This window comes from Mesoplodon bidens, assembly GCF_964165515.1.
Source record: "Mesoplodon bidens genome assembly, chromosome: X".
NCBI lineage: Eukaryota > Metazoa > Chordata > Mammalia > Artiodactyla > Ziphiidae > Mesoplodon > Mesoplodon bidens.
This window is the reverse complement of record NC_138163.1, coordinates 36,709,365-36,781,453: the sequence shown is the minus strand read 5'-3', so window position 1 is coordinate 36,781,453 and position 72,089 is coordinate 36,709,365. Positions and strand designations below refer to the sequence as shown.

The 72,089-nt window shown below is 39.3% G+C and overlaps 1 protein-coding gene across 2 annotated transcripts; it reads right to left on the bottom strand.

Moving 5' to 3' along the window:
• Window positions 1-29,724: 29,724 nt before the first annotated feature.
• On the bottom strand, window positions 29,725-63,833 carry CUL4B (cullin 4B). Of its 2 annotated transcripts, none has more exons than XM_081223279.1 (21): window positions 63,736-63,833; window positions 62,448-62,996; window positions 60,454-60,569; window positions 50,886-50,989; window positions 49,802-49,871; window positions 48,834-48,907; window positions 47,867-48,029; window positions 47,498-47,587; window positions 47,115-47,197; window positions 46,416-46,483; window positions 45,366-45,484; window positions 44,570-44,762; window positions 42,893-42,997; window positions 42,287-42,397; window positions 41,742-41,833; window positions 40,298-40,405; window positions 39,307-39,420; window positions 38,490-38,595; window positions 37,207-37,379; window positions 34,295-34,447; window positions 29,725-32,171 (listed from the first exon to the last, which is right to left on the bottom strand). In XM_081223279.1, exons 1-21 carry the CDS (start codon window positions 63,761-63,763, stop codon window positions 32,076-32,078), a joined length of 2,715 nt encoding a protein of 904 aa, XP_081079405.1. In that variant the 5' UTR covers window positions 63,764-63,833; the 3' UTR covers window positions 29,725-32,075. The 2 variants fall into 2 exon arrangements, with proteins under 2 accessions (XP_081079405.1, XP_081079406.1); XM_081223280.1 differs by having other exon boundaries at window positions 41,748-41,833.
• Window positions 63,834-72,089: the final 8,256 nt, after the last annotated feature.

The following is a 72,089-nucleotide window of genomic DNA, read 5'->3' as shown; positions in this document are numbered from 1 at the left end:
AATTGGAGTTGTCAACTGAAAAAAAAAAAGCACAGTGTAAAAGTTGAGAATTATGTTTTATTTGGTGGACTTACTGAGGACTATAGCCCAGGATACAGCCTCTCAGATAGCTCTGAGGGACTGTTCCAAAGAGATAAGGGAGGAGATTGTGTGTGTGTGTGTGTGTGTGTGTGTGTGTTTGCCGTAAAAAAAAATGTAGTCGAACAGTACTACCAGTCACAAAAAAACAGCCATTTCATTAATGATTTTAGTGCTTTTCTATGTGTGGGAAGATGCAAGAGTCATTGAAATTATCCCTTTGATGTGCACCTCAACTATCTAGGGCCAGTATCCAGTTTTTCTCCATCCTGAATCCCCTCACTGTGCACCGTTGGGGGTGGCTGCAGTGACTGATGCCTTGATGGCCACAGTCTCCTTTGTTTACTGAAATGGCAGATGACATTCTTTGTCCACTGAGTGAATCATCTCAAACCCTGCTGCTTTATCAACTAAGTTTATGTAATATTCTAAATCCTTTGTCGTCATTTCAACAATCCATTAAGTTCTCTGTCTAATATGGACACTGTTTGTGCTGCCCCAAAACAGTTACAATAGTAATGTCAAGGATCACTGATTACACATCACCATAACAAATATAATAATAATGAAAAAATTGAAATATTGTGACAATTACCAAAATGTGACAAAAACACCAAGTGAGTAATTACTGTTGGAAAAATGGCACCGATAAATTTCTTGATGTAGGGTTGTCACAAACCTTCAATTTGTAAAAAACGCAGTATCTGAGAAGTACAATAAAATGAGGTATGCCTGTAACTGATAAAATGCAAAAATATATTTCTTTTATCTATGTCACTGAGTGGTAAAAAAATTAATATCAATTGCCCTCTTTTGGTGACTTAGTTATTACTTATTTTAAAGCCTTCAATTTCTGTAAATATAGGCACATGGTTTTATTTGCACAGTTTTTCCTAGATGAGGATATTTCATTAGTGTTTTATTTATAAGGGCTGTGACACTTAAGAAAACACAAAGCCACCATGCCTCAAAACCAAATAAAAACAGAAAGAAAAGAAAACATCACAGACCAGTAGGAAGTAACAGGACCAGAGTCAGGAATCCGGCTAGGGAGTCAGGCTGACCTAGGTCTGAACTCAAACTCTGCTACTTGCTAGCTGTGTGAGTAGAAGTGAGTCCCTTATTTTCTCTAAGCCTCAGCTCCCTCACAGAGTCCTGAGTGAACAGGGTCAGCAGAGGAGGAGCAGAAAGCGGGATCATTTGGCTGGAGCCCCTACTCTAGATGGGAGAATGACTATCACACAGGTGTTGATCCTAAGTGAAATCCATGGAACTCTGGTGCTAGAGGCTGGGACTCTGATGAATGTCTTCAAAATCTGGAAGCTTGGGGCTTCCCTGGTGGCTCAGTGGTTGAGAATCTGCCTGCCGATGCAGGGGACATGGGTTCGAGCCCTGGTTCGCGAAGATCCCACATGACGCGGAGCAACTGAGCCCGCGTGCCACAACTTGCTGAGCCTGCGCTCTACAGCCCGCAAGCCACACTACTGAGCCTGCGTGCCACAACTACTGAAGCCCGCGTGCCTAGAGCCCATGCTCTGCAACAAGAGAAGCCACCGCAGTGAGAAGCCTGAGCACCGCAACGAAGAGTAGCCACTGCTCGCCACAACTAGAGAAAGCCCGCATGCAGCAACGAAGATCCAATGCAGCCAAAATAAAATAAAATAAGTAAATAAATTTATATTTAAAAAAATCTGAAAGCTTCCCAGGCCTTGAAGACCTTTAAGGCATAAATGAGATAATAATGAATGTGAAGGCTCAAAACAGTACCTGATACATAGTAAGGACTGCACTCAATCAATGGTACCTATTTTTATTTTGTTATTATTGGTGGAGGAACCACCTACCCCATAGTATCGTGAGCAGAGCATTAATGAAATAAAGCAAGTAAAATTCCTAGCAGAGAGCCCGAGTCGTAAGGGATACTCAGTGGGTATTAGTTCTCTTCCCCCTTTTCTCTCCTTACTTTGAAATGTTCACCTCAAATTCAGTTCACTCCATGAAGCTTTTCCTGCTTCATGTCCTGCAACACAATGCCTGTGGCCTTTCCTGTGGCTGTGGGCCAGGACACGGAAGCATCACGAGGGGGACCTCGATTGTGTCACCTGGCGCTGAGCTGCCCTGGACTTTACGTACTTTAGCATAGCTGCTGTGAGGGCAAGAAGTGGAGTGTCATGGCTTGGGGTTTCCAGAAGCATATGCTGAAGTGGAATTGGGGTTGCAAGAGGTTTATAGAGATCAATATCTGTGAAAGGAAGGCGTGGGAGGCGGGACTCGGCAGAGGGAAAAGTCGAACAGTGATGCTAGCGTCACAAAGCCGTGGCCACCCCATGGGGAGGTCTGGAGCAAGTGTTGCCTGGCAGAGTGTCCCACAAGGGGCTGACAAGTCCAGGCCTTTATCCTCCTCTCTCTCTCAATCACCAGAAGCAGGCTGCCCTGGCAAGAGCATGACCTCGTGACCTGACGTGGAAGCCAACCCTGAAGGGTCTGACCGCTGGGGTCTGAGCACAGTCTCCGCAGCTGGGCAGCAGGTCCTTCCTTGAACGGGGATCAGGAGGGTCTGTTCTTTGTGTCCACCACATTGGGGGGTAAACCAACAACGCAGTAACACATACCAAACTGCTGATTGTTCAGAACACTGAATTCCAAGCGTATCTCAACATGTTAAGGAAGAGGATTGGCAGTCATCCCTTGATATAGGAAAAGTGAGTTGAAATGTCTGTGCACCAGACACTTCTACATGTGCCGTAAGAGCAAAGTTTGCTTTCCCCAAGAAGAAAGGAGACCAGACTATTGCCAAACGGGTCCTGTGCTATTGGTAGGGTTTTATATAGCACGGGAGCAGGGTAAGTTAGGATGAGGAACAGCAAGGGCTAGAGGCAGAGTAACTCTTAGCCGAGGGCTGCCCCAGAAATCGATCAGGCCTCACGACAATGTTTAGCATTTGTTGTAGAGCTGGTTTGGTGGTGCTGAGTTCTCTTATCTTTTGCTTGTCTGTTAAGCTTTTGATTTCTCCATTGAATCTGAATGAGATCCTTGCTGGGTAGAGTAATCTTGGTTGTAGGTTCTTCCCTCTCATCACTTTAAGTGTATCATGCCACTCCCTTCTGGCTTGTAGAGTTTCTGCTGAGAAATCAGCTGTTAACCTTATGGGAGTTCCCTTGTATGTTGTCATTTTTCCCTTGCTGCTTTCAATAATTTTTCTTTGTCTTTAATTTTTGCCAAGTTGATTACTATGTGTTTTGGCGTGTTTCTCCTTGGGTTTATCCTGTATGGGACTCTCTGAGCTTCCTGGACTTGGGTGGCTATTTCCTCTCCCATGTTAGGGAAGTTTTCGAGTATAATCTCTTCAAATATTTTCTTGGGTCCCTTCTCTCTCTCTCTTCTCCTTCTGGGACCCCTATAATGCGAATGTTTTTGTGTTTAATGTTGTCCCAGAGGTCTCTTAGGCTGTCTTCATTTCGTTTCATTCTTTTTTTCTTTATTCTGTTGTGCAGCAGTGAATTCCACCATTCTGTCTTCCAGGTCACTTATCTGTTCTTCTGCCTCAGTTATTCTGCTATTGATTCCTTGTAGTGTATTTTTCATTTCAGTCACTGTATTGTTCATCTGTTTGTTTTTTCTTTAATTCTTTTAGGTCTTTGTTAAACATTTCTTGCATCTTCTCGATCTTTGCCTCCATTCTTTTTTCGAGGTTCTGGATCATCTTCACTATCATTATTCTGTATTCTTTTTCTGGAAGGTTGCCTATCTCTACTTCATTTAGTTTTTCTTTTTTTCTGGGGTTTATCTTGTTCCTTCATGTGGTACATAGCCCTCTGCCTTTTCATCTTGTCTATCTTTCTGTGAATGTGGTTTTTGTTCCACAGGCTGCAGGATTGTCGTTCTTCTTGCTTCTGCTTTCTGCCCTCTGGTGGATGAGGCTATCTAAGAGGCTTGTGTAAGTTTCCTCGGACCTAGAGATTATTATGCTTAGTGAAATAACTCAAACACAAATACTGTATGATATCACTTATATGTGGAAATGAATAAATAAAAGAATGTATATAGCAAAACAGAAACAGACTCACAGATTTAGAGAACTAGTGGTTACCAGTGGGAAGAGGGAAGGGGGGAGGGGCAAGAGAGAGGTATGGGATTAAGAGGTATAAACTATTATGTATAAAATAGATAAACAACAAGGATATATTGTACAACACAGGGAATTATAGCCATTATTTTGTAATAGATTTTAATGGAGTATAACCTATAAAAATACCGAATCACTATGTATGCTGTACACCTGAAACTAACATAATATTGTAAATCAACTATATTTCAATAAAAAAATAAAAAATAAAAGATAGTATGTTAAAAAAGGAAAAATAGGATGGTTTACAGAAATGAGCCAGTTGAAAGCATGAACAATTTGAAATTTCTTAACCATCAAATGCAAGTTTGAAAATTATTGCAGACACTTAACATTTTTTTTAAATAATAATACCATATTGAAAAAATAACTTCTTCACGAAGATACCAATGATGCGTTATAAAAGGCAGGACTAAGAAACTGCTCAGACTATTTGAATATGAACCAATATTAATTACTGTACTTACGCTATTTTTATTCTGATTTATTTATTTTTTATTTTATTTTTTGGCTGCGTTCGGTCTTCATTGCTGCGTGCTGGCTTTCTCTAGTTGCAGCGAGCAGGGACTAGTCTTCATTGCAGTGTGTGGGCTTCTCATTGCGGTGGCTTCTTTTGTTGTGGACCACAGGCTCTAGGTGCGCAGGCTTCAGTAGTTGTGGCACGTGGGCTCAGTAGTTGTGGCTCACGGGCTCTGGAGCACGGGCTTGGTAGTTGTGGCACACGGGCTTAGTTGCTCTGTGGCATGTGGGATCTTCCCAGACCAGGGACTGAACCCGTGTCCCCTTCATTGGCAGGTGGATTCTTGACCACTGTGCCACCAGGGGAGTCCCCCTATGATGTTAAAAAATTTTTTTTGGCCATGCTGTGTGGCATGCGGGATCTTAGTTCCCCCACCAGGGATCAAACTTGCACCCCCTGCCATGGAAACAGAGTCTTAACCACTGGACCACCAGGGAAGTCTTCTTATGCTATTTTTAAATGTTCAGATAATCAATATAAATAACTTATATCTTGCTTTAATATACACAAGTAGATTTAATTTTCATTTTTTAAAGAAGGATTTTCTTTTTGACCCTGGGTTTTGCACTCCAATATAATTAAATGAGTTTGGTGAAAAACTTAATATTTCAAAAATTATAAGGTTATTTTTAGAGTTCCCTTCACTCTCAAAAGTGTCTCGGTTTGGACAAGAAGTTATATTATCACCGTAGCTATAGCATACTTAGCACATTTGCTTTGGCAGCAGCTGGCCAGGGCTTCAATCCAAGCTCTGCAATTTAGTAGCTTTCTGACCTTAAGTAACTTATTTGATCTCTCTCAAACTCAGTTTCCTCATCTTTAAGGTGGGAAAATAACAGAAACCCTTTCACTGAGTTGTTGTGAGGATAAAATGAGATAACATGTATAAGGCACTTGGCACAGTGCCTTGGCTTATCTAGCACTCAATAACCATTATTGAATTATTGATAAATATCATTATCATTTTTGTTATTATTATTAGGAGGCTATGTTCATGATTGTTGTCAGACTTTATCACTGACTTGGCATCCTAACATTAGCACATTGCTTGCCTGACCTTGTCTTTGGTGATCAGGAAGATTCACCAAATTAAATTACTGCATAGACCAGCATTTTCAAGAATATTTTTTGTAGAATATTGTCATTGCAAGATGCTCTTCCAGCAAAGGGTTCTGCAGTCAACTGACACTGGGAATCTATAGTCATGTCTTGCAAATTCAGAACACGTACTGTATTAGCACTGCAAAATGTGAGAATTCCTACAGTCAAGAAACACTTTTATTTTGTTTAACACCCCATTTTCCAAATTTATTTGATAACATAGCCTCTCCTCTCTCGATTGTGTGTATGTGATACCTCAAAATTAATAGAGTATTCTACAAAGCATATTCCGCAAAACATGGATCTTGTCTAACTTTTTCATTTGAAAAATGGGAGGCCTAATTGGGAGAAGGACTTTCCCAAGGCCACACAGTAATAGTTGACACATAGGTCTTGATTCCAGGTCTCCAAATCTTTGTACCTTTTCTTCTAGGAAAGTCTCTTTATATGTAATAATCTTTGTGTATGGATACAATAATGTGAAATGTAGGTTAATAAGTAGCTATGTGATACCTTTGAAAATTCAAGGCCAAGGACAATTTTATAATAGCCAGAGGTTTTTTATTGTGAAACCTGCAGCTTTAACAGCCTTCACGTTCTCTGGGACTGAGGGTTTCTGCACATAAGCAGAAACCACAGATCACAGGGACTGCAGATCTGTTATTGGGACATTGTCTCTTGAACTGACACAAGATGAAAGCCAGAGGGCGCGCGTTCCCAAGGCTATCAATTTAGATGCAAAGAGTAGGAAGACACAGAAGCAGCAAGTTTCGAAAAGACTGAGGAAGACAGAAGATACTATCACTGAAGCCATGATAATGTTTAAGATATAAAGCCATGGAAGACAAATTAGAAAAGAAAGGGAGGCCGAATAGGAGTATATCAATGTATAAACTTGTTTCATAATCAACAAAATGAAGAAAAAAATGTAATGTGAAAATAGATGTGTGTGTATGTATACATATACATACATACATATATCCTATACAAATCTATGAGACCAGCAATTTTCCAACCAGCCAAAATATGTCAAGTTCATATTAGATGAAATAAGATAGAAATAATAATTGCTAATATTTATTAAGCACATTCTATGTGTTAGGTATGTGTGCTATCTCATGAACACTTAAACAAGCCTATGAAGTATTATTAGAGCACTGTCCTCATTTTACACATGTGAAAACTGAGGCTTAAAATTTTAAATAACTTGTCCAAGTTCACACTACTAGTTATCAATAGAATAAACAGCTGAGACTCCAAGTGTCTCCTTCCAGAGCACCCAACTATTCCTCCCTCCCTCCCCATGTGTTATAAGGCCCTGTGTGGCCTCACTCTGGCTTCCCTCTGAAGCCCTTCTCATCACAATTTGCATCCAGCAGGACTGAAATACAGTTCCCTGAACAGGTCATGTTCCTTGTATAGGACCCTCTTCCCTCCATCTTTACCTGACTCAATCCTACTTGCCTTTCTGGTCTCAGCTTAGACTTCACTTCCTCCAGAAGTCTTCTCTGCTCTGCAAGTCTGGCTTAGGTGACCTTCCTCTGTGCTTCCATAGCTCCCCATCATTTCATCACACTGCATGGCAGTTGCCCTTTCCTGATCTGTGCCCTCTGTTAGACTGAGAATATGGGGAGAGCAGACACTAGGTATCTCTTGCTCCCGACTGCATTTCAGCTCCTGGCACAATGCCTGGCATAAAGTTCCCTATACACACAGAAACTCCTCTATTTGAGACACTTCTTAGAGCCACAAAGCTGTATGGAGGGAAAATGTCATTAACTCTGTCAGCCACCAGCAGCTTATTGACTGTCATTTTGGTCTCTGGCATTGGCATTCATTGGATGTGTTTGCTGTGATTTTGCCTAGGTTTGAGCAGTTTAATGAACATTATTAACATATATCTGATACATACAAAAGCAGTGAGAGTGTTGAAAGTCCTAGTAATAAGTGACGTAGGGTTACAATAGAAAGGAAATTAGAATATGAAAATTACAAGTGCTGCACAAAAATATACATGAATAGTTGAAGAATAGTAAACATTCTGATGGGCAAACACTAGATCATGCAACATGTGAACAATGATGAGCCTATGGAGGCCAAAAAAGTCAAGAACTATGTATTTTGTCTGAGGAAATCAGTGTCCTAAGCTAGTTCCTAGAGCACCTTATTTTGGGGAGAGCTAGAGGTCTTTGCCCACTTTCCGGAAGTCATTTTTCAATCCTTTTATGACACTACTATCTGAGCTTCTCTGAAAATTATTATTGTGAAATCTTGAATTTAAAGATGTTATGGGAAAAAAAAGACATTATGGCAAAGAACCAGGATAATCAATCTTTATGAAGAAGGGCTACATCCTTTAAAAAAAAAAGCAAGTTCCTCCCATTGCGTATCTCCTTGTTCCATTTGTATAGAATTTTACAAAATATTATCTAGATTTTGTAATTTATTATAATTTCTTGAGTGCCTTTTAGAGGTCAGGCACTTTTGAACTCACTTAATCCTCACAATGTCCCTGTGAGACAGATATTATCCCATTCTACAGATTCGGAAACTATGGCTCTGAAAGGTTAAGTAACTTCCCTAAAGTCACACAACTATAAAGTGTTTATATTGGAATTGGAAGCATAATTTTGTTGAATCCAACATGCTCTTTACACTACACCACCAAGTTTTCCCTATTATCTAATTTCATCCTCACAACAGTCATGCAAATGAAGGTAAGAAAATTATTTTCCCCATCTTCAGATGAAGACAGGGAAGCCCAGAAATGCTCAAGGTCCCACCATTAGGTAGTGATAGAGAAGTAAACTCAAATCTTTTTTTTTTTTTTTTTTTTGCTGCACCTCACAGCTTGTGGGATCTCAGTTCCCTGACCAGGGATTGAACCCAGGCCATGGCAGTGAAAGCCTGGAATCCTAACCACTAGACTACCCCTACGGAACTCCCTAAACTCAAATCTTTTATTTCTAAGTGCAGTGCTCTTTCCAGCTCCCATAATTTTACTTCTTCATAGATTGGTTAAACGCTAAGGGTTGGAGCCTTTGCAAGGGTTGGACATTCTTAATGGCTGAGGAGCGTGTGCCTGAGGGGAGGTGGGGGAGGGGCTGGTGTGCTCTTTTGGTGGGATGAGGAAGGGAAGCAGCAGCAGCAGAGGCCCTGGCCATTGGATTTTGTCCCCCAGCTACTAGGCACTTCCCACTGCACTGGCCTTTTGGTGACATTCCTAATCTGTCCAGTGAAAACTGTCCATCGCTGACCTGTACTCTTCAAATGCAATCCTGGCCAGGCTATGTGGGGGCATGACAGATTTCGTGTGTCCTTTCAAAACACTGTGTTCTGGATTATGAGGCCTTTGGACAATTGATTTGATGACAAATTGGTCTTATATGATTAATTGCCAGCTTGTATCTTTAGGGAAATAGAACAGAACAACCCATTTGTGGATTAACTCTTTATATGCTATCCTGGAACTCAAGGCTAGCTGGGAGGGTCCCAGGGCACTGAAGCAGATATTAAAGCCTGAGGACAGATTCTGGTCAAATTTCTTGAAATGATTTCCCTGAGAGTTATATGTTTTGCATTTTAATGAGATTGTACCCATTTCTGATGTGTTTATCCTAAGAATTCCAAATATTACTATTAGTTTAGCTTGCCATTAATCTGATATTGAACTCTTTCTTATGCAGTTGCATAATACTTATGCACAATACTAATGCATAATACTCAAGATAAATGTATGGAAATGTAGAACACTTCTGCCTCCAGCCAAGATGGAGTAACAAGGACTAAATTCACCCTCTGCCTGAAACAAGCAAAAAAGAGAGAGAAAAAAAAAACATACAAAATTCATGAAACAATGATTTTTTAAGATACATCAGGCAATGAAGAAAAAGTGATCCCTGAAAGATGGTTAAAAAATAAGGTGAGTCCTCTGATCGAGATCGGCTACATAAGCTGCAGAGCCCAGTACAAAATGAAAAAGTAAAAGCCCTTATTCAAAAGGCAGGAAAAGGGCTTCCCTGGTGGCGCAGTGGTTAAGAATCCACCTGCCAATGCAGGGAACACAGATTCAAGCCCTGGTCTGGGGAGATCCCACATACTGCGGAGCAACTAAGCCCATGCGCCTCAACTACTGAGCCTGCGCTCTAGAACCCACCAGCCGCAACTACTGAAGCCCATGTGCCTAGAGCCCGCACATCAAGAGAAGCCACCACAATGAGAAGCCCGTGCACCGCAACGAAGAGTAGCCCCCACTCGCCGCAGCTAGAGGAAGCCCGCGCACAGCAACAAAGACCCAACTCAGCCAAAAATAAATAAATAAATTAATTTTTTTAAAAAAGGAAAAATGGGGGCTTCCCTGGTGGCGCAGTGGTTGAGAGTCCGCCTGCCGATGCAGGGGAAACGGGTTCGTGCCCCGGTCTGGGAAGATCCCACATGCCGCGGAATGGCTGGGCCCGTGAGCCATAGCCACTGGGCCTGTGCGTCCGGAGCCTGTGCTCCGCAACGGGAGAGGCCACAACAGTGAGAGGCCCACATACCGCAAAAAAAAAAAAAAAAAAAAAAAAAAGGAAAAATGTTTTCCTTTCTTCCACATTCTCTCTCTTAACCCATCATGGTGGTTTTTATGTGCTATTTAATGTTACATTCCCTCAGACATGGGATACTTGAAGGGCAAGTGTAGACCCTCAGAGGTACCCAGAAGCTGTGCCCTCTGACAAGGCATGCACACACACGCTTGCAGCAAACCAGCTGTTGGCTTCTCCCTCATGCCACCAGCTGAATCAGTGCCCCCAGGAAGACGAGCCAGAAATCCCCACTTCCCATGGGTCTGACACCCCAAACCACTGTGGATAGGCAGCCCCAAAGAGTATTACAACTTCTGTGCCAGGATGGGTAGGTAACAGGAAGAAAGTAGGCAAGAGGTTCATCCCAGCTGAATCTCCTGTTGAATGTACTGTGGAACTGCCAGCTTGGGGCAGGGATGGTTGCCACCATGCCCCACCCTGAGATTCCACAGAAACAGGCATCTGATTCTCACTCTCCCTGTGCCCATGCGAAAGCCCCCACTGGAGAGAGAGGGTATCATTAGTTGCTGGGCGGGGGATGAGGGAGGAAGCTGAGGTGCCAGAGATAGGAGAGTGGTTAGCAAGAACCTATCCGAAGAGGCAGTGAGACAGAGAGAGGAAGGGCCACATGTGAACCCTGGCTCCAAGCCCCCAGTGTATGCTCTGTTGTCCTACAGGATTTCACTTACAAAACACAAAATAAGATTATTATGAATTTCAAGATGGTGGCCACAGAGCATTAAATCCAAACATGGGCCCTTCTGGAGCTTGGGGCCCTGCACTACCGTCACATGTCCATGAAGCCAGCCTGTCTACCAAAAAGGGGAAACCAAGGCAGCCTGGCAGACTTCCCAGATTGAGTAGGCACAGCTGAGCATCTGGAGACTCCAAGGCAACTGGAGCACATACAAAAGAATACCAGAGAGGAGAGAACTTCACAGAGGGAGACCTCCAAAGATCTGCAGATGGTGCCCCTCAAGTGTTAAGCAGAAAACTAAGCAGTGCATTCACATGAGGAAAATAACTCACACAGAAAAGAACTATCTGAAAGAATCTGAAGAAAGAATGCCCGGTGCTCATATAAGGACAGGAATACTGCCTGTTCCCACCAGCCAGAATAGAAAACCTCATGATTCACAGGGCACTGAGTAGAGTGGACAGATAGGTCTTGCTGGAGTAGCAGAAAATAATCAACACTAGGAAGCTCAAGAAGATTCACAGAAGTACAAAAATATCCAAGACCCAAATGGTAAAATTGACAGTGCCTGGCATCCAATTAAAATAACTAGATGTGCAAATAGGCAAAGAAACACAACCCATAATAAGGAGAATAATCAATTGATCAAAAACAAAGCAGAAATGTTAAAATTAGCAGATAATATTAAACCAGTTATAAATATATTCAACATGTTCAAAAAATTAAGCAGACATATGGAAGATATAGAAAAGACACAAAATGAACTCATAGAGATAAAAACTACAATGTGGGGCTTCCCTGGTGGCGCAGTGGTTGAGAGTCCGCCTGCTGATGCAGGGGACACGGGTTCGTGCCCTGGTCTGGGAAGATCCCACATGCCGCGGAGCGGCTGGGCCCGTGAGCCATGGCCGCTGGGCCTGCGTGTCCGGAGCCTGTGCTCTGCAACAGGAGAGGCCACAACAGTGAGAGGCCTATGTACTGCAAAAAAAAAAAAAAAAAAAAAAACTACAATGTGTAATATGAAATATATACTGGATGGAATTAGTAGCAAATTAGACATTACCAAAGAACATATTAGTGATTTGGAAGGCACAGCAACTGAAATTACCTGACAAAAAAAAACCAATGAAACTGGACCCCTATCTTATACCATGCACAAAAATCAACTCGAAATGGATTAAATACTTTAACATAAGACCTAGAACCATAAAATATATAAAGAACACATACAACTCAATAGAAACAAAATAAAACAAAAAACAAACAAAAAATCCAATCAAGGGACTTCCCTGGTGGTCCAGCAGTTGGAGTCTGCCTTCCAATGCAGGGGACGTGGGTTCGATACCTGGTCGGGGAACTAGGATCCCACATGCTGCAGGGCAACTAAGCCCGTACACCGCTCAACGACTGCGCCCACACGCCACAACTAGAGAGAAGCCTGTGCGCCACAATGAAAGATCCTTCATGCCGCAACAAAGAAACCACGTGCTGCAACTAAGACCCGATGCAGCCAAATAAATAAATGTTTTTTAAAAATCCAACCAGGACTTCCCTGGTGGCGCAGTGGTTAAGAATCCGCCTGCCAATGCAGGGGACACGGGTTCAAGCCCTGGTCTGGGAAGATCCCACATGCCGCGGAGCAACGAAGCCCATGCACCACAACTACTGAGCCTGCACTCTGGAACCTACAAGCCACAACTACTGAAGCCCGCATGCCTAGAGCCGGTGCTCTGCAACAAGAGAAGCCACCACAATGAGAAGCCCGTGTGCCTCAATGAAGAGTAGCCCCCGCTCGCCACAACTAGGGAAAGCCCACATGCAGCAACAAAGACCCAATGCAGCCATAAATAAATAAATAAATCCAATCAAAAAATGGGCAGAGGAACTGAACAGGTATTTTTCTACAAAAGACATGCAAATGGCCAATAGGTACATTAAAATATGCTCAGCATCATTAATCAAGGAAATGCAAATCAAAACAATGAGATATCACCTCACACCTGTCAAAATGACTATCATCAAAAAGTCTACAAATAAATGCTGGTGAGGATGTGGAGAAGTGGGAACACTTATGTGCTGTTGGTGGGAATGTAAATTGGTGCAGCCACTGTGAAAAACAGTATAAAGGTTCCTCAAAAACTTAAAAATAGCCCTTCCATAGGATTCAGCAATTCCACTTCTGGGTTTACATCCAATGGAAATGAAAACAGAATCTCAAGGAGATATCTGCCCTCCCATATTCATTGCAGCATTGCTCACAACAGCCAAGGTATGGAAACAACCTAGGTGTCCATCAACGGATGAATAAAGAAGATGGGGTGTGTGTGTGTGTGTGTGTGTGTGTGTGTATAAACAAACATGACAGTTATGATTAAGAAGTAAATCTTTCCATTTGTGACAACATGGATGGAGCTGAAGGCATTATGCTATGAGAAATAAGCCAAACAGAGAAAGATAAATACTGTATGGTATCAGTAACATGTAGAATTAAAAAAAAAGTCAAACTCATAGAAACAGAGAGCAGAAAAATTGGGACAGGTTGGAAAAGGGATACAAACTTTTAGCTGTGAGATGAATATGGTCTGAGAATCTAATATAAAACATGGTCCCTATAGTACTTCCCTGGTGGTCCAGTGGTTAAAAATCCACATGCCAATGCAAGGGACACAGGTTTGATCCCTGGTCTGGGAAGACCCCACATGCCACAGAGCAATTAAGCCCGTGCACCACAACTACTGAGCTGTACGCCATAACTACTAAAGTCCGTGCACCACAACTATGAGCCCATGTGCCGCAACTACTGAAGCCCGCACGCTCTGGGGCCTGCGTGCCACAACTACTGAGCTCGCATGCTGCAACTACTGAAACCTGCGTGCCTAGAGCCCATGCTCCGCAACAAGAGAAGCCACCGCAAAGAAAAGCCTGTGCACCGCAATGAAGAGTAGCCCCCAATTGCCACAACTAGAGAAAGCCCATGTGCAGCAGCAAAGACGCAGCACAGCCAAAAATAAATAAATAAATAAATAAATAAATAAACAAAACCATGGTCATTACAGTTAAAACTGTATTGTATAATTAAAATTTGCTAAGAAGGTAGAACTTAAATGTTCTCACAGAAAAAATAAATGATGTGATGGATGTGTTAATTAGATGGTGGAAATTCTTTCACAGTATATATATATATATATATATATATATATACCCATATCAAATCACCACAATGCACTTTAAATATCTTACAATTTTTCCAATTATACCTAATTTTTAAAAATTAGTTATTTTAAGAGGATATCATTTGGGAATATGTCTTTCATTTTGACTGAGGACCAATGTGAATATGAAGATCAACACATGCGTAGTGAACAAACATTTCAAGGCTGACTGTACAACTTTTAAAATTTCTCTTCCTATTTGTAGTATAAAATATACAGATAGGGCTTCCCTGGTGGCGCAGTGGTTGAGAGTCCGCCTGCCGATGCAGGAGACACGGGTTCATGTCCCGGTCTGGGAAGATCCCACATGCCACAGAGCGGCTAGGCCCATGAGCCATGGCCGCTGAGCCTGCACGTCCGGAGCCTGTGCTCTGCAACGGGAGAGGCCACAACAGTGACAGGCCCGCATACTGCAAAAAAAAAAAAAAAAAAAAATATATATATATATATATATATATATACACACAAATAAAAAAAGGGTTAGAATTTTTCTGAAGACTTCTTTGTAAAGTATGTGGCCATGCTATGTATCATGAAGGGAGGGGGTTGGGGTAGGGAGGGGAGAGGTGGATGAGTTGGTAACTCCTTCACCTCAAGCTTCCTTGGGTTACTTCCACTGAGATGACTTGAAAGTTTGAAGTGTGTTTAGGGCAATTCAGCACCCTTAGACCTGGTGTCTGCCATATGTCTGAAAACTAAAGAGAGCTATGGCAACAGGATGGAGGGATTTGTGTGGGAAGCAAATATACTTTCTCTGATTGTAGAAGTGAAAGAAAGATGGCTACATTCTTACTGACCTGAAGTTTATTGTCATAATACTAAATATGTTAAATATCATTCATCTAACATTTCTAAGTATCATGTTTGCTATAACGCTGGAAATTGAAGATTTATGTTACTATATAGATACGTAGCTTACTAATATCTTGCTTGAAACACATCAAAGTGGTTCATATTTCATATGGTTTGCCTTTTCTTTTACCAAACAATATTTAATGTAGTGTACCCTCCCTCTTATTGTTGGTGTATTTATCCTACAAAACAGGCAGGAGATTTAGAAAAGCAGAAAAAATTAAAACAATAAACACTGCATGTTCCAAAGCTGGAGAAATCTTACACAATGATTTATTCATGGTTCCTAATTTATAACTTCTGATTTCTTGATAATATACTACTTAGAGAACTGAAACTATTAACTGAAAGACTTAAAACAGTATAAAATTGTATCCAGAAAATTAATTTTATTGGCTTTAAAAAATTTTTCTCTGCATTGGGTCATTGTTGCTGCACACGGGCTTTCTCTAGCTTCTGCGAGCGAGGGCTACTCTCCACTGCGGTACGGGGGCTACTCATTGCAGTGGCTTCTCTTCTTGCTGAGCATGGGCAGGCTTCATTAGCTGTGGCACGTGGGCTCAGTAGTTGTGGCTCGCGGGCTTAGTTGCTCCGCGGCATGTGGGATCTTCCTGGATCAGGGCTCGAACCCGTGGTCCCCTGCATTGGCAGGCGGATTCTTAACCACTGCGCCACCAGGGAAGCCCTTATTGGCTTATTTTATAATTGTTCATGTATCAGAAACATTCTTCTCAGTAACAAGGGACAAGGGATCTATACATAAAGAATATAGCCATTAAGTAAGAACTCTTAAACTTGAGTTGTGGAGATTATTTTCTTGTCATCACCTGTTTAGTTTGTGACCTAGATAAATGCTACTTGCATTAATGATCTAAAGGAAGAAATAAATAATCTATTCTATTAAATATTTGCCCTGTCCTTGAATACTTGTACAGAACAAGGTAGTTTATAATAACAGTTAAATATCAGACGTATATGATCACTAAATCATTTAGTCTTGATTAATATTAAGATATATCAATTTGCACATGACAGCAGAGATGTTTAACCCAACTCTTTAAGAGCTCATTTATTTTCGACCCATTTTGAGGTATAAATTGAAAATTCTTATAATAATAAAAACTGATTTTGAAAACAAGCAAACAAGCAAACAAAACTATCCAAAAGGAAACACAGAGAAAAAATACCAAAAAATGTAAAGACCATTAATGAACTGTGTGACAATTTCAAATGGCCTAATTGGAGTCCATAAAGGAGGGAGAGGGAAGAAAAAAATATTTGAAAAAAATAGCAAAAAACTTTCGAAACTTTATGAAAATTATAAACCCACAGATACCAAAAGCTCAATGAACCCCAATTAGAAGAAACACGAAGAAACAACACCATAAGGAACACCATAATGAAACAGCTCAAAATATGTGGCAAAGAGAAAAACTTAAAAGCAACCAGAGGAAAAAAAGGCATTTCGGAGGTTTGGCAGACTGCAGGAGAGGAGTGAGCGCCTGTGGCTCTACTAAGTTTGGTAATCTGGAAGAAAAGAAGTGAACAGGCAATACTCCCACAGATAGCCTCATCCACCAGAGGGCAGACAGCAGAAGCAAGAAGAACTACAATCCTGCAGCCTGTAGAACAAAAACCACATTTACAGAAAGACAGACAAGATGAAAAGACAGAGGGCTATGTACCAGATGAAGGAACAAGATAAAACCAGAGAAAAACAACTAAATAAAGTGGAGATAGGCAACCTCCAGAAAAAGAATTCAGAATAATGATAGTGAAGATGATCCAGGACCTCGGAAAAAGAATGGAGGCAAAGATCGAGAAAATGCAAGAAATGTTTAACAAAGACCTAGAAGAATTAAAGAACAGAGATGAACAATACAATGACTGAAATGAAAACTACACTAGAAGGAATCAATAGCAGAATAACTGAGGCAGAAGAACGGATAAGTGACCTGGAAGACAGAATGGTGGAATTCACTGCTGCACAACAGAATAAAGAAAAAAGAATGAAAAGAAATGAAGACAGCGTAGGAGACCTCTGGGACAACATTAAACGCAACAACATTCGCATTATAGGGGTCCCAGAAGAAGAGAGAGAGAAAGGACCCAAGAAAATATTTGAAGAGATTATACTTGAAAACTTCCCTAACATGGGAAAGGAAATAGCCACCCAAGTCCAGGAAGCACAGAGAGTCCCATACAGGATAAACCCAAGGAGAAACATGCCGAAACACATAGTAATAAACTTGGCAAAAATTAAAGACAAAGAAAAGTTATTGAAAGCAGCAAGGGAAAAACGACAAATAACATACAAGGGAACTCCCATAAGGTTAACAGCTGATTTCTCAGCAGAAACTCTACAAGCCAGAAGGGAGTGGCATAACATATTTAAAGTGATGAAGGGGGGCTTCCCTGGTGGCGCAGTGGTTGAGAGTCCGCCTGCCGATGCAGGGGACACGGGTTCGTGCCCTGGTCCGGGAAGATCCCACATGCCGCGGAGCGGCTGGGCCCGTGAGCCATGGCTGCTGAGCTTGCGTGTCCGGAGCCTGTGCTCCGCAACGGGAGAGGCCACAACAGTGAGAGGCCCGCGTACCGCATGCATGCATGCATGCATAAATAAATAAAGAAAGAAAGAAAGAAAGAAAGAAAGTGATGAAGGGGAAGAACCTACAACCAAGATTACTCTACCCGGCAAGGATCTCATTCACATTCAATGGAGAAATCAAAAGCTTTACAGACAAGTAAAAGCTAACAGAATTCAGCACCACCAAACCAGCTCTATAACAAAACTTCTCTAAGTGGGAAACACAAGAGAACAAAAGGACCTACAAAAACAAACCCAAAACAATTATGAAAATGGTAATTCAAACATACATACTGATAATTACATTAAACGTGAATGGACTAAAAGCTCCAACCAAAAGACACAGGCTCACTGAATGGATACAAAAACAAGACCCATAATATATGCTGTCTACAAGAGACCGACTTCAGACCTAGGGACACATACAGACTGAGAGTGAGGGGATGGAAAAAGATATTCCATGCAAATGGAAATCAAAAGAAAGCTGGAGTAGCAATACTCATATCAGATAAAATAGACTTTAAAATAAAGAATGTTACAAGAGACAAGGAAGGATACTACATAATGATCAAGGGATCAACCCAAGAAGAAGATATAACAATTATAAACATATATTCACCCAACATAGGAGCACCTCAGTACATAAGGGAACTGCTAACAGCTATAAAAGAGGAAATCGACAGCAACACAATAATAGTGGGGGACTTTAACACCTCACTTACACCAATGGACAGATCACCCAAACAGAAAATTAATAAGGAAACACAAGCTTTATGACACAATAGACCTCATAGATTTAATTGATATTTATAGGACACTGCTTCCAAAAACAGCAGATTACACTTTCTTCTCAAGTGCGCACGGAACATTCTCCAGGATAGATCACATCTTGGGTCACAAATCAAGCCTCAGTAAATTCCCTCAGTTTTCAGAAAACTGAAATCATATCAAGCATCTTTTCTGACCACAACACTATGAGACTAGAAAACAATTAGAGGGAAAAAAACGTAAAAAACACAAACACATGGAGGCTAAACAATACATTACTAAATAACCAAGAGATCACTGAAGAAACCAAAGAGGAAATCAAAAAATATCGAGAGACAAATGACAAAGAAAACACGATGATCCAAAACCTGTGGGATGCAGCAAAAGCAGTTCTAAGAAGAAAGTTTATAGCAATACAATCCTACCCTCAAGAAACAACAAACATCTCAAATAAACAACCTAATCTTATACGTAAAGGAACTAGAGAAAGAAGAACAAACAAAACCCAAAGTTAGTAGAAGGAAAGAAATCATACAGATCAGAGCAGAAATAAATGAAATAGAAACAAAGAATACAAGAGCAAAGATCAATAAAACTAAAAGCTGGTTCTTTGAGAAGATAAACAAAATTGATAAATCATTAGCCACACTCATCAAGAAAAAGAGGGAGAGGACTCATATTAATAAAGTTAGAGATGAAAAAGGAGAAGTTACAAGAGACACCACAGAAATACAAAGCATCCTAAGAGACTACTACGAGCAACTCTATGCCAATAAAATGGACAACCTCAAAGAAATGGACAAGTTCTTAGAAAGGTATAACATTCTAAGACTGAACCAGGAAGAAACAGAAAATATGAACAGACCAGTCACCAGTATTGAAATTGAAACTGTGATTAAAAATCACCCAACAAACAAAAGCCCAGGACCAGATGGCTTCACAGGTGAATTCTATCAAACATTTAGAGAAGAGCTAACACCCATCCTTCTCAAACTCATCCAAAAAATCGCAGAGGAAGGAACACTCCCAAAATCATTCTATGAGGCCACCATCATCCTGATACCAAAACCAGACAATGATACTACAAAAAAAGAAAACTACAGAACAGTATCACTGATAAATATAGATGCAAAAATCCTCAGCAAAATACTAGCAAACAGAGTCCAACAACACATTAAAAGGATCAGACACCATGACCAAGTGGGAATGCAAGGATTCTTCAATATACGCAAATCAATCAGTGATACACCATATTAACAAACTGAAGAAGAAAAACCATATGATCATCTCAATAGATGCAGAAAAAGCTTTTGATAATATTCAACACCCATTTATGATAAAAACTCTCCAGAAAGTGTGCACAGAGGGAACCTACCTCAATGTAATAAAGGCCATATACAACAAACCAACAGCAAACATCATTATCAGTGGTGAAAAACTGAAAGCATTACCTCTAAGATCAGGAACAAGACAAGGATGTCCACTCTCACCATATTATTCAACATAGTTTTGGAAGTCCTAGCCACGGCAATTAGAGAAGAAAAAGAAATAAAAGGAATACAAATTGGAAAAGAAGACGTAAAACTGTCACTGTTTGCAGATGACACGATACTATACTTAGAGAATCCTAAAGACGCCACCAGAAAACTACTAGAACTAATCAATGAATTTGGTAAAGTTGCAGGATACAAAATTAATGCACAGAAATCTCTGGCATTCCTATACAATAATGATGAAAAATCTGAAAGAGAAATTAAGGAAACACTCCCATTTACCACTGCAACAAAAAGAATTAAAAACCTAGGAATAAAACTACCTAGGGAGACAAAAGACCTGTATGCAGAAAATTATAAGACGCTGATGAAAGAAATTAAAGATGATACCAACAGATGGAGAGATATACCATGTTCTTGGATTGGAAGAATCAATATTGTGAAAATGACTATACTACCCAAAGCAATCTACAGATTCAGTGCAATCGCTATCAAATTACCAATGGCAGTTTTTACAGAACTAGAAGAAAAAAATCTTAAAATTTGTATGGAGACACAAAAGACCCCGAATAGCCAAAGCAGTCTTGAGGGAAAAAAATGGAGCTGGAGGAAGCAGACTCCCTGACTTCAGACTATACTACAAAGCTATAGTAATGAAGACAATATGGTACTGGCACAAAAACAGAAATATAGATCAATGGAACAGGATAGAAAGCCCAGAGATAAACCCACGCACCTATGGTCAATTAATCTATGACAAAAGAGGCAAGAATATACAGTGGAGAAAAGACAGTCTCTTCAGTAAGTGGTGCTGGGAAAACTGGACAGATATATGTAAAAGAATGAAATTAGAACACTCCCTAACACCATACATAAAAATAAACTCAAAATGGATTAGAGACCTAAATGTAAGACCAGACACTATAAAACTCTTAGAGGAAAACAGAGGAAGAAGACACTTTGACATAAATCACAGCAAGATCTTTTTTGATCCACCTCCTAGAGTAATGGAAATAAAAAATATATAAACAAATGGGACCTAATGAAACTTAAAAGCTTTGCAAAGCAAAGCAAACTATAAACAAGATGAAAAGACAACCCTCAGAATGGGAGAAAATATTTGTAAACGAATCAATGGACAAAGGATTAATCTCCAAAATATATAAACAGCTCATGCAGCTCAATATTAAAAAAAAAAACAACCCAATCCAAAAATGGGCAGAAGACCTAAATAGACATTTCTCCAAAGAAGATATACAGATGGCCAAGAAGCACATGAAAAACTGTTCAACATCACCAATTATTGGAGAAATGCAAATCAAAACTACAATGAGGTATCACCTCACACCAGTTAGAATGGGCATCATCAGAAAATCTACCAATAACAAATGCTAGAGAGGGTGTGGAGAAAAGGGAACCCTCTTGCACTGTTGGTGGGAATGTAAATTGATATAGCCACTATGGAGAACAGTATGGAGGTTCCTTAAAAAACTAAAAATAGAATTACCATATGATCCCACAATCCCACTACTTGGCATATACCCAGAGAAAACCGTAATTCAAAAAGACACATGCACCCCAATGTTCATTGCAGCACTATCTACAATAGCCAGGTCATGGAAGTAACCTAAATGCCCATCAACAGACAAATGGATAGAGAAGATGTGGTACATATATACAATGGAATATTACTCAGCAATTAAAAGGAATTAAACTGGGTCATTTGTAGAGATGTGGATGGACCTAGAGACTGTCATACAAAGTGAAGTAAGTCAGAAAGAGAAAAACAAATATATAGTAATGCATATGTGTGGAATCTAGAAAAATGGTACAGATGAATCAGTTTGCAAGGCAGAAATAGAGACAAAGATGTAGAGAACAAATGTATGGACACCAATGGAGGAAAGCGGGAGGGTGGGTGATGGTGGTGCGATGAATTGGGAGATTAGGATCGACATATATCCACTACTATGTATAAAACAGATAACTAATAAGAACCTGCTGTATAAAAATAAATAAATAAAATTCAAATCACACACACACACACACAAAAACCAAAGGTGAAATAAGTTCAGATGTAAGAAAGCAGAAAGGACTCATCAGTAGATCCCCCACTAAAAGAAATGTTAAATGTCCTTCAGAAGAAAAGTGATACCAGATGGAAATCTGGATCTATACAAAGGAATGAAGAGCTTTGGAAGTGATAACTCCATGGGTAAATATGTAAGATTTTTAAAAATCATTTAAATCTCTTTATAAGATATGTGACTTAAAAACAAGAACAGTGTTTTGTGTAGTTTCCAACATATATAAAAACAAAACGAATAAAGATCCAGAGGGGAGAAATGGAAGAACACTATTGTGTGATTCTTATACCATAAGTGAAATGGTATAATATCACCCAAAGGTAGAATATGACAGGTTAAAGATGTATAACTATAAAATCTAAAGCAATCTCTAAAATAACAAAACACAGTTATAGTTAATAAACCAACAAAAATGAGAAAATAAAATGATAACAATGCTCAATTAATATTAACTTGAAGTCTAATTTATCACTTTTCCCATTTAGGAATCATATTTTTGATTTGATATTTAAGAACCTTTTATCATAAATCCCCATAGATTTTTCCCTGTTTTTTCCTAAAAGTTTTATATATTACATTTAAGATCATGATAAAATTTGAAACATGAAGCCAATTTAAGAGATAACATTAAGTGTACCAACATTTGCATTGTAAGGGGCCCAGGATAAGAGAGAGAGAAGGGGATTCAAAATGTATTTAATGAAATTATGGCTGAAAATTTCCCAAACCTGAAGAAGGAATCAGATATCTATACAGGAAGCACAGAGGGTCCCAAACAAGATGAACCCGAACAGACCCACACCAAGACATATCATAATTAAAATAGCAAAAGTTAAAGATAACTAAAGAGGTCTTGGGACTTCCCTGGTGGTGCAGTGGTTAAGACTCCGGGCTTCCACTGCAGGGGGCATGGGGTGGATCCCTGGTCGGGGAAAATCCTGCATGCTGCATGGTGGGAGTTCTATAGGCAGCAAGAGAAAAACAAAATCATATACAAGGGAATCCCCATAAGGCTATCAGCTGATTTCTCTGCAGACACTTTGCAGGCCAGTAGGGAGTGGCATGATATGTTCAAAGTGTTGAAAGGGAAAACCTTACAACCTAGGATACTGTACCCAGCAAGATTACCATTTATAAAAGAAAAAGAGATAAAGAACAAGACAAGCAAAAACTAAAAGACTTCATCAATACTAAACCTACCCTGAAAGAAATATTAAAGGGTCTTCTCTAAGTGGATAAGAAGAATGTATAGGAAAGGGAAAATCCCACTAGGAAAGGCAAATATATAGTAAGGACTGAGAATCAACCACTTAAGCCAATATGAACATAAAAAGACAAAAAATGGTAAAAGTACCTATAGCTAAAATAAACAGTTAAGGGATAAGCATGAAGATATAAAATAGGACATCAAAAACACAAAATGCGGGGAGTAAAAAAATGTAGACCTTTTTAGAATGTTTTTGAACTTAAATGACTACCAGTTTAAAATTAGTAGATATAGGACTTCCCTGGTGGCGCAGTGTTTAAGAATCCACCTGCCAATGAAGGGGACACAGGTTCGAGCCCTAGTCTGGGAAGATCCCACATGCCGCAGAGCAACTGAGCCTGTGCACCACAACTACTGAGTGTGTGCTATAGAGCCCGCGAGCCACAACTACTGATGCCCGCGCACCTAGAGCCTGTGCTCCACAACAAGGGAAGCCACCACAATGAGAAGCCCGCGCACTGCAATGAAGAGTAGCTCCCACTCGCCGCAACTAGAGAGAGCCCACACACAGCAACGAAGACCCAACGCAGCCAAAAAATGAAATAAAATAAAATAAAATAAATTAAATTAAAAAATGAAAAAAATAAAATTAGTAGATATAATTATAGGCCAACACATGAACCCCATGGTATCCACAAATAAAAAACAATAGATACACAAAAACTAAAAAGATAGGTACACAAGCAAACTACTAAGGAAAATCATCAAACCACAAGGGAAGAAACAAAAAGAAGAAATGAACAGAGAAGAACTAACAAAAACAACTGGAAAACAAGTGATAAAACTGGCAGTAAGTACACACCTATCAATAATTACTTTAAATGGCAACGGGCTAAATGCTCCAATCAAAGGACAAAGGGTGGTTGATTTGATAAAAAAACAATACACTTGAATATGTTGCCTACAAGAGACTCACACCATATACAAAAATAAACACAAAATGTATTAAAGCCTAAATGTAAGACCTGAAACCATAAAACTCCTAGTAGAGAACATAGGCAGAACAGTCTTTGACATAAATCATAGCAATATTTTTTTGGATCTGTCTCCAAAGGCAAAAGAAATAAAAGCAAATATAAACAAATGGGACTTAACTAAACTTAGAATCTTTTGCAGAGCAAAGGAAACCATCAACTAAAGGAAAAGATGACCTATGGACTGGGAGAAAGTATTTGCAAATGATATGACCGACAAGTGATTAATATCCAAAATATACATAAACAACTCATACAATATTAAAAAAAACAATAAAAAATGGGCAGAAGGGCTTCCTTGGTGGTGCAGTGGTTGAGAGTCCGCCTGCCAACGCAGGGGACACCGGTTCATGTCCCGGTCCGGGAAGATCCCACATGCCACGGAGCGGCTAGGCCCGTGAGCCATGGCTGCTGAGCCTGCACGTCTGGAGCCTGTGCTCCGCAACGGGAGAGGCCAGAACAGTGAGAGGCCCACGCACCGCAAAAAAAAAAAAAAAAAAAGGGCAGAAGACCTGAATAGACATTTTTCCAAAGAAGACATACAGATGGATAACAGGAACATGAAAAGATGCTCAACATCACCATTAGAGAAATGCAAATCAAAACAATGAGATATCACCTCACACCTGTCAAAATGACTATCATCAATCAGTCTACAAATAACAGTTGCTGGTGATAATGTGAAGAAAAGGGAATCCTTCTACACTGTTGGTGGGAATGTAAATTGGTGCAGCCACAATCGAAAACAGTATGGAGGTTCCTCAGAAAACTAAAAATAGAACTACCATATGATTCAGCAATTCCACTCCTGGGTATATATCCAGAAAAAATGAAAACACTAATTCAAAAAGATACATGCACCCCAGTGTTCACAGCAGCATTATTTACAATAGTCAAAATATTTAAGCAACCCAGGTGTCCATCAACAGACAATTGGATTAAGAAGATGTGGTATATATATACAATGAAATATTACTCAGCCATAAGAAAAGAATGAAATTCTGACATTTGCAGCAACATGGATGGACCTAGAGATTAGTATGCTTAGTGCATTAAGTCAGAGAAAGACAAATACTTAAATGCAGAGTTAAAAAAATAGTACAATGAATGTACATAGCAAAACAGAAACAGACTAAGATATAGAGAACAAACTAGTGGTTACCAGTAGGGAGAGGGAATGGAGGACTGGCAAGTTGGACTATGGGATTAAGAGATACAAACTATTATGTATAAACTACATAAGCGACAAGGATATATTGTATAGCACAGAGAATTATAGCCATTGTCTTATAATTTTAATGGAGTATAATCTGTAAAAATACTGAATCACTATGCTGTACACCAAAACTAATATAATATTGTAAATCAACTATACTTCAATAAAAACATAAGAAAATAAAGCTTCCAAGAAAAAAATATACTTAAGACCTTGTGGTAGGGAAATACTTTTTCAACGAGATACAAAAAAGTTCTAAACATCAAGGAAAAGATTGATAAATGTGACTAAATTAAGAAATTCTGTACATCGAAAGTCACCTACGAGAGTGTAAAAAGTGGGTCACCCCTGGTGGCACAGTGGTTAAGAATCCGCCTGCCAATGCAGGGGATATGGGTTCAAACCCTGGTCCGGGAAGATCCCACATGCCACACAGCAACTAAGGCCGTGCGCCACGACTACTGAGCCTACACTCTAGAGCCCGAGAGCTACAACTACTGAGCCCATGTGCCACAACTTTTGCAGCCTGCATGCCTAGAGCCTGTGCTCCACAACAAAGAGAAGCCACCGCAATGAGAAGCCTGCACACAGCAACAAAGAGTAGCCCCTGCTCGCCACAACTAGAGAAAGCCTGCGCACAGCAATGAAGACCCAACGCAGCCAAAAAATATTTAAGAAGCGTAAGAAGTCAAGCTACAGTGTGTCATACAACTGTCTCTAGTCATATGCAGTTACTGAGTACATGAAATGTGACTAATCCAAATTCAGATGGGCTGGAGGTGTAATATACAGTCTGGGGTTTGAAGACATCGTATAAAATATAATATCTAATAATTTTTATACTGATTTCATGTTGAAACAAAAATACTTTGGCTATGATGGCTGTGATGATTAACTTCATGTGTCAACTTGACCAGGTCACAGTGTACGCAGGTATTTGGTCAAACACTATTTCAGGTGTTGTCTCTGAGGGTGTTTTTGGATGAGATTAATATTTGAATTTGTAGACTGAGTAAAGCAGATTGCCCTTCCTAATGTGGGTGGGCCTCATCCAATCATAGGCTTGAATAGAACAAAAAGGCTGACCCTCCCATGAGTGGGAATTTCCTCCTGCCTGACTGCTGTGGTGAGACATCAGTCTTTTTCTGCCTTTGAACTCCAACTGAAACAGCTCTTCTTGTTTCTCCAGTCTGCTGGTTTTTTGGACTGGAACTACACCATTGGCTCTACTGACTGCAGATCATGGGACTTCTCAATCTTCATTACTGTGTGAGCCAGTTCCTTATGATAAACCTCTCCCTCTCTCCACAAACACACACACACACACACACACACACACACACTCACTACTTGTTCTATGTCTCTGGAGAACCTTAATAGATTGGGTTAAATAAAATATATTAAAATTATTTTCACTTGTTTATTTTTGGCTTTTTTAAAATGGCTACTAGAAAATGTAAAATTACACGTGGCTCACATTATATTTCTATTGGCCACTGATGATCTAACATATATAAGGAACTTCTGTAAAAAAAAGAAACAAGTTTATATCCCCCAAGTGCTTTAGATTTTGGAATTACCTGATACAGGATACAAAGTTACTAGTTTAAGAAAAATATTTAATTAAAAGAAAGAACCACAAAAATGAGCAAGCAACAGCAGATTATCAAAATGACTAGGCAGACTTATATAAGAAGCAAATAAGACTTTTAGAAATAAAAAATATAAACTGTTGAAGTTAAAAGTTTGGTGGATGAATTAAAGAGAAGAATGGGCACTGAAGACACAGTTAGTGTACTGGAAAACAGTTCTAAAGAATTACCAAGAATGCAGCCTTAGGGATGGAAAATATGATATAGATAGAGGATAAAATAAGAAACTCTACATGTCAGACTTAGTTCCAAGGGGAGAAAAGAGAAAGAATGGAGGAGAGGCAATATTTGAAAAACAAAATAATGGTTGAGGGCTTCCCTGGTGGCGCAGTGGTTAAGAATCTGCCTGCCAATGCAGGGGACACGGGTTCGATCCTGGTCTGGGAAGATCCCACATGCCGTGGAGCAACTATGCCCACGTGCCACAACTACTGAGCCTGTGCTCTAGAGACCGCGAGCCACAACTACTGAGCCCACGTGCCACAACTACTGAAGCCCAAACACCTAGAGCCCATGCTGCACAAGAGAAACCACCGCAATGAGAAGCCCACACACTGCAACAAAGAGTAGCCCTGGCTCCCCACAACTAGATGAAGCCCATGCACAGCAACGAAGACCCAACACAGCCAAAAATAAAATAAATAATAAAAATAAATACATTAAAAAAAAGATGTTATGGAACCAGCTTTTAACTTGGAGGAAGGGACAAAAAAAACAAAAATAAAATAAAGTGGAAGGAGGGGACATGAGCCAAGGAAATGTAGCTCTAGAGGGAGTGTGGCCCTGTGAACACCTTGATTTCAGCCCAGTAAAGCTGATTTCTGACTTCTGGCCTCTAGAAATGTGAGAGAATTAATTTCTGTTGTTTTAAGCCACTACATTTGTGGTAATTTGTTACAGCAGCCACAGGAACCTAATGCACCTACTATGGCTAGAAACTTCCCTAAGTGTTTGAGATACATCAATGAACAAAACAAAGGTCTCTGCCCTAATGGAGCTTAAACTCTACACTAGTGGAGTAAAGAGACAATATGCCGTAAGTATCGTTAACAAGTAAATTGCATAGTATGTAAAAGGTAACAAATGATATGTAAAAAAAGTAAAAGAGCAGGGTGAGTGTGGAATCAGTAGTGTGTGTGTGGTGGTGGTGGTGGGCAAGTTGAAATTTTAAATAGAATGGCTATGGTAAGCTTCACTGAGAAGGTGGTGTTTGAGCAAAGACTAATGTTTTAATTTGTGGTGTTCATTTTTAAAAAGAGGACAAAACTAAAACACTGGACAACAACACTGTGTTAAGTTGGGGGAGAGGTGATCAGTATTAAAGTGTTTTAACATCTTTATATTAATTGGGAGGAAAATTTAGATATTTTTGACTTTGTTAAGCACACATGCTGACATATCAAGGGTAATCAGTAAAAGAACAGAAATAGAATATATAACTTCCAAATAAGTAGTGGGGAAAATGGAATAAAAAACAAAATAAACAAAACTCAATATAAATTTTTTAAAGCTGAGAAAGGAGAAAAAGCAAAGAAAATTAGAAGAGATAAAGAGCAACCAGTAAGATGTTAGAAACAAATGCAAATGGATATAATCTTTCAGTTAAAGGACAGAAATTGTCTTCAACTATACCTCAATAAAAAATAAATGTATATTATGAAAAAAATGACAGAAATTGTCAGATTAGGGGAAAGATGGGAAAATCCATCTAATATGGAAGAGACACAGCTAAAATTTAATATAAGAAAAGGCTGTTAAGCAATGAAGAGATATACCAAGCAAACACTAGACAAAAGTCAGGGTAGTAAGACAAAATACTAAAACTGACTCAAGAAGAAATAGAAAATCTGAAAAAAACTATTAAGAGATTGAATCAATAATCAAAAAACTCCCCATAGGGCTTCCCTGGTGGCACAGTGGTTGAGAGTCCGCCTGCCAATGCAGGGGACACGGGTTCGTGTCCCGGTCTGGGAAGATCCCACATGCCGCGGAGCAGCTGGGCCCGTGAGCCATGGCCGCTGAGCCTGCGTGTCCAGAGCCTGTGCTCCGCGGCAGGAGAGGCCACAGCAGTGAGAGGCCCACGTACCGCAAAACAAACAAACAAACAAAAAAAACTCCCCATAAAAGAAAGCCCAGGACCAGATAGCTTCATGAATTCTAGTAAGTATTTAAAGAATTAACACCAATCCTTCTCAACTTAAATCTAGACTAGTTTCATACTGACTTTATGAAACTACTTGACTTTGAGGATCTGGATGAAACAATGTTTCTACTTGTGCTTGATTTTTCTAAAATAGAACATTTAAGAATAAATACTCACCTTGAGGATTCCTGGGAATCATCCGTTACCATACCTTCCCCTCCACATTCCTACAGCATTACCATCAAACCACGACAAAAATTAAAGAGAAACTTAAAAAATAACAAAATTGACAACTGTGAATTCACTAAAGAAATCATTAGGAAGAAGACGTTAAGTTCTGTGGTTTTTATAATATTCTTACAATATTTGAATTTTAAAGATCTTCTCCAGAAACTTTTTTTAAATAAAAGTTTTATTGGAGAAAAATAGAACCACCACGTACACAGCGAAAAGAGCACAAAAATTCAACTGATACAGAACTGAAAGTCACAATTATCCAATGTTGTTTGCGATTACTTTTCAATTTCTTAAACAGCTCCCCTCAATTTGTTTAATAGTCTCACCAGTTTTTTCAGCTGAAATCGCATCAAGTTTTCAAAAAATTAAGAGCCTCAGGGAAGGGACCAGCTTTCAAGACAACAAAGGTAACACCAAGAGTCTCCTAATGGTACCAATTCTACCTAAAAATTCCGTAAGAGTAATTATCGAGTCTGGTGGAACAGTCTACATATCTCACAGACCATCAGGGATGAGTTAGAACACGGACTTAGATGGTCCAGTATGGAGAGAGGGCAAACAAAATAGCTGCATTTCCTTGTCAGATAAGCTCAGTTAAGGAAACCAGGGAGGCTCTAAGAAAATACAGGCAATGGCTGCTCAAAAATAGTTAGGAAGGCATTCTACATACCACATACTGTTGGACAACAGTGTGTAAGTTTGATGTAATTATAAAGAAAACAGGCAACTTTAAAAAAAAATAGCTGGTCACAGGTCTTTGAGAACTCAAGAAAACAATCAATAGCAAACACAAGAGCCAAAAGTCTCAGTTGAGGGTTGGGACCTAGGTATTCTTCTTCATGGTTCCAAATAGTCAAGGAAATACACTGTTGCAAAAAAGCATTAAAGCGGGCTTCCCTAGTGGCGCAGTGGTTGAGAGTCCGCCTGCCGATGCAGGGGACGTGGGTTCGTGCCCCGGTCCGGGAGGGTCCCGCATGCTGTGGAGCAGCTGGGCCCGTGGGCCATGGCCGCTGAGCCTGCACGTCCGGAGCCTGTGCTCCGCGACGGGAGAGGCCACAGCGGTGAAAGAGCATTAAAGCAGTTCTGATTTTTAAAAAAATCTAAACAAAATTTCTGCTTTTCCTCCAAGATCAATTCCCTTCAAAGCTTCAAGGAAAAACAAGGAAGCAAAACAGAACCCCAAACCCAAAAAGAAAAAAGCATGATGGTAAAAGAGAAGAATTTTACTCACATTATCAATTTGAAAAACAATACTTTTGCTATTTTCTATGTATGAACAATCCTAGGACATTCCCCTGAAAAGTAGGTGTCCAGTGGCTATGAGAACTCTTTATCTTCAAGCAATTTTGAAAGGAATAAGATCAGCATAATACAGAATTTGAAATTCCCAACTAGGGGGTGTACGGGGGAAATGAGGAAGGATCTAGTTCTATCTAGGGCTTTAGGAAGTTAAAATAAGGATGAAAGGAAATGCTTATATGCCAACAAAAAGGAGAGTTGAGGTGCTTCAAAAAAAAAACTTTGGTAGAGAAAATAGGAATGCTAAATCCCAGGAAGCCTGTAACAATCTACAATTGGTCCAAGTTAAAGACAAAACTGTCCAAACAACATTAAAGTCTAAAGGAAGCCGAAAACTAGTTTATGAATTTTTGCTCTTGTAAAAAGTTACACAACACGTGGGTTTTGGTCTCTTTTGCGACGTTCATATTATATTCATTTTTAATATGAAGAAAGAGTTGGATTTTTCTCTCCTACCATGTTCTTCTAGTACAACTGACCAGCAATTTTCTATTTCAGCTATTTTTATAAGTACCTGTTAATCAGCACAGTAAACTCAGGGCTGAACCATATACACACATCCCATGGGAACATTTTAGGATGTGCGTATATAAGACTATGTAAGCAACTGTCCCTCTGCTTGAAAACTTGTTTCCAAATAAAATTTTTAAAAACATCCCTTTCAGTGTAACAGAACATTACTTAGTAAAATATCAATAGCTATGACAACTTATTTTTCTCTTCAAGGGAAATCACAAAACAGGTGAACAACCAAGTCCAGGGTGGTTTTTCTATTTGATAAATACATCCAGAACTCTGTACAGTAAATAAAGTTTGCATGCAGTTTAAGTATCTTTAAATGACATTTTAAGCAAATAAACCTTTTGCTTCATAATCAATGGTGTATAAGAACCCCCCTCCTCTTTTTTTTAATAGCCATAGGGACCTCTTCCCCAGTTCCAAACAGGAATCATGAAGACCAAGTACTTTCTTAAGAGTTTTCTGCACATCATACTAAATAACATGCAAAGAGTTCAACAACATTCTTCTTAAAGGTAAGTATTACTCTTTAAATGGGCATGTTAACCACTGAAAAGTCACTCAACTATTTCCATTACACTGCTTCATTTGGTCATTGGTAGTATAAAAGAAGTCAAATAATAACAGGTTAGTTTATTCACTGGCTACTGCTTATGACACCAAATGCTCCAAGGCCAACATTTTAAGCAATATAATTGTACTGGTTTGGATTTTCTTTATCTCTTTCCATGTAGTCCCGGTCAATTAAGGATTCTATTCTCTTCTTAAGATCAGCAGGCTGTAAGAGAAGGCAAATTTTCAGTGCAAAGCTCAGAATCAGTGGCTCAAGCCCATTCACCAATACCCCATAAAAAAAAAAAGAACAGTTTTGGCTCACCGATTTAATGTATTTAATCTCAATATTTTTTAATTTTTATTTTTAAAATCTTAATATTTTTTAATTTCTATTTTTTAAATCTCGTTTTTTAAAGAGGAAAGTATAATGAAAATAAACCAGGTTAAAAATGTTTTTACACTATACATACACTGTCACATCTTATATTACTTATTTATCTGTTTACCTATTTATCTACCTATCTATCTATCTGGCTGTGTTGGGTCTTAGTTGCGGCAGCACGAGGGGTCTTTGTTGCTGCATGCAGGATCTTTAGTTGTGGCATGTGGGATCTAGTTCCGTCACCAGGGATCGAACCCGGGTCCCCTGCACTGGGAGTGGGGAGTCTTAGCCACTGGACCACCAGGGAAGTCCCCTGTCATACTGTTATACAATACTTTACTTTTCTATTTTAAAGAGGTCTTCTAAGAACCAGCTATTCTCTGCACAAATACAAAAGACTACCATAACTTCACAAAAGGAACACATTATAGTTTAAGGAAACAGAATGCTATTTAGTTTTGCCAAGATAGTTTGAGAAAATAAGTAGACCCTAAATTTGGACAAAAGCTGGTTCTCAAAGTCAGGTTGCATATTTATAAATTAAATAAAAAATGTACTATGGAAATCACTATTTACAAGAATACTACAACAAATGGTTTGATAAGTGAAGTATCATCTCATAATTCAGATCTTTGTATTTCAGGTTTAAGGTTTAACTATTACCTGCTATAAATGATTTGAGTTTTTGAATCCAAGTTGTTGAAAAATCATTGAGAAAGCTTATAGCTTGTTCTCATGATTGCATTCTTAGCTCTTGGGTAACAAAATTCCACTGTCTTTTGTATCTAGCCTATAAAGAGAATATAATCTTGCTTGCTAACAGTTTTTTCAGATTGTTTAAAATGGCTACTTGATCAAGAAATGTAAAGAGGTAAAGTAGTTTGATGGGGCAGCCAAAATTTCACCAAAGTTTGAATTCCAAGATTTGAAAATCAAAATGACTTTCTCTTAATTATGGTGAAAGAGCTAGAATATCAGCACAACATTTATTACAGTGATCCTCTACCTTCCCTAGCTAGCTAGCAGCAGTGATCTCTCTGGCTAGAGGTGAAATGATTGTTAAGGCAGAACGTGAGGGTGAGAGTGTGGTAATGAGGAGGCAGTATTAGGTTTGGAGGAGAGAGAAAGCCTACCTTATTAGCAGTGACAGCTAACGAGCACTTATGTGCCAGGCCCAGTGCTAAGTTTTACATATATTATCTCATTTAAGCTTCACAATAATCCTACGAGATAAGTACTATTATCATCTCCATTTTACAAAAGAGGAAACAAGCTCAAAAGGTGAAATGACTTACCTAGGCCCAAAGCTCATGAGAACCCTAACAGCCAAGGGTCTATCCAAACTTTACGAAGTGTTTATCATCACAAGAGTTTGGGAATCTTCTAAAACATGAGATACAGTCCAGTACAACACCACATTGTCTAAGGCGCTTTATTACTGGGCATTTATAATGGAACATGTCCATGTGACGACTAATTTGTCTGCCAGAACTACCGCTAAGCTTTAAAAAAGATGCCTAATGATTACTAGTTATCTGTACAGTTTTTAATGGACACTTACAAAAGCTAACTAAACAGATTTAACTTAATTAAAATAACCAAATCTGTCAAATAGCTAGGTATTTCAAGGAGAAAAAGGAAACAAAAATACCAAAGAAGCTCAAAAAAATAAAGTGAATAAACTTGAAAATTTCAAAGACTCACTTAGCAGCTAAACTTTCAGGTATAGGAGCTTTTATAAATTGTTTTCCCCTTTTGTCACAGCTGCCCACATATGTCAACAAAGGTTTTTTTGGAATCATATATATGAGCATAAGAAATGAAAACTTTTGTCCCTCCAAATGGTCTTGAGGTTTTATTCTATGTTTGTAAGATTTGTGTCTGAAAAGTCTAATTTTTATATATAATAAGCTCAATATTTTTTATATATAAGCAGCTCAATAATAAAATACAGAAGTACCTACCTTTACTGGAAATTTCAACTGGTTGTACACTTCTGAAACAAGGAGATTGTGGCTAAGCGTCTTTCTCATCTTCATAATTCGAACAATTGCAGCATCAATTTGATACTGTCTGTCTTGAAATACTCTTTCTGTGGTGCTTGCTTGTTCCTCAACCTAACAAAAAAGTTTTAAACTTAGGAACTGTACCTGAAGTGCAACTTGATTACTTATACAAATTGTACATTTTAGGGACATGACACAGTTAATGCTTTAAATATGCTGAACTACCAAAAGAAACCTTATACAGACAAGGACAGAAAAAACCCTACAAACATAAATCCTATCTGTCCTAATGTCCTACATCAATGAAGTAACGCCAACATTAGTTAATATAAAAATACCATCTTTGAGCTGCTTTTCTAGAAAGAGACAGCTGATGCAGAATTTATCATTTTCTTTTACTCTCTTCTCAAAATCTTAATGTGTCACAAGAGGTTATTGACCAGATTTCTGTATGACATTAGCTTATCTGTAAAAGTGACTGATTCTGACATCTGACTCGAAGTATGATACTAACCAGCTAAGCTAACCAGTGTCAAACTTTTTTTAACATTTTATTTTATTGTATTTTATTTTTTGGCTGCCTTGGGTTTTCATTGCTGCGCAGGCTTTCTGTAGTTGTGGTGAGCGGGGGCTGCTTTTCGTTATGGTGTGTGGGCTTCTCATTGCGGTGGCTTCTCTTGTTGCAGAGCATGGGCTCTAGGAGCGCAGGCTTCAGTAGTTGCAGCTCGCGGGCTCTAGAGCACAGGCTCAGCAGTTGTGGTGCACGGGCTTAGTGCTCCGAGGCATGTGGGATCTTCCCAGACCAGGGATCAAACCCGTGTCCCCTGCATTGGCAGGCGGATTCTCAACCACTGTGCCACCAGGGAAGTCCCAAATTTTTTTTCATTGATTTTTATTTTGTAAAATATAAATCAGAAACGCGCAGTTAAAAAAAAGTCAGTTAGGGCTTCCCTGGTGGCGCAGTGGTTGAGAGTCCGCCTGCGGATGCAGGGGATGCAGGTTCGTGCCCCGGTCCGGGAAGATTCCACATGCCACGGAGCGGCTGGGCCTGTGAGCCATGGCCGCTGAGCCTGCACGTCTGGAGCCTGTGCTCCGCAACGGGAGAGGCCACAGCAGTGAGAGGCCTGCGTACCACAAAAAAAAAAAAAAAAAAAAAGTCAGTTAACCAATTCTAATGCTAAAGCAAGAATGTTCCTCTTTAGCATCTAAATTAAGAGTAGTTTGGGCTTTTCTTTTTCTTTTTTTTTTTTTGCAGTACGCGCGGGCCTCTCACCTTTGTGGCCTCTCCCGCTGCGGAGCACAGGCGCCGGATATGCAGGCTCAGTGGCCATGGCTCACGGGCCCAGCCGCTCCGCGGCATGTGGGAATCTTCCCGGACCGGGGCACGAACCCGTGTCCCCTGCATCGGCAGGCAGACTCTCAACCACTGCGCCACCAGGGAAGCCCCGGCTTTTTTTTTTTTTGCCTCATCACTTGGCACGCGGGATCTTCATTCCCCCGATCGAACCTGTGCCCTCTGCAGTGGAAGCGCGGAGTCTTAACCACTGGATTGCCAGGGAAGTCCCTAGTTTGGGCTTTTTGCAGTTAGTTTCTTTCTGATACAGCACATGTTTTAAAATAACACAGTAATCTAAGGGAGTATCACACCTTTGATGTGAATGTTAACGAGACAGGAACTTGTTTGCAACCTTGACCTCTATCCCTATTATAAAACTTTTTGTCAAGTACTGCATTAAACCTTGCTGGAATTGAAACCAACTGGTTTCAGGAAATGCTGCAGTTGTTGGTTTCCTTAATAAAAGTCTCTTACAAATTCAAATGGTAAAAACAAACAAAATATTCACTGTTGATCAAAGAAACACTAACTGAACCTTCCAATTTTTCACCAAGCAAGCTGGCAAAGATTAAGAAAAGAAAATATAGTCTTTAGTGCTGGCAAGGGCACAGTAAGACAGGCACTCACATTAGACAGTGTAAATTGGTCCAATCTTTCTAGAACACGAAATGGCATAATGTATTAAGACTCTTAAAATGTTCACACTCTTTAACACAAAAAATCTACTTCCATGATAAATTCGTAAGGAAAGGATCAGAGAGATTAAGATTTAGGTACAGAGATGTATCTTGCTGTTTTATTTACAATACTAAGAAGTTATGAATTTAAGTACCCAACAATGGACACTGAATAAATTATTATAACTGTGTAAAAGAATATTGTGTGGCCATCTGCCATTTTATAAAGATGCTTAATGGCATGGAAAAATTCTAAAGACTTGGGGCTTCCCTGGTAGCACAGTGGTTAAGAATCTGCCTGCCAATGCAGGGGACACAGGTTCGAGCCCTGGTCCGGGAAGATCCCACATGCCACGGAGCAACTAAGCCCATGCGCCACAACTACTGAGCCTGTGCTCTAGAGCCCGCAAGCCACAACTACTGAGCCTACGTGCTACAACTACTGAAGCTCATGCGCCTAGAGCCCGTGCTCCGCAACAAGAGAAGCCACTGCCATGAGAAGCCTGTGCACCGCAACGAAGAGTAGCCCCCACTCGCCGCAACTAGAGAATGCCTGCATGCAGCAACGAAGACCCAATGCAGCCTAAAATAAATAAAATAAATAAATTTTAAAAAATTTCTAAAGTCTTAATTTAAACACACAAAAAGCAGGATATAAAACTATCAGGCCCAATTGTGTACACCCCCACCCCCTCAAAACCTTCAAAATCAAATACTGAAATACACTGAGCTAGATATAGGCATAGATAATGTTAATGTTAGTGGTAGTATTCTAGGCTAAAATCTTCTTTATAAATCTTTATTATGAACATATATAATTCCAGTACATTAGAATGAGGAGAATGCAAAAGAAATACCGTTTCTTTCATCTGAATTTGATTGATCTTTATCCTGAAAAGTTTGTGCTTGAAATCATCATTACAAATGAACTTGTCACCATCTTCAATATCTTTACCCTTTGGATTTTTCGCCAGAACTCTAGCTTTGCCACAAGCCAATGACTGCAGTGTTCTTCTTAACTCTCCATCCTCTGAAGAAGAAAGAAGAGTGGCTTAGTTATTTGTTATTAACTCATCAACACACACAGCTACATTCAACCTCAATCTAGCTTCTACCCCACCCATCTATTAAAACTGTTTCCTTTTCCCCCCAAGATCATGAACAACTTCCTCTTTGTCCTATCCAATGGCTTTTTTCCTGGTCATCCTCTAAAGGCTTCAATTATCATTCCGAGTGGATAACCACCACATCTTCAGAAATGACATTTCATTTTCCCCAGTCCTACATTTAAAGGATACCTCCAGCTGGCTCTTTTACTATCATCAATTTTAGTATGTCCAACATTTTATTCATCATCTTCCCTATAAAACTGTCTTCTTTCCAACTGTTAGTTATGAAGCTACCAACCTCCTCTGGTGAGAATCCCTGGAATCATCTTTTAACTCTTCCCTCTCCTGCATCCTCCACATATCTAGTAGTTGCTTCCTTAGAGATGCTTCGTCTCTCTTCTCATTGGCCTCATTCTAGTCTAAGCTCGTTATCACTTTATGCCTGAATTACCCCATTAGCTTCTGGACTGGAATCTCTTCATCCTTCAAGCTGCCCTACTATCTACTGATTATAGGCAAGCTGCCCAAATAAGTCACTTCCAATATGTCACACACTTGAGATCCTACAATGTATGTTTCACTTGCTAGATTTGTAAGGCTCTCCATATCTTACCTATCTAACTTTGTATCTCACTACTCTATGCTGCAGTTAAACTTTTTATGACTCCTGCCCACACTGTGCTCATTCCTTCCTCCAAGCCTTTTCTCATGGTATTTCCTCTTGCAACATATGCCTTCTCCCTAACTTAAATCTGAAGGCCCAGACCAAGTCCTACCTCCTTCATGAAGGCTTTCCCAATTGTGCCAGTCCACAGTTATCTCTTGCTTCACTGAACTCCTAACACACTCTGTCAGCACCACAGATTGGTACTTATTGGTTGTGAAATTAAGTGTCACTTCTCCCTTTCCCCATGATTATAAGTGCCGAGGAGGGGGATTATCCCTTTATAGTCCCCCAGAACTCTTAACCAAGTGGAGTGCACATAGTGGACACCAAATAATGCATGCTAATCAAATGATTCAACACAAACCTATTCCGGTAGCCTGCTTGATCTCTTCTAAACTGAACTCTTCTCCCTCATTAAACATTAGCAGCACCAGTGTTTGAAAAAGAGAGACCTGGAGTTCCTTTTTACCCTGTTGGAGAAACAACAGTGTTTAGCCATCATTTTTTTTAAATGCATGAAAATTAATCAAATAACTAATCTCTTACTGGAAAAGCATTTTTCAATTAGTGGATTTAGAAACTCGGATTAACATTATCCAGAAAAGCCAGTATGTTCAGTGTAGGGTTTAGGTGTGATCCTACCTAAAACAGGAGAAAGGATTGGGTGACCTTTCTCTTTTTTTAAGCCTTATAATTAAAACAACAAAGTAATGAAAATTAATAACTCAGTTTTATGTGTCATTACAGATATTTATCATGAGCAACAAGAAATCACTATTTCAATGCATTTTCAACTCTTCTGATTCAGATTAGTCATGAAAAGCTGTAGGATTTTTTGAAATTGATATAAGAACTGTTCCCCTTAACGCCCACTCTATTCTCTAGCTCCCAGCAACAAGAAAAGAAGTTTCCTGTCAAGAAGTGGCAGCGTGAATTTTGCATCCACAGGTGGGGAAAGGGTGTGGGAGAAAAGGGTTATTGGTTTTGGTTTTGCAGCAGGGCCCAATCAACTGTGGAAAAGACCACATTCTTATAATATACACAGGGCTGTGACAAGCTATCACTATCTCATGCAGATATTCAGGACAAATTTATAAAACACCTTAAACCTTCAAATTAAGAGGAATGACCTCAATATCAAAGATGAAGGTGAAAACTAAGTTTGGGGAACATCCACTTACCTCTTTAAATTCTGCCTTTAGCACACAGTGTCCTAGGGTTGACTGCCACTGAAGTTTCCTGCCACTATGTTTGCCTAGGTAAAAGGTCTTGAAAATCTCCTGAAGTTTTACCATCTACAATAAATAAAACAAAGCTTTATTTAAGCTCTGTATCCAATATCACGTTCACCACTTTTTATATTTACCTCATGTGTAAAAATTTCTGGAAGTTTTAAAGACTATACAGAGCAGGTCCACTGATCACTTTGATGTAAGGTAATAACCACCAAATCTAATGGCATTAATCAGTCTTTACACTCTCTGATCTGTCTGCAACATTTTATCATCCCCTCTTTTGAAACATTCATCTCCAATGTCTTCTGTGTCTCTGCAACATGCTGGTTCCTTTATCTCACTATTGCTTCTTCATTGGATTCCTTCACAGGTACCTCTTTCTACCACCTACCAAATGTGAGCCTTTTTCAAAGTTCTGCCTTAGGCCTGCCTGTTCTTCCTGTTTCCACATTCTCCCTCTTAATGAGGGAGATCTGCTCCCTGGGCTTCCATGATTATCTCCATGGAGGACTCTCAGTATCTATCTCTCTAGCCTTAACCCTTTTCTAAGCTTCAGTCCTGGGTTAAGATATTTCCCCAGGAGTTAGGATGGATTTACTCAAGCATCCATCACTCAGCAGTCCAACCCCCAGGTGATATATGGCCAAGAATTTTTGAGAGCCGGGCAGAGTGATGGGTACGATCTGGGGAACTGAAAAAAGAGTCAAGGAAATTGGCCCTGAACTCAGAAACTTGGCATCTTTAGCTATGCTCTAATGATATAAGTACAAGAGTAATATAAATAAAAGAGTAAAGTATTAAAAACAGTTGACATTTGGTGGTGGCGTGCTTACTGACAACAAACTTTTTAAAAAGTACATATTTTTCAATGATAAGCAAAATAGAAATGTCATGTATTTCTATGCTTATAACTCAAGTCCTAAACAGCAACTCTTACCTCTGGTGGTAAATGAACTTCCATAGGCACATATGTTGGCCAATAACCCATCGTCAGGATATTCACAGTTAATTCAATATTCCCAGGTACATTCTGGTTCTGCATATACTACAGTAAGATCAACACACACACTGAGATCTTAAAAAATAAAAGGGCATACATTTCATGCCATAATAATGACCCATTTAAGAAGTTCCCCATTACAAAACTACATGTGAATACTGACGATCTTTAAAATAAAAGGCAACTATTAAAAGGACTATAAATGAAGCCTATATTAAGTGCACTAGAAAAGTACACTGGGTAACATTTTGCTACAATGGCACACAAAGATCACGTGACTCTGTTAGAAGCATTAACGACTTAAATAAATAATTTCTCACATACGACTGGGCTGTTATAGGATTTCTTCTCCATTCTTTTCCCCATACCACCTGCAGTCCCCATCTCTGGAGACCCCTATGTGGCTTGGAAAACCTGGCAGCAACCCCCATTCCTCACCCTACCAGCCAGCCCAAGTCTCCGGTTTTTCACTTGCTCCACTGCCTGTTTGCAGGGGGTGACCTGAAATGGGGAAGGAAGAAGGGGAAAGGGCAAAGCAAATAAACCCTATTCTGTAGCTACTACAGGACCCATGATCCTACTGACCCTGATCTTTCTCTTGAGTCTTCCACTCTCATTTCCCAGCGTAGCAATATAGTGGTAAAGAAGTCATTATTAAAACCCTAGGAGAGGGCTTCCCTGGTGGCGCAGTGGTTGAGCGTCCGCCTGCCGATGCAGGGGACACGGGTTCGTGCCCCGGTCCGGGAAGATCCCACATGCCACAGAGCAGCTGGGCCCGTGAGCCATGGCCGCTGAGCCTGCGTGTCCGGAGCCTGTGCTCCGCAACGGGAGAGGCCACAACAGTGAGAGGCCCGCGTACCGCAAAAAAAAAAAAAAAAAAAAAAAAAAAAAAAAACCCTAGGAGAGGAAAATCTACTTTGCTATCACTATTACCTATAATCTCAAATATTTCAAAACCAGCTTCTACAAACACCTGCAAAACTATGGATCTAGCTTTTCATTTCCAATGTCCCTAAAGGCCTTATACAACCACTCTATCACTTCTCCTCCCTCCCCATCACCACCTTTGAACATGCAACTCACCAACAGCGATTAGATGCTAGAAGCCCTGTTCTCACTAGCTACAGCTTTTCTTGTCCTTACTTCTGTTCAATACATTTTATTTCTATTTTTGTGTGTATACTGAGAATAAATTTTGAAGTAGGTCAAATATACTTACATTTCATTCGTGATTTTTTTCCTCTACTGTGACTATCATCTAAGTTGCTATGAAGTATTTATAACAAATACATGTTTCTATTTATCCTCTTCAGTACAAACCAAAGTAAGGAGATAACTAAATACATTTAAGTTGGAGGAATTAAGTAAGAGTTTAACTCACTTTTACCTGTTTGAACTGAATCATGATGTCTTTAGAAAGTTCCATGTCTTTAAACATTCCTTCAAGTTTGCTGGTGAAAGCAGCTCCACATTCTATTAAAGATGTTTGTACATTTACAGTATTTTAAAGTGGTAAAAACACAGAATTTAGAATTGAAAACATGAAATATAACACTTACTTTAGCATGAAATATGATCTGTAACTATTCATAAGAACAAAAAAATCCTTACCCCAAAGGGTATGCCCCACTAATTCAGAGTCAAGTCTTTAATCCTGTAGTAACCTTATCTACTAGTTAGGCATAAGATAAATGGGAAACTTTTATACAAATAATAAAATAACAATGCTTTATTTTTTAAAAAATCACAACAGCTCTGGATATGTAAATAGGTTGGAAACCTAATGAGCTTAATCAATTTACGTTTTTATCATACAAACATACAATGATTGACAAAAGAGGCAACTGACTGAAAGAGTAAAAACTAAGCTAACATTTTCTCTCAGAAATCAAAGAAGAAAAGGAACAGAAAGAATGACAAACATACCATGTTTAAGTTTGGACAGCATTGATTTTTCAGCATCCACAGATGCACTCTTCCCAACTAACAGGCGCTTGGCTAAATCTTTCTTATAGAAGGCCTCAAAAACATCCTTGCCTATGTTAAATAATAAAACACAACTCTCATAATACTCCAATATAAGGTTTTGACAAAATTAACTCAAAGTGCTTAATAAATCGCACCATTACTCCAAGTTATTTAAATTTATAGATTTTTATCCAAGTTTGCTAAATGCAAGAAACATTAGAGGTAGATTTTTGTGCCAAACCTTTCAAAAGTTCTTTGCTGTCAAGAATTAAGACTGAATTAACTTTTCTTTAGAAAAGCTTTAGTCAACTAGTAGCTTTAGCATCAATACTCTAGAGATTAAAATAAGTAGCAAAATTCAAGGCTCTTAATAGTGGAAAAGTCAAAGCACAAGGCAATTAAGTAACATTCCTCAAGTACCCCAATAAATTAAATGCAAGGAATGTAACAGAATTTTAAATAGCTTACCCCCAAATAAATATACCTTCTAGGTTGGTTATACTTGCTAGTTTCTCTGTTGAGTGCTTTGTTTTAAAAGAAAAATATTAAAACAAAAATACGTACCATAGATAAATCTAAATATAATCATAATCTTATCCAACATTTTCTCAAGTTCTTCATCTGTAGCTTCTTTGTTGCCTGCGCGAAGCTTTGAATCTACATACTTAGCTAAAATGGGGGGAAAGTTTGTTGTTTAGTGATCATGGGTATCCATGAGGTACTGGTCACTATAAATACCAAATAGGAGTATGATATACTGACTTTTTCAACGTTGCACATGTATACATGCATTTTTTTTTTTTCTTTTTGCGGTATGCGGGCCTCTCACTGTTGTGGCCTCTCCCGTTGCGGAGCACAGGCTCCGGACGCGCAGGCCCAGCGGCCATGGCTCACGGGCCCAGCCGCTCCGTGGCATATGGGATCCTCCCAGACCGGGGCACGAACCCGTATCCCCTGCATCGGCAGGCGGACTCTCAACCACTGCGCCACCAGGGAGGCCCTACATGCATTTTTAAAACAGTCTCCAAAGTCAGGGAGACCAAGTGACTTGTTCAATGTCACAGAGCTAAAAAATACAAGAGTCTCAATTCAAACCCAAGTCTTCTGGCTCCACATCTAATGTACTTTCTACCATACTGATGCTTACTAAAATGGGATATGCGGGATATGGGTACCCCGGGGGCGGGGGGTGTATACAGCCCTGCGCTGGGGTCATCAAAGCCATTGAAAGACACGGCACATCTTCTGGAGTATTCACTTTACACTGATGGTAGGCAATCTTAAACCCTTTTCTATTAAAACAAACCAGATACATTACAGAGTAAGAGGCAAATTTTGCAAAAATTTTAAGGGTAAGTAGTAAACCAACAAAATTTCATCCTTTTGGGACTTCCCTGGTGGCGCAGTGGTTAAGGATCCACCTGCAAATGCAGGGGGCATGGGTTTGATCCCTGGTCCGGGAAGATCCCACACGCCACAGAGCCACTAAGCCATGTGCCACAACTACTGAGCCTGCGCTCTAGAGCCCATGAGCCACAACTACTGAGCCGACGTGCCACAACTACTGAAGCCCACGCGCCTAGAGCCCATGCTCCACAACGAGAAGCCACCACAATGAGAAGCCCGTGCACTGCAACGAAGAGTAACCCCCGCTCGCCACAACTGGAGAAAGCCTGCGCGCAGCAATGAAGACCCAACGTAACCAAAAATTAAAAAAAAAAAATTTTCATCCTTTTGGCGAAGGACCTTCTCAGCTACCTCCTCCTCGACATTAAGGGGTACCCAGGTGGGAAAAACTGAGAACTGAAGTATACCACACCTTTTACTCTAAATGGGCCCAGATTATTAGGTTTATTTTCATCCTGGACATTCTACCTTTCTCACTGGCAACTGTAATTTTGTGCTATCCTTTCCTGTAGCCCTATGTGTGGGCCTCAAGAAATGGCACCCTGCCTCACCTCTAAATTGCAGGAGGCTTGTAAACCAGCTATCAAGCTTTTTATAAATAAAAGTAAATAGGGTCTTACAAAGAAAGACCATGTTTGTGACATGTGGGTTTTGAGATATTCTTTAGCATGAAGGACTTATTCCTTGCATCCAGCTTCTTAGAGACCACCAAGTATGCAACTCCAAATAAATTAGGTGTTAATATATAAAACCTTGTCAAAATTTCAGGTTAACTGGAATTTTATGAGTAAAAGAAGAACATTAAAGAACCGGGAAAAGGGACTGGAGAAATACCTATAAGTTCAGCAGGTTTGTTTGGTCTTTTGTTAATGAATGTTTCAAATGCTTCTTTCATGGCGTTGATAAATTTTTCATTCTTCAGGAAACAGATATCAATTATATGGTCAACCTTATCTTTAAAATCCAGCAATTCTTGAACCATGGTTTTATCCTTTTCAGGATTAATTACAATAGTGCTACCAAATGCCTAAAGAAACAAAAATGACTTTTTATTAGAATTTAATTATCTGCAATGAAAACAATCCCCCAAATCATATTTTAAGTAGATACACATACTTTAAAATCCCAAAAAATTAAGATAAAGCTGGCTCTGAAGTCAAGAAAATAAAAAAATAAAGTTATAAAACATTCAGACTGATACCATTCATCTATAGTCATAAAATAAGTAATGGCCACTGGCTGTATAATATCATAATGGGGCATTATTGTAGAAGTCTCTAGGGTCTTTTTCCTACTTTTAAAGAAGTCGGGTTGAATTTTTGAAAACCAGCAATCTGCCTTCAGTGTAAGATCAAAGAAAGGAAAGAAATTTGGATCCAAAAAAAGCCCTCTTCCTTTTTCCACACTCACTGCTATAATTATTGGAGCTAGAAATCACATCAGACATCAAGAAGAGAACTGTTTTATTGCTAATTTGCCACACAGCTATCATTCTCAGGTTGACTGTTCTCAAAATGCCCATTACTTAAAAAAAAAAGGATCTAACAAATAAGAAATTCTTGCTGATATGTACTCTAGATGTATAGATTATAAGCCATGAGAGAGAAAAAAAACAGGTTAATGTTAATACCTTAATGTATTCAATCCATTGCTGCAAGAGAACCTGAACGCCACCTCGAACTCTACTGAAGAGCTGATACAGGAGAGATAAATCTTGAATTCGGTTTTCATCAAGGAGGCTATTTAAACCTGAATTTTGAAACATTTGGTATTAAAAAAGTGAACAAAAGTGTCAGATATTTTAATGAAAAATAAGTTATTGTGATACTGGTCTGAACTATGACTAGTCTGAGATTTTAATACAGAGATGTGCTTTGAATTAAACTCAAAGAAACAATCACCTTTCCAAGTGAAAATTAACTATAGGGAACTTTATATATAAAAACAAAAATTGTGTAATGGTTTGTACCATTTAGCATAGTAGATGAGATGTATAAACCAACTTATAAAAATTGGTTTACATAAATACACATTATAAATACCTCATATGTGCAATAGCCACATTATATTTGCATCAGTATACACATGTATATATATTTCAGAGTATTGGATATGGCCTATGGTATATCAAAAACCATGCATCAATAGGCCAAGTTTAAATGAAGTTCTAAAGTATTCGATTTTCAGAATGAAATAAAAGTGTAACTGCATTAATGTACTAAAATACCTTAAACAAAAGAAAAGATGGCTGGAGAGAAAGGTAAGACTTTTTTGCCTATTTGTAGCATTGTCAAAGTAAAATTCAGGGTATACTCATAGATCACTTAGGATTAATAGAATGCTTGGTTTTATATGCTAGAAACAAAAACATTTCAGTGCAAAAAGGAACGCATTTCCTTATTACTGCAGTCTTAAAAATTAAATCAAGAATTCCCCAATTCCCACTGTTTCTTTACTGGAGTTGGTAGTCTGCTCTCATCTCACTCCCTATATCTTTAAGTTAAGGAAACAGGCACCTCCTGAAAGTATACTGTGATGAATAGGGAAAAGGGGTTGTGTCCCTCCTCAGAAATGCAGCCACACGCTACCAAACTTTTAAAAGGGCAATCTTTAAAAATTTTTCTACTTGTTTGCTGCTACCATTTTAAAAGTAATCTCTTATTTGTAAACTACCAATTACCTTTCTGAAGAATCGCTGTTAAGTGTTCACCTAGAAGTTGTTTTTCCACAGTAGCAATTAATGACTTTCTACAAGGAAAAAAAGTTTAGAACTATTGACTTTGACTTTGCTGAAAATTTATAGTCTCTCCTGGGGGGAAAAATCAAATAGCTCATTATAGGTTAATTTCAATATTCCTATTCCTATGTATAAATTTATTGTGCTCAGAGTTACTCTACTTTATGACTAGAAGGAAAACATTGCATATTTCAGAATTTGTTACATCACAAAATAAATATTTTAAGGGTCTTGCTATGGCTGGCTTTTCCCAAATTTCTCTGCTTTCATTAGGAAAGTAAAGAATTTATCTGTGCTGCTTATAGGAACTCCTTGGTTGGTAAAATTCAGGAAAGCACGGAAATACTTTCTCCTATGAACACCCACTGAATTTTAATCGGCCTGAAGATTTCAAAGATCACATCAGCTTGTAATACTATTTTTTAATTACATCCTAAACACATATAGACAACCAATTATCAAATCCTTGATTAAATCTAATTAAGTAGGGAAAATAACAACTCGAAGGTTGCATTATGAAAACAATTGTTAAAGACTCAAGACACCTGAAAATAGTTACTAACATGTTTGGGGATGCCCAAAGTGCCTTAAGTGATTCAACAACACAGGTTAAGGCTATTAGGCCGAGCATGTAATACTTACTGGGTGGTCTGATCTAAGTAAGTAATAAGTCTGTCTGCTTCTTCTTCTAGACGTTTGTTAACATGATGAAGATATTCAGGAACCTACAAAGATAGTTTTTTATATTATTGTTTTCCTCCCCATAAATCATTCAGAAAATGTCAACTCCAAAAGATCCTGGGAGCAGCCCTGTCAAATGTGACAGGGTTGAATCATATGTAAAATTATAGGTAGAGTTTATGATCCAGAATTCTGGCCTTTAAGAAGAGAGAAAAGAAAGGAGCACCTAAGTGAGAGAAAAGCAGCATAATGTTGGGAAGATAAATGCAAAGGGCAGCTCATGTTCAATAAAGTAGGGTCTATTGTGAGACACAGTGGATTTATTAATCACGATTTTTAAATACCTCTCTTTCCTGCATTAATTTTTGGCCTTCGGCTGCGTAGAGTCGGTTAGTTTCTTCCAAAAATCGTTGTTCAAAAGAATCCTGATAAATCTGGGAAGGGGTAACAAAATAAAGGAGTTCAATTATCCAATAAATGTTTATTGAATGCCCTTAATGGGAACAGCACTATGAGTTTGGTTTTTATTTTTTTGGCCATGCCTCGCGGCTTGTGGGATCTTAGCTCCCCAACCAGGGATCGAACCTGGGCCCTCAACAGTGAGAGCGCGGAGTCCTAACCACTGGACCGCCAGGGAATTCCCTGAGCTTGCTTTTTAAACATCAAATTAGGGATAGCAATCAGCTCTGTAGTAAGTGAAGTAGTTGACTTACTTGCAAATCAGAGAGCATGCTTAAAAGGCTTCGGAGTAAACTTCTATCAATTGCTTCACCATTCCTTTCCCTCTCAATCAAAAGAAGAATGCCATCAATTGTCTTATTCTGGACTTTCTGATCACTTATAATATGAGCCCTAAATAACTCCAGTCCCATATCCCTAAAATAAAAAATATATATAATCTAAATTAATTGACGACAATACCACTTCTGGAGAGGCTTGCTTAACTTCTCACCACATGTTAATTAGGGTTCCAGGCTTTGAAGCAGCAATTGTAAAAGTATAAAATCCACACATTTAATTTTAAATAACACTATTAGATTAAAGCATACAGGAAACTCATTTTATCTTTAATGAAAACTGAAGTTAAATTCCCATCTTCCTCCATAACTAAGTTTTATTGTATGATTTTCTTTGGTGGATTTCTTCCTCGGTCAAATCAAGAGGCAAAATTAGTTCAAAGCTATAAAATGGTCTTCACTGTACTGGTAATGAAGGCTTAATTGCTCATTTGTCATCTGGCTTCAGTACTCAAAAATCAGTAAACTCTGGTAACTGCTGTAGGTAGATGCTAGGCACATGGTGGGGGGAAGAGCTCCTTGTACTCTTCCGTTTTTGTGTATCCATGGAATTTTCCACAATAATGTTAAAAGATAATGAGTGAAATCTTGATCAGCAACAAAATGATGCACACTCAGACAATCCAGAGCAAACTGTAATCCCCTTGGCTAACACAGAAACTTCTTCATAAGTTATTATATGCCCAGGGAATGTTAGCTATCTCCAATATTAGCATAGGCAAAACATAATTAACAAGGTAAAACTGCTATAAACCGAAGTCTAGAAGCCAAATATGAGTTTTCAGGAGAATATTCACAGTATCACTCTCTTCTATTAGTGTAATTAAGATTTGACTATGATTTGTTACAAATCTTTTCATAATTTTTTTTCTGGTATCCTTACCAAATGGAGGGTAGCATTGAATTTTGAAGAACGTAAGTCCTATCCAGAAACAAAAAAATGCTCCTGATCATGATCTGCCAATGAAAAAAAGAAATCAAACATTTTTTTATATTTTGTGAAGCTGAAATATTTTATAAAACAAGATTGCAGGGTTTACTTGTATATATACTAGACTACTAGGATCAAACATACAGATAAACACATCTACCTGAGAATATGCCCACACCATTTTTATTAAACTATTAATAAACCTTAATTCTTGCTGTAGTTTCCAGAAAAAAAAGACACTTAAAATGGTCTATGACTTCTTTGCAATCTGAGAAGCAACTAAAAATAAAAACAGAATAAAGGGACATACAATTTTTCCTCAGCAACAGTCCTCAGGGTGAAACTGCCTTAAACTGTATACATGGAATTTTGGGTGGGATGGATTTAAGATTTTTTTTTTTTTTTCCATTTTTTTTAAGTTTATTTATTTATTTTTTTAATTAGTTTCTGCTTTATAACAAAGTGAATCAGTCATACATATACATCTGTTCCCACATCCCTTCCCTCATGCATCTCCCTCCCTAAGATTTTTAATTTGCAGAATATAAGGTTTAAAATAATACCAGATTAGGGAAAAAGGAAAAGGTTGTGATCTGAATAAGCTAAAATGTAGAACCATCAGGCACCTTCACAAGTAACCAAATAGCGAGTGGGATAGCCATCAAGACTGACAGGCAAAATGTAACTTTTTTTAATGAGATAAATACTTTTTGCTTAAGTGTTACAAAAATAAAAATGATCATAAGGTGCAAGTCATTCTAAAATACTGGTTTACCTGTAACTTGCAGTTTTAAAATAGAAAACTCAACCAAAATTAGTTTCAGTCCCACCACTGCAAAGCTTTTAAAACTAGCATTCCTGCATTTGCAGAAATTTTAACTACAATATTTAGCTGAAATGTAATGCTTTTTCCATCTTACCATTTGTCTGCAATGGTTTTGCCAACATCTATCGATCTTCTTTAGAAAAAGAACACTATCCAATGAATCCGTGAGATATACGTTAAGGATATTTTAAAAGTGCTTAGTACAAGTAATATATGCAAAGTAAAAGCACATTTGTCTTCAATATGGAATGCCCTAGGTACTAAATGAAACTAAACAGCACTTAATTATGAAACAAAATGCTACTTCTTAAACTGTAAAAACATGTTAGATTCCACTAAAAAAAAATACCTCTAAAAACAAGTCTTAGTGGGACTTCCCTGGTGGCACAGTGGTTAAGAATCCACCTGCCAATGCAGGGGACATGGGTTCGATCCCTGCTCCGGGAAGATCCTACATGCCGTGGAGCAACTAAGCCCATGCACCACAACTACTGAGCCTGTGCTCTAGAGCCTGCGTGCCACAACTACTGAAGCATGCACGCCTAGAGCCCATGCTCCGCAACAAGAGAAGCCACTGCAATGAGAAGCCCGAGCACCACAATGAAGAGTAGCCCCCGCTCACCACAACTAGAGAAAGCCCGCACGCAAGCAACGAAGACCCAAAGCAGCAAAAAAAAAAAAAAAAAACCAAACCAAACAAAAAAACTGTCTTTGAAAAAAACAAAACAAACAAACAAACAACAACAACAAAAAAACAAGCCTTAGGGACTTCCCTGGAGGTCCAGTGGTTAAGACTCTGCACTTCCACTGCAGGGGGCATGGGTTCAATCCCTCGTCGGGGAACTAAGATCCTGCAAGCCGCTAGGCCAAAACAACAAAAAACAAGTCTTAGACATAACTGAGCATTGTGTTTTCAGTTTATTATTTCCCAATTATCTTTCCTCAAAAAGAGTAAAGACATAAAGACATTTTATTTATTTACATTAATAGTACAATGTAGATTTGGACCCTAATTAGAGATAAAAAGTCAAATTTTGCATCTTCTTACTCTAGAGGCAAGATGAACAAAAAATAAATCTACAAAACACAGGCATTCCATTTCAAGCTGGGTTTAAAAGTGAGGGACAGAGAGGGAGCGATAGATGAAAATACAAGGTTTTTTGTTTTTAAAAGGATATTCTCTGAACTGATGAATTTGTGCTTTGATGTGATCTTCACAAATCTGTCTCAGCTGTTTGTACAAGTTTGCAGAAATCTTGTAAGAACAGAGATTTTCCACAGCCTGCAAAATTAAACACATACTTTCTTACGGAGTGAATGGGGTGGGGAGGGGGGATTTCTTGATTACTTACATCAAATTCCTATTATTTGTTATTTCTACCATGTCGACTTATTAAAAAGGATTATTCGTCCATTTAAAACACAAGGTAAGGGCTTCCCTGGTGGCGCGGTGGTTGAGAGTCCTCCTGCCGATGCAGGGGACACGGGTTCGTGCCCCGGTCCGGGAAGATCCCACATGCCGCAGAGCGGCTGGGCCGGTGAGCCATGGCCACTGAGCCTGCGCGTCCAGAGCCTATGCTCCGCAACGGGAGAGGCCACAACAGTGAGAAGCCCGCGTACCGCAAAAATAAATAAATAAAAAAAATAAAATAAAATAAAACACAAGGTAAAATAGCAAAATATCAACATGGGTAGTGAACTTTTTTCATAACCAGTGTACTATACCAACCCCCCCACACACACAAATTAATACATTTATTGTGGCAGTACAAGTTAAGGATGGAGGGAATCAAGCCAAATTCTCACCTTGTGAAGACCAATTTGTAACAACTGCTACAAATAAATTCTGTCTTGTTCTTAAAAATGTTAATTGTTTTCATAAGCAGAATTCCATTTTGAGTTTGAAAATAATTTCACCAATTGTTTATTAGATGGGTTGGGTGGTCCAACCACCACTGAAATAAAATTTATTTATACTTTCTTTGGTTTTCCTGAACAGAGCAATGCAGAATTTATTGCTAGCAGTATTATAATGAGTATGATATAATTATACACAGGGATTTTTCTCCAACATTGCAGCTTAAGAATATTTAAATAAATAGAGGTTTTAAAATTTGCACAATGGGATAAACATTAATTACTAAAGAAATACTGAATTTTTACTTCATTCTAATAGTTGAATTGGTCTTTTATACTCAGATCCCAAAAGGACAAACTTGAGATTTCAGTGAGTTTCTTCTTATGTGCATCAAAAGACTTTCAAATTTAATACAACAGGCATGGTAAAACTCTTTGGATGAACTCTGATATAATCTACAATTCCAACTAGTAATGACTTAAGTGTAACACCAGGATTTTTTTCTCACCACAACAGAAGGCAAAAATTCCATTAAAATTGACTCTAAGGGACCATCCAAGTCCTGTTGGTTGGAGTGGAATTTTATAAATATGTAGTTGGAAGTCATATTCCCAGCATGCAGGTCCAGCAAATAAACTAGCAAATGAAAAGAAAGCTTAAAGGAAACCACTTATACCAAAGGAGGAAAGGCACTACACCTTACCAGGAAACAGCAGACCACTTAGATATAGCAGCTAAGGAGGTATAAGAAGGCTAAGTCTCTGCTGGCCACCACTTTCCATGGGGCCTTGGGTCAGGCCACAAATGCCTAAGGGTGTGTTTATGATTATTTCATGTGCCTGACTGGTTCACATTAGTCCTCTATGGACTCTCTCCCTTCCTCCTTTAGTAGTCTTCTCATTGTATCTTGGTGTTCCTTTTGAGTGACTAATTTTCTCAGCATTTCTCATTTTCCTGCTTAGATTCTGTCTTTGTATTTCACCTTCTCCACATTTCCCACCTGAAGTACTTTTCCGAGTCCTCCTTCACCATTCCCTTCTGCTGTGCTACTCTTTCTTCCATATATTAGTTCTCATTGCATCTATTTATCTTCTTACACAGATACCATATTCCCTTACTACTCAGCTAGGTTCCACTTCTTCCAATAAGCTTTCCTTAATTGCCTTGGCTACCAGTGACTCATTTGGCCCTATCACCAATCATACCACACTGACTTGTCCCTGAGTCAATACTGTATCTCTTAATGTGTATATCCTGTCCCCCAACTCTCCTTAATGACAAAAAGAGACGATGTACCTATATGTTCTTTAATACCTTTTGGGCTTTGAACCAGGTGAATATAGTAAATATTCAGAAAACTAATGTACCTATAACTAGCAATGTGTCCTGCACACAGAAGGGGCTTACAGCATAAGGAGAAAACTGGTCAGAAAACATATAATTACAATACACTGTGTTGGGTGCTATGATGGGGATTAGACAGAGGTGAGGTCCCTAACCCAATCTTTAGGGCAGAGGCAAATCAGGAAAGGCTTCCTGAGCACAAGTAAAGAGGTGGAGCCCCAAAGACCCAGGGGGAAATAGATAAAGAGCTTATGGGAATAGTGAGAAATAAGAGAATTAAGCTGGTCTTCATATGCATACAGCTTCAACTATGTTTAGTTGGAGAGTGGTTTAAGATATGAGAAGCAACAACAGAAGGAAAGGGAAAGGCAGGAGGATCTAAGGTGAGTTTTGAAGGTCAAGATGGAAGAGAACATCCTGCTTCCCTAATTTAGCCTTGACTGCTTAACATATAGACCAGATCTAGTAATTTCCGTTCCTTAAGAACTTTTCCATCAAGCTCTTCAGGTACCATTTATGGAGAAATCCCATAAGTGGTATAAAAAATGCAAAGGACTGAATGGTGTGGTGCATGGTCTACTATCATTTATGTAAAAAAAAAAGAAAAGAAAAAATTAATTTAAAAAACCTCCACACAGTTGTTTTAACACACATGAACCATTTCTGGAATGATACACCCAATTATGTTTGTTGAGAGGGGAATTAGCTGGGGGAGCAGGGTTGGAGGATGGAGTGGAAGTGAAACATTTTACTACATGCTCTGTAATACTTTTGGGGCTTTGAACCAGATGAATATACCAACTGTTCAAAAAACTTAAGTACTTGCCTCCCCCAATAAAACCCTATCTTCCCCACCACCATACTTTTTAGCATGGCATTCAAGGCTCAATATTACCATTATTTTACTCTCATGTCTGTCTATAATCTTCCATACACCCCGTGATCTAAATACTCTGCTTTGCTCACTTTCAAGCAAGGTTTGTTTGGAGCAATCATGTGTGCCTAAACCAGTGGCTTCCAAAAGTTTCTGACAAGCCACAGTAAGAAATACATTTTATGTCACAATCCATTATACATAAATTTTATGTAATTGAAACAAAATCTTCATAAACTGTATTTACCATTACTATGTGTGATGTACTCCGATATTTTCTATTTTACCTTTTTAAAAAAATGCTGGTCACAAACTACTAATTTCATGAGCCTACTTGAATAAAAGCGCCTTAGGGGCAAGGACTAAGTGATCTCTGTATGCCCATGGCATTTGTCCAGCTTTGCACACAGTAAGCAGCCACTGATTCAACAAGAATGGGGTGCTTACTAAGTACTCTGTCCTGTTAGGTGCTGGGATAGAAACATGAATAAGTGTTAAATCACTGCTGAGGAGCTTGAGGTAAACTCTATTTTATTCCAGATCTTTGAAAAGCACTTTTAGAAATGTATCATTTTACATTTCACTAAACACTCTGGAAATCCCTGGAAGTTTGACCTGGTATAATTATAACTAATATAACCTTGTTTCACAGGTAACTATTTGTATTAAACATTCTGGATAATTCTATAAGTCTCTTAAATAAAACTATCTTTTTACTTAAGCTCCCAATCACTACTGGTTAAATTGCTGCCTTAAATCCTTTTTGCAGGTAGTCGGATATAAGATAAAAACATTCTAATAAGGTTTTAACTTTTATTCCTCCAAATCCCAGCCCCTTTCCTCCAAAATTCATACACTGCATCAAACACATGTTTGTCTGAAGAAAAAAAAAACTCCTAAGAAAATATAAACGTGTAGCAAATTAAATGCAAAACTATAGTTCCTGAAATTTGCAGAATATAAGATTTAGAAACAGCAAAGGCACATAAGCTTGCATTTGGGACGAGGAAAAGAGTGGAAACGAGGGTAAGAAGACTAGAATAAAAAAATGAAGAGGATTAAAATAAGGATAAAAAATACAAAGAATGCAAAAATAAATGGTAATGGAGGAAATCTGGAAAATTTTCTGATTTAGCAACAACAGACACTTAAGAAATTAAATTCCCACCAGGGTGCTGAACTTTGGTCACTGGTCTAACAGGTTGGGGCTTATTTTTCAAATCATAATGTTTAAAGAGAGAAAGAAAAGCATACCACAAAACTTTTCAACAACTGATACAACAATAAAACTCAAAATTATGTCTTTTTACATCTAGTAAAAATGCCTAAAATAAGATAATCAAAATATATCAAAAACTAAGAATTTGCAGAAAGGAAGCCGAACAATGAAACGTAAATTATTTCTCTTTTTACATCTAGTAAAAAGAGCTTAAATAAGACAAATTATCAAGGACTAAGAATTTGTAGTTGGGATAAATAGCAGGGATAGTATTAACAATTCAGTAAAAATAGGAGTAATAGTAACGTGACAGACTAAGCTTAAACACATCAAAGGTTAAACTTACAGAACACAAAACCTAGTCATCAACATAGAATATAATAGCTTGTCACCTCTGCTAAGAATCTACCTGCTCTCCACTGACTGCTTAAGAAACCCGATTTTACAATGGAAAATAACGTATACTCAGATGGATGCACTATTTGCTTCCAGTCTTGCAGTCATGTACTTGATGAATGAATCATTAATTGAAAGGCTCCGTTATTTAAGATTTATTTCACAAAAAGCTAACTAAACAAGAGTTCTCATTATTAATGATGAAATTATTTTCATCGGAATTGAAGTATGGACTAAGCTTACCTTCAAAGATAATAGCTAAAACTTTATACTAAGAATAAATGTAACACTCATACAGAAACCAGCCAGCTCCAAAAAAGGTAGCTGATTTAAAAACACTACACAGCTATTCACACAAGGCTGAGAACATGAGGAAAATAATCCCATTACTTAAAATATTACTTAGTAAAAAAGTCACACACCAAAACCAAGATTCCAACTATTAAAATACTACATATAAAAACAAGACACATTCTTGGGGCTTCCCTGGTGGCGCAGTGGTTGAGAGTCTGCCTGCCGGCGGACTCTGTTGATGACACGGGTTCGTGCCCCGGTCCGGGAAGATCCCACATGCCGCGGAGTGGCTGGGCCCGTGAGCCATGGCTGCTGAGCCTGCGCGTCCGGAGCCTGTGCTCCACAACGGGAGAGGCCACAACAGTGAGAGGCCCGCGTACCGCAAAAAAAAATAAAAATAAAAAAAAAACAAGACACATTCTTGAGCAGTGCAGAGGGTGACTGTTCCTAGAGAGTTCTCTTTTTCTATTATTTTTTCAATTTGGCTAATGATGTTTTCTGATGCATATTTGGGATGTAATCTATTTATCAGCCAGCTGTTCTGGCCCAGTGTGGATTTAGAATTTAAAAACATGTGTGTGGGGGCTTCCCTGGTGGCGCAGTGGTTCAGAGTCCACCTGCCGATGCAGGGGACACGGGTTCGTGCCCCGGTCTGGGAAGATCCCACATGCCACAGAGCGGCTGGGCCCGTGAGCCATGGCCGCTGAGCCTGCACGTCTGGAGCCTGTGCTCCGCAACAGGAGAGGCCACAACAGTGAGAGGCCCGCGTACCGCAAAAAAAAAAAAAAAAAAATTTAAAAACATGTGTGGCTTTAGAGCTGTATAATAAAACATAATCTTAAACATACCTTTTTTAAAGACCCAAGTACTACTTATCATCATCATCATTGATGACACGGTCATACAGCAGGCAGTGTAGTAAGTACGTTTTTGCAGTATTTTATTTACAAATGAACAACCCTGCCATATAGGTAGTCTCCCCATTTTGCAATGAGGAAACCAAGGCTTAGAGAAGTAACTCACCCAAAGTTATCATGAGTGGCAGATCTCAAATCTAAGGCAGGCTGAACAACTCAAAAGTCAGTGCATTTAACCATACTCCTATCTGTAGTCAATCAAAAACAAACAAGCAAACAAACAAAAAAACCCCAAACCAAAACAACATGAACCACTGCCTCACTCTTAACAGGATTTCAAGGTTGTGGAGGAAAGATAATTTTTAAACTCAGGTACAAGTCACACTTTAAATCACTTTTAAAAGACAACATTTACTTATTGCAAATATACTCAGAACAGCACGTTCTTTTCTAGAAATTAAAAACTTATGAGGTAGTATATGCAATCCACATTAGGGAAGACTTCCATGCTTAAGCCTTAAAGCAAAATGGTTTTTCATTCATAGAAAAAAGTTCTGCATAGACATATGCCAAGTAAGTGTTTACTTCAGGGACGGGGTGGGGGTGATGAGGAGTTTGGAGAACTTTTGTTTGGTACACTACATACTTCTATATTGTTTCAATTTTAGAAGAGTACTTTTAAATTACATTTCAACCTGTTAAAAATCAAACAAGCACCTGAAATCCAGATGGTATGAAATAATTTTACCCCCTTTATCCTTTTATCCTCTTTTTTGAACTTGAACACCTCAAAATAATCTTTCTGAGAACAATCCCAAGGAGCATTTATAAAATTAAGATCAAAAACAGCAAAAGAGCTAGAAACAAATGCTTTTGAATTTATTATCACAGAAGTAGTAAAGTATTATGAAAAATGAAGAGTGAAAAGTTGTAACACTAACTTTAGGCTAAAGAAAGGCAACTGAACAACAGCAGGTAAAAATTCTGAAGTACAAGAAAGGAAAAACACAAAAAAATGTGAGCTATGAGCTCTTGAAACACAAAGGGATTTAACAGAATCAATTTATCAGGAAAAATATTTTTTTAACCCAAAAGCTCTAGGAAAGTATTCAAGGTAAAGTAAATAGGGTTCATTAGCAACTACAATCAATATGTTATAAATATGGGGACTTCCCTGTTGGCACAGCAGTTAAGATTCCGAGCTCCCAATGCAGGGGGCCCAGGTTTGATCCCTGGTCAGGGAACTAGATCCCACACACATGCTGAAACTAAGAGTTAGCATGCCACAACTAAAGAGCCCGTGAGCCACAACTAAGGAGCTCGCCTGCCGCAACTAAGACGTGGAGCAACCAAATATATACGTAAATAAATAAATAAAAATGTTTTAAATGTCAGAAATATGAAATATGTAAAGTAACACATTACTGAAATTAAAGATGCTGTACACCAGCATATCCAAAGAAACACCATATACATGCACAAATGAAAAAAAATTACCTTCTTTTTTTAAATTTATTTATTTATTTATTTTTGGCTGCATTGGGTCTTCATTGATGCGTGCGGGCTTCTTCCTACTTGCAGCGAGCGGGGGCTACTCTTCGCTGCAGTGTGCGGGCCTCTCATTGCTGTGGCCTCTCCCATTGCGGAGCATGGGATCCAGATACGCAGGCTTCAGTAGTTGTGGCACGGGGTCTCAGTAGTTGTGGCTCGTGGGATCTAGAGCGCAGGCTCAGTAGTTGTGGTGCACGGGCTTAGCCGTTCTGAGGCATGTGGGATCTTCCTGGACCAGGGCTCAAACCCATGTCCCCCGGGCTTCCCTGGTGGAACAGTGGTTGAGAATCTGCCGGGGACACGGGTTCGAGCCCTGGTCTGGGAAGATCCCACATGCAGCAGAGCAACTAGGCCCGTGAGCCACAACTACTGAGCCTGCACGTCTGGAGCCTGTGCTCCGCAACAAGAGAGGCCACGATAGTGAGAGGCCCATGCACCACGATGAAGAGTGGCCCCCGCTTGCCACAACTAGAGAAAGCCCTCCCATAGAAACAAAGACCCAACACAGCCAAAAATAAATAAATAAATTATTTTTTTTTTAAAAAGTAAGAAGACCCAACTGTCTTTAAAAAAAAAAAAAACATGCCCCCTGCACTGGCAGGCAGATTCTTAACCACTGCGCTACCAGGGGAGCCCAAAAAAATTACCTTCTTTGATGACAGTTTCTTTTCCTAAAGTAAGACTATTTGCTTCAAACACTTCACTACAGAGGTATGTGAAGTGCTGTGGTGTATTAGTGAAAGTGCCCTGGACTAAAAACTTGGGCATCTCGGTTTAAGTGCCCTGCTCTGCCAATACAGGACTCTAGACTTTGGAGTCCCTGAGACTCCATTTCCTCATCAATAGAGTAGGGATGATAACTACTACCTTATCTAATTCACAAAGGGTTTTCTATAATGCTTAAATGAGATAATCCTACTTTGTAGGCTGTCACATACACTATACGAAGAAAAGATACTGGACCACGTAATCACTTAAGGCCTTTCCAACTGTAATTCTGCTTTTATTACTGTACAACTCAGGAGCCACATGTGTAATATACCAACATAGCCAAATGAGGTGGGCTTATCCTTAATACCTTAGTACTACTACTGACTACTACCTGACACTTACATAGCATTATAATGCTTATAATAGTACACAGCATCATTACTATGTATTCGGCACCATTCTGAGTGTTTGGCATGCATTGATGCATTAAATTTAAACAGCAGCAGAAACTGCTGATCTTAATTGACCTATTACAAGTGAAAAAGTCATACTGTGCCTTATGAAAAAGTTTAACTAGTGATAACATCAACTTATATTTCTATCATAGTGCTTCAAGGTGTTTTTCACAAACATCTTATTTGAGTCTTATAAGCAACGCTGTGAGGTAGATAGAGCAGGAGTTCTTCCCCCATTTACAAAGGAGGAAACAGAAGCTAAGTACCTTGCCCAAGACCACAAGGGTAAGAGCCAAAACTAGATCCCTTTGTCTTTTGACTCCTAATCCACTGTTTGTCCATCACCATACTATCTCTACAACTAAAATGAATAGATGAAAACTATGAATTCTGATAAACAGAACCAACATAATTTCTTACAAAGTACTCATCAATAGAAAAACTCAAGCCATTGGATTTTTTTTTTAATATGAAACTGCTGACGCTATAATGGAAAGTAACTTCTTGAATTGGTTTTGGCAAAAATACAGTAGGTCAAAGTATCTTGGTAGCAAGAAGTCTAAATCAGGAATTGCCCTTAATTGTATATTTAAGTTCAACACTTCAAATACAGATCCATTTGTTAAGCAAAAGAAACAAACCTGAACCTCAGACCAAGTTGCTGAACTACAAACCTGCTGATCATTTTTGGGCTAAGGTATGTCTTGTAGACCAGGAGAAAAGACAAACATAAAGAACAAGAGAAAGAAATGGCAAAAGTATGCTAACAGCAAAGACGTAGAATAAAGTATATGGAGAATATCTGCATTTCTTGAGGGCTTTCCTATATAGGTAACACCACTTAGCAAGAAGTATCACAACAGAATGACATGTCACCAGAAATCATCTTTGGGATCCAGGCTATAGGATTCTATTATAGGTCAAACTTATTACAGCAAGGTACTCCTAACTGTAAATCCTAATTAGAAGGGTCCAAGATAAGCCCAATTTATACCAATAAGACTGTACCCATAGTTTATGTCAGAATATATGGTCTGATTATAAAACAGAGTGCATATATTAATCAAGAAATTGTAATTAGAAGGGAACCAAAAATCTACATAAGTGCCCATTTCAGAAAGTAAAATCCATATACATTTCACCTCAATTTACACTAACCAAATCTGGTAATCCAAGTTAATACATACCTGATAGAGTTCTTCTAAATTGTACTTAATCGAAGTACTATTCTGGATAGCTTCCACTGCTTCTTTCAGTTTCTGCCATGTTTCATCTGTGTAGTTTTCTGGTAATTTAGGCTTATCTAGATGATATGTAAAAGGTTGATAATCAGAATAATATGTAGGATATAGTAATGAAAAGATCCATAAAATACTAGTATTACTGCTCTTTAAGGGTAAATTGTTATAAGTATTATATATAACTATTAAAGTAACCATTATATTCAGGCTTAGTATAAAGAAAAAAACTTGAAATGCCAGAATACTGTGTAAGTCATTTTGACTCACCTATTAAAACTGAAGGTGAGGGTTTTTTCCTGCTATTGACTGAATTGCTTCAAAGAATAAAAATTCAAGAATGACAAGTAAAAAAATAACAATCCTGATCCTATTCCATCATGTGTAAACCAAAGTCAACATGAATTTTGTACCTGAAATGTAAAATACTGAGTGCCTACTATGTACAAGGTACTTTATAAACATCTTAATTTTCCTAATAATGTCCTAAGGAAAGTATTATTATTCCTATTTTGCAACTGAGGCTGGAAGACTCATTTAGTAAGGCTTGCCCAAGGTCACCATAGCTAGTCAATGGTAAAACTGGGATTCTAACTCAGGTCTGTTTGACCCCCTTATTTATGTAGCATCTACAGGAATGAAGAGAATCATCTTAATTCATGTTATAATTTAAACTGCGTTTATGAGCAGAGTAAAATATAAAAAAAATTAAAACATCCAAACAACTCCAGAACCTATGTAGCACTTTCAGAATGGAAAGGAACATCTTAATCCAGGCTTTAATTTAAACTTCATTGACCAGCAATGAGTATTTTTTAATTAATACATCCAGATATGTTAATAATGTGTCTTTATTTTGGGAGGGGGAGAAAAAAACCCAAACAAAATCTCTGAAACCAGTATACAAATGCTTAAGACAAAATAGAGCATATTACTGATTTCCACACTAATGTTGAAAATACAAGCATGGAGAATCTAATTTTCTCAATACTAATATTTAGCCGCAAGGCACTGATCTGGTAAATATTACTTTAGTTCATTCATTTTACTTGCACATTTAATAAACATTTTAGCATCCACTACTTGCCAGTTAAGAGTGTCGAAAAAGTCAGAGAAACAGAAACACACTCAAGAGATTAAAAAGTAATTCAGCTCAGTTACACTTTAAAAAATTGTTGATTTTACATTTGTATCAATGCATTCACAATTACTCTCAAGCACATATCTCAAAAACTTGAAATGAGCAAATTTTCCTAAAAGCTGCAGGTCAGTACTTTAAGACCCATTTCAGTGATTAAAAAAAAGATGTAGTAATTGTTCCTATCTTTAGACTAGTGGTACAGAGTTACTACTGTGTATACACAGTATTTTCACTTCCAAACCCTACCTTTGGAAAGAAATGAAGAGATCATAAATACTTTTCTCCAACTATTGCTTCCACAGTGAGTTTCAAGAGTGTAGTATTCAACATTATAAATCTAACTATAAGTCTTCTTTGAACATGAAAAAAATCACTAGTCCTACCTGCATTTCTAGGGACTAGATAACGTGGCCTACTGAATGATAAAAATAAAAATCCCAGCAGTGCCAAGGTTCACTATGCACCTGAAATAAATAAACCTTTTTAGAATACAAATTTCTCACCTGTAAAATCCAGATCAATCATATCGATTGTCAATGTTATAAGGAATAACAGATTAGATACAGTAGGCTGAGACAGACCTCAAAATACTGCACAGAAACACCTGGTGTCTGCTTCAGCACAAGGATACTAACCACCCCCGGAAAATGAACCCTCCACCCAAAAAGGACCTCCCTCCACCTCACTGATAATGCATAAACATTAGGCCACCTCTATACTGTTTAATATATTAACATAAATAGAGCACGTGACCACTCAAGTGTCAAATCCTTAGGTGATTATGGATTTTGGCCTTGGTTACCTTTAAAGTTCTTGATCACTAACTTCTTAGCAGAGCCAGGCTTGCTGTTAGCAAAGCTAGAGACGGTGGTAGAAGATTTGGCTAGGCCGTTTGCGTGATGCACCGAAGCCACAGAAGAGATTAATATACTCTTATTTTTAAGTTGCTGCTGCTGAGATGTTGCAGCAGTTGGTGAAGATGAGGAGGAGGAGGAGGAGGATTCCTCAGCCATCTTCGCATCAAACCCTACAAACTCCAGGGTGTCTTCAAAACGCAGCTTCTTCTGTATCGGTACGTGGCTGGGAGCAGCCACTGAAATCCCCAGGCAGGAGAAGGACGAGGTTGAAGGGGATGCCGAATCCCTGGGTTGTAAAGGAGTGGAAGAGGAGGGAGAGGTGGAATCAAAGTCTTCTCTCTCGTTACTACTGTTACTGCCGCTACTGCTGCTGCTGCTGTTTAACTTTCTCTTCTTGGCAGAGGTGGGCGGAGTGGTGCTGGTATTACCATCAGTGGCAGATCTGACCTCCTGAGCAGCAGCAGCAGCAGCTGAGGGATTGGGGGAAGAAAAACCTGTTGGAAACATGAAAATAGCGGGGTCAACAGGCAGACGAGCATCAAAAACCTACGTTTATATGCCTGAGTGCGTGTAGGAGAGAAGGTGGCAATGCTAGAGGGGGAAGGGAAGAAAGAGAGGAGAAACACAGAGGACGAGAAGGAAAGTGAAGGGGGGGCTCCACCGGGGGAATGGGAGGGTTTGGGAAGGAAGATAGGCTGACACCAGGAGTGAGCAGAACAAGGGGGGAGAGCGAATGAGGAGGCAGACAGGTAAACGGCCGTGCCGTCCCCCTCCCCTGCTTTTCGGGCTCTCTCCCCCCTTTCTGCAGGAGCGACTCAGTAAGTCTGTGAGGCTGCAGCTCCTCCTCCTTTTCTCCCTCTCTCTGGGAGGGGAGATGCCGTGGTTGGGGGGAGGGGGGAGGGGGAGAGAACCGGAGCTTGTTATTGTCAATAGCACAGGCAGCTAAAGATGGCGCCACTTCCGGTCACGCGGCGGCGAGGGAGGGGCGGTGTTAGTCCGCGAGAGTGGGGGGTGGAGAGCAGCACTGCAGGCGGCCGGGGGGCGGGGGAGCTGGTTTGTGGGGAGGCGGCGGGAAAGGGGCCGCTGAGGCGCCCGAGACGCTCGCGCTTGCTCTCCCTCCCCCTCCCTCTCCCGCTCCCCTTCCCAGGCAGCACTCTCCTCCCCCGGCCCACCGGTTACTTCCACCCCCTCCTAAACGGTCCCGCGGGAAGCTTCGCGCCGCAACGCCCTTACCGGAAGTGACTGAGCAGACACTTTTCATAGCGCCCAGATCCCAAAGCCCCCAGGTCCGCAGGACTTGAGTGGGGGTGGGGTGGGGGAGGGAGAAGGGGGGGCAGAGAAGTGGAAAGGGAGGAGGGGGCGGGCCTTCGAGACACCTTCGGAGCTCCTGATTGGAGCTTCCCGAACGCGAGGCGGGCAGGGAGGGGTGGTGGCGGGAGAAGGAGCGGGAAGGAGCCTGAAGGGGAGGGAAGGTGGTGACGGTGAGGGGCGGGGTGAGCTAGCTGGGAAAAAAGAGGGAGGGAGTAAAAGTAAGGGAACGGAGAATGGAAACTTTGAAAGCGGTAAAGGAATAAGGAGGGGTTGCAAGGCGAGAGGAGTAACCCGAAATGGAGGAAAATAGAATCATGACATTATGCTTAGTGCTAGAGAGGAATGTCATGACGTTAAGATAGGAAAGGAAAAGAAAAAGAGCTTATATAGAAAGAAGAATGAGTTTTTCATTCGGTTGAGCTATAAATTGTTTCTCTTATGTCAAGGACACAGCTGACCCAATACTGAGTGTTTTGATAGTTTTCTCAGTAATGTAGTTGCAAATCCTTTTACCTTCCTACCAGGAGCATTTTCTAAGATGGCTGGCTAGAGTTAAGGGTGCATTCTTTTTTAAAAAAGTTAATTTATTTATTTATTGGCTGCATTGGGTCTTAATTGACGGTGGCTTCTCTTGTTGCGGAGCACGGGCTCTAGGCACGCGGGCTTCAGTAGTTGTGGCTGACGGGCTCTAGAGCACAGGCTCAGTAGTTGTGGTGCACGGGCTTAGTTGCTCCATGGCATGTGGGATCTTCCCAGACCAGGGCTCGAACCAGTGTCCCCTGCATTGGCAGGCAGATTCTTAACCACTGTCCCACCAGGGAAGCCCAAGTTAAGGGTACGTTCTAAGGCCACGAAACAGGAAGATAACTAACACTTCTCCCTAACACAATTCCCAGGACCAACCCCAACCCCCATCAATCATTAACCCAGTAATTCATAGACTAAACAAAGCCACTTCTTTTACCTGGTTCATACGTTTTGTCTCAAGACATTTTAGGAGAACAATATTGGCAAAAGTCAATCTTTTCTACCAATATAGTACATGAGTGCAAATTTTAAAATGAAGTAATCCTAAGAACAAACCTCTAAATTTGGTTAAATTAGCAACAATAAACCTTGTAAATCCCCTGTTGGGAGTTTTTATTTAACCTGTGGGTATTGGGGGGGAGGGGAGGTAGGAGAACACAATGTCAAATAAAACTAAATATGCCAACCTGTTGATCTTTCTAACTGCGGAAACATACAAGGAGCATGTACTGAAAGACTCAGTATGCCAGACACTATACCAGGTCCTGCCATCAAGAAGCCAGAGGGAGAAGAGTCTCAAAACTAATTTCTATAACAGTACTATAACAACATACAAAGTGCTGCGACAACAGTTGAAACAAGACATTTGAGAGAATTCTGGAATATTCAGAGCTTCACAGAGGAACTGAGGTTTATGCTGGGTCTCAAAGAGGAAGTTTCCAAAATGACAAGAGGAGAGAGGGTGAAAGGCATCCTGGGCAGTGGAAACGGGCAAAGCAGGGAGTTGTGAAAGGGCCTGGCCTGTTTATGGAAAAATGGAAAGTGCAGTGAGGCTGGAAAGTAGTATGTCTGGTTGAAAGTAAGAAAAATGAGGCTCAAGGATGCCTGGAACATGAAACCAAAAATTTTGGAGTCTACCCTGTAGGCTAGGGTAGACGGTATGGAGACCAAACTGGGCTTTTAAAAGCAGGGTAGTGACAGGATTATGGATGGAGTAAAAGCAGTTTGTATTGTATAGTTTGAGATAGACAAATCAGAACCCTAAGAATAAATCAGTTTTCTTAATTTTGTTTACACAGGTCCACTTTTTATTTTTTATTGTCTTGAAAAGTCCTTGGTTAAAAAGCAAATCCTCCTAGAAAAGGCACCAACTTGGGCCACTATCAGCTTTGTGCTGTTTGATGACAACAGGCTGAAAGCAAGGCTCTAATGGAACTAAGGCCCCAGGGCCACAGAGAAGAGAGATAAGAAGCCTCAAAGGGGGAAGATGGACTCCTACCTGTTTTGAATGTACTGTGTTGTTGTTCCTGTCCAAAATGAGACTGTAAACTCTTAAGGCCAGGGAAGGTATCCAAAAATATTAAACCCTCTTTTATTGTGTCTCACATTTCACACGGTGCTGAACAACTGTGTAAATTCAGAGTAAATACTTACTGAGTTGAGTATTTCATTGAATGAGAATAAAATAATGCCGTGTCTTCATAAGGGAGGATTAACTGGCTAATTTTCAGGACAATGATAAAGGTCATTCTAATTCATGTACTTATATTCCTTAGAAGGGTGTATGGATGGGCCAACTGATAATGGCCCAAAGTGGTACCCTTTCTAGGAGGATTTGTATTTTAACCAGGGACTTTTCAAGACCAAAAAAAGTAGGCCTTGTTCTAATTCATGTAATTATATTCCTTAGAAGGGTGTATGGAAGTGCTAGCTATTTTAAAAATTACAAAAACTAGTGCCACACAAAGATTAACTTTTATACTAACATACAGGATAGCTGAATCCTGTTAATATTCAACTACGTGGTAGTAATAATAGCTCCCAATCTGACACGGTTACCTAAGCCCTTCAGTCTTCCACATTACATGTTAGCTCTAAAAGCACAGATACTTGACTCTTGAGCTCTAGCTCACTTTGAATGACCCAGTAGTCTAACCTACTAGTTAAGTTTTCCATGAAATATCCTTAAGTGAGTTTTGTAGGAAAATATTTTTTTCTTTTTTTTCTTAGTGATTAATAAAAATCTTCCTTTTGAGGACTTCCCTGGTGGTGCAGTGGTTAAGAATCCACCTGCCGATGCAGGGGACATGGGTTCGAGCCCTGGTCCGGGAAGATGCCATATGCCACAGAGTAACTAAGCCCATGTGCCACAACTACTAAGCCCACACGCCCTAGATCCCGTGCCCCACAACAAGAGAAGCCACCACATTGAGAAGGCTGCACCACAACGAAGAGTAACCCCTGCTCGCCACAACTAGAGAAAGCCCGTGTGCAGCAATAAAGACCCAACTCAGCCAAAAATAAAATAAATAAATAAATTTATATAAATAAATAAATTAATTTTAAAAAATCTTCCTTTTGACATTCTACAGTCTTAATTTATTTTGTGCCAGGTCAATTCTCACATATTTAGCACATCTTAATACGGATATGTAATTTATGTAATTTTTTTAATTTAATATTTACATTTTGTGGCACAAACCAACTTAGATATTACTATGTGATGTATGAAGACCAGGACTTTGTGTCTTTTTGGAACTTTGGACCAATTTAAAAGGAAGAAAAACCCACATGGCTTTGTAAAACATCTTTTACATCAAGAATCGACTAATTGGGGCTAACTAAATACCCAAATGTTTGCCAACCAACATTAAAGATATTCTCAGCATTAAAATACATTTTTCAAGGTTAATTCAATGAAACCACAATAACCAAGTCGTGCAATGTAGGACACCATACAATTATGGCCATTATCAGACTAAACCCGATTGGGCACTTAACATATTCCATACACAGAATCTTTCATCTGGTGAGTTCAACTCATATCTTAGAAACAATAAAACTTCACAATGCTGCCAGATGAGGTACAGTTATTATTGGCCTTCTTTTAATCAAGTAAATAAATAAATCTGTAGCTATTTATAAAGGTAAGTATATGCATAAAGGAAGAGATACAAATAAAGACAGAGGACTATCTAATGTCCATTCCCCTATTTTTGAAGGCATCTCTCTAAAAAGGCAGAGTGTAACCAGTTTCCCTTTTTTGATCATGGAGATCCCCCAGGGTGCATGGTTTGGGGTCTTCTCCAGACATCTCTGAGGAGGGGTTTGTCAGTGAATAGTCACTCCTTGAAGCCTTGTTATCCATGGGTGGGATTTTCCTTAAAAATAGGAGATACTGCTTGCTCAGAAAGATGTTCCTGCAGCAAGCATTGTTTAAGAATGTGTCCAGAAAAGACAACTGCTGGGTAAAAGCTGGTCCATGTTCTCTACCCACTTTTCGGAAGGACCATCTCTGAAGGAGGGAAATACAGAGGAGTCAAACCTAGCAGTGGTGACATAGTAAACATTATACCATAATAAGGGTTTTGTTATGCTATCAGTAGCAAGGGACTGCTAGGGGATGACCGAGGAGGCCAAAGCTTAAGCAATGATGATCCAGCTACACAATGTGAATTCACCTTTTGTCCATCCTGGAGTTACTTTATAAAGCAAGGAACTTAATAACAAATGCTGAACCTATGGTGTTCAGTAAAATGTAAATAAATGGCACAGATCTCATGTTTTTAACAAAATCATTTCTCTTCTATGTAAAGTTATCTCATCAACTGAATATTTACTGACTTGGGTACATTAACCATTAGAGTACTTATCTCCTTATCTCAGAGATTTTATCTACTGTCATAACCTGTGAACCATCTGGAAAGTAGATTTTTAAGGACCAACAGTTAGGGGCAGGCAGTTTCCCCTGGGGATTTGGGAGTGGGGGACAGATCAGTCACAGATTACTTCTTCCTTTGGTGCTGCCAAGCACTTGCTTATTATGGAGTTGCTGGGCCTATTTTTAACCTTCTGTTCACTTTATCAATGACTCTCACAGCCCTTCCACTCCCACCCTGCTTTAAGGTTTGATCTTCCAATGGCTTCAGCTTTTCTTAAGAGCAGGGCCAATTTAGGTTTAAATCAAAGGTTCCCAACTCTAACTGCACAACAGAATTGCCTGGGGAGTTTTTAAAAAAACACCTTTGCCCAGGTCTGCACCTAGTCCAACGGAATTAGAATCTCGGTGAGTAGGGCCTCAATTATCAGTTTTTTTAAGAAGCTCTCTGGGTGATTCTACATAACTCCAGGGTTGAGGCCACAGCTGTAGGTGAAATAAGTACCACTGTGATCTGAATGAGGCTGATAAGCCTTTGTATTCCTTTTAATGCCTGAAATTTCACATTTATTCATTCCTTTTGATAAAAATAGCCGCCTTCTCTAGGAATCCTTTTTTCAAATGCAAATTAGCCAGGGAGACTTAGTTCCTGACCCTTTTAGGTGAATGCTTCTTGGGAACAAAGGATAATACAAAAGTCCTAAGTGCCTGGAGGTAAAACAGAACTATGTGTAGGCACTGCAACTGGGTAGAGGAGGAAAGTTACCATCAAGGGAGGAAAGATTTCTGAGAGTACATTTTGCTGACCTCACAGTATTGCCTGGGGCCAACCCTGCTTTGAGAGGACTGCATATTTAGCATCAAGTCAAATTTGACAGCTTATCTCAGCGCCAAAATCATGTTAAAAGAAAATTTTAATTTTTTAAATAAGCAAAACAAAGAGCAGACATTGGGAATGTAGGTTTGGAGCTATCCATAAATGCCCAACTTTTGAATTATCACTCACCATATGGATGTTTCTATTGCCAAATGATCTGTTTTTCCTGATTCTATTAAATGTTCTTTATTCCCACAGATAGCATTATCTCTCTTGCCAATTCATTTGGTCATTCAACAAAAATGTATTGAGCAAACTACTCTGGGCAAGGCATGGTGCTAGATGTCATAAGGGAATACAGAACTAATACGAAATTCCATTTGCAGTTGATTTTACAGTTTTTCAAAGCACTTTCACACACAGTCTTATTTTATCCTCATAACCACACTGTGAAATAGGTCAAGTGCCATCCCCATTTTACAGATGAGAAACATGCTCAGGGCAGGAGGTTAAAATGACTTGCCAAAGTCACAAAGCACAGACTTAAACCAAACCCAGCTTTTCTCTAACTCCAAATACAGTACTTCCCATAGTTTATAATTTAGTAAGGAGACATGCCATAAAAATGTTTCAAGTAATAGACAAGTTAGGAAAAAAACGTTCAGAGCCCCACTCACCAGGAGGAAAAAATGAGGAATAATAAAACAACTCCTTTATGGAGATGAGCCAAATCACAGTGCCCAAAAGGAGCCCAAGCTTCGATTTAGTTCAGGCCATCATCAAGCACACAGCACACAGCACCAAGCAATGCACCTTCAAAGAGAGAGTGGCAGTTTGATTATAGAAAATCAGTCCATTCCCTGGCTGGACCCTCAGCCAGTGGCCGATCTTCACCAAAGGTTGAATCCAGCTCCTCCTAGCCAAATACAGGCAAACACTGAACAAACCTTGCCCGAGGGCCCATCATGATCCAGTCATCGAGTATACAAAGACAATCCTTGCCCTCAAACAGTTCTCAACTGGCCTAGTGGGCGAGGCATACAACTACAGGACAGAGCAGATAAAGGCTGGTAATAGGAACACAGAGAGACACCTGCACAGCCTAGGAAGGCAGGGTGTGGTGGGGTGGGGAAAGGGTAGGGGTGGGGAGTTAAGAACAGCTTCCAGAGAAAGTAAATTTAAATCCCAGAGGGTAAGTGTGAATTAGCCAGGAAAGCAGAGTGGGAAGGAGCAGGGGGTGGGGCACAAAAAAGGGAAATGGGGAGCACAGTTAAATCCTGAAGATGAGAGAGAATAAGGCATATTCAGGGAATTGCAAGGAGACTAGTTCTCAGGAGTAGTTTCAGTCTTAACCAGAAACCCTGGAGTGCTCAGGACAGAAATCAAGGCAGCATCCCAGTCTCAAATCTGGTACAGCAATTCCTAGGCCTCTTAGCACTGAGCCTTACTTCTATACCCTACTTGCTGTTGGACCTGTGGCTACTGATAATAATTCTTGCTTTGAGCCACACTGGTTCAGGAATTGGACAAGTTGGGCTCATCATTAGATACAGGAGCTCAGAATCACAAAGGGCAGGAGGAGGGGGTGATGAGGCTTGGGAAATAAGATAATGAGAAAGAAATGAGATGATACAGATGCACGTATGACCGCAATATTGGACAATGCTACAGGAATTCAGACGAACTAGAGCAGGGTTTGGGAAATGATGGCCAGTGGACCAAACTCAGCCAGCTGCCTATCTTTATAAAGAACGTTTTATTGGAACACTGCCATACTCATTCAATTACATATTTTCTGTGGCTGCTTTTGTGCTAAAACAACAGAGTTCAGTAGCTGCAACAGACCATATGGCCCGCAGAGCATAAAATATTTCCTACCTAGTCATTTACAGAAAAAAAAATTGCTGACCCTTGCTCTTAAATAAGCTAAGTGCTAAAAAAAGTTACATGGAGAATGTTTAGTGGTGGCACAAAGGATGAAGTGATTCAAAACACGCTAAAGATTTTCTGTTCCTAGTCTGCATCACCTTTGACACAGACCTCAAAGAATGGCAAGAGAATATTCTTCGACAGAATGACTAAATGTGGTATATTCACACAAGAAAATACTACACAGCATTGAAAAATAAACTGCAGTTACATGCATAAATCACAGAAATAATGTTACATGAGAAAAGCAAATCACAGAATACATACATACAATTTGGTAATTTTTTTGTAAAGCTCAAAAATAAGAAAACTCATGGATATATAATGTGATAAAACTTAAAATATAGAAGGGAAATAATAAACACAAAATCCATGATAGGGGACTGCTTTAGGGGAAGCAAATGGGGAGAATTTAGGTAGATTCAAAAGCATTGGTAGTGTTCTAGTTCTTAAGCTGATGATAGGTTCTTGGATTTTTGTTTTATTCTTATGCTCCATAAATTACATGTCACACTTATTCTTATGTATATATTAAAATTATATAATAAAAAAATTTTTTAAGTATAAAGACAGCAAGTGGTGATCAGTTGAATGCTAGAGCATAGCAGTTTGGAGAATGAATACCTGGAAGAGATGGCAAATGACAACTAGGACTGATATTTGGAACATTTAAGCATTTCTCCTGGATTCCCTGAAATTACTCAGGAGCTGGAGGAATCGCCCTCCAACCTGGTAGAATAGACTTCCCATGGTCCACAAGATGGGGGCTTGGAATTGTTATTTGTATACTAATTATACAAATCTGAACTTAATTTGTAGTATCAGGATGGTGAGATCTGGAAGTCTACGGGTTACCTGAAAAAGGGAACAAAGACATGGAAGTATGAGGAAAATCATGGCCCATTTAAGCAAATGCAAGCATGACCATGCTGTGTGACTGATGTGCAATAGGCCTACAGGGAGGATGGTGGGAGACGAAGACAGGCAGGGTTCAGATCATGACGAACTTTGTACGGCATGCTCCAGAGTTTGGATTCACTCCATTAGGTCATGGGTAACCCACTGAAGGGCTTCAAGCAGTGAAGGGAGTAATACGATCAGCTGTACATTTAGAGATGTCCAGGG

Bases quoted from the DNA above. Each gene is read 5' to 3' on its own strand.
- CUL4B (XM_081223279.1), bottom strand. From the start codon at position 63,763: ATGAAAAGTGTCTGCTCAGTCACTTCCG. The intron at 47,198-47,497 runs GTATTTAAAAAT...CTATCTTTGTAG, and splicing joins AATTAATGCAGGAAAGAGAG to GTTCCTGAATATCTTCATCA. The intron at 44,763-45,365 runs GTATTAACATTA...TTGTTTCTTTAG, and splicing joins AATGGATTGAATACATTAAG to GCATTTGGTAGCACTATTGT.